At 40.4% G+C, this 63,658-nt stretch overlaps 1 protein-coding gene across 4 annotated transcripts; it reads right to left on the reverse strand.

The window, feature by feature from the left end:
• Positions 1 to 9,070: 9,070 nt before the first annotated feature.
• CBFB (core-binding factor subunit beta) lies at positions 9,071 to 60,647 on the reverse strand. Of its 4 annotated transcripts, none has more exons than XM_063140938.1 (7): positions 60,524 to 60,647; positions 57,228 to 57,314; positions 49,462 to 49,578; positions 27,560 to 27,676; positions 24,754 to 24,849; positions 18,386 to 18,452; positions 12,659 to 12,746 (listed from the first exon to the last, which is right to left on the reverse strand). In XM_063140938.1, the coding sequence occupies exons 1-6, from the start codon at positions 60,599 to 60,601 to the stop codon at positions 18,429 to 18,431; spliced, it is 519 nt and encodes a 172-aa protein (XP_062997008.1). In that variant the 5' UTR covers positions 60,602 to 60,647; the 3' UTR covers positions 12,659 to 12,746; positions 18,386 to 18,428. The 4 variants fall into 4 exon arrangements, with proteins under 4 accessions (XP_062997004.1, XP_062997005.1, XP_062997008.1 ...); XM_063140937.1 differs by having other exon boundaries at positions 24,723 to 24,849; XM_063140934.1 differs by lacking the exon at positions 18,386 to 18,452 and having other exon boundaries at positions 9,071 to 12,746; positions 60,524 to 60,646.
• Between the last annotated feature and the right edge of the window lie 3,011 nt (positions 60,648 to 63,658).

Here is a 63,658-nt window from a genome sequence, read left to right on the forward strand (position 1 = left end):
CCACTTTTTCAGATATTACCACATTAAATGTGGTTCTTTTAATAGCAGGGTTGCCAGGGGGTAGCACATGAGATGTTCTGATAATTGATGTAGTGTAATGGACCTGCAAACTTCCACGAGTGGCCAATCATGTGTGTGCAATAAATTGCTGATTTAGAGGAGCCCTATGTCTAAGTGGGAGATGGACAATTTTAACCACAAAAGGGGAGCAATGTTGGGGAGGGGGAAGAGAACCCAACCTGTGGCAAATGTCGCTTCATGTAGTGTAGCTTTCTTCCCCCAACCTGCTTTCTTCCAGCCAAACAGACAGGGTGGTAAGTAGGGCTGTGCTCCGCTCCGATTCGGTTCGTGAATCTGGAGCGAGCCGATCCGCCTCCGCCAAAGGCGGATCCGAATTGGGTTGGGGGAGCTGCGGATTGAGGCGAAGCGGTTCGCCTCCATCCGGATCTCCAAATGCAGGTAAGTGGGGGGGGAGGGGGGGCTCACCTGGTGGCAGCGCCGCAGTCCATGGGGGGAGGGGGGCTTACCTGGCTCTGCCGCCGCAGTCTGTGCGGTTACGGCGGCAGAGCCAGATAAGGGGGCAGGGGGGCTTACCTGCCTCCAGCGCGGTCCGGCGCCAGCTTCAACTGAGGGCCAGGCCTCAGTTGAAGCTGGCACCGGACCATGATGGAGGCAGGTAAATGGGGGCTTACCTGGTTCCTCTGCCATTGCGGTCTGTGCAGTGACAGCGGCGGAGCCAAGTAAGGGGGCAGGGGGGCTTATTTGGCCCCCATTTTGCCCCCCTTCCCCATTTACCTGCCTCCACCGCCTGCCGTGGAGGCAAGTAAGTAGGGAAGAGGGGGGCAAAATCTCGCTCCACCCCTCTGGATCTCGCTCCGCAGAGTGGAGAGGGGGAGGGTCAGATCGGGCCACGTCTCCTCCCTGCTTCCATCCCACGAGTTGCCTGCACATATTCTGCCATCCAGGGCACATGGGATTTGCCAGTGCTGTTGACGGGGAGGGACAGTACTTGGCAATGTTGTCATCACAGTTGGAAAAGTCCTGTACCTCAGCCTTTGATTTATCCAGTATTTTCCAGCTTGCTTAGCAATGCTGTCAGCACGTCGCACACACAGGGTCGAGGACGATGTATTGTACCGCGGGAAGCTCAAGAGAGAACACTTAGCCAACTGTGCTGTTACCCGTCATCCAGGTCACTTTAAAAGGAACCAGATGGGGGTGACTTAGGTATACCCTACCCGGTCCAGGTGAAGAGGAAGAAAAACAATCTCCCTCAGAGGCTGGTTTTGTTTCATATACCAAGCAGGAAGTTGAAAACCAGGGCTCTTTCTCTCTTTCTCGCTCTCTCCCCCCCCTTTCTTCTTTTCTTTGTCTGTTTACTTGAACTGGAATCGTTGAGAAATTAAATGTTGTAAAGATATTTGAGAAGGGCACTTATGAGAGTTCTGGGCAGATCCTGTGAATGTTGGCATCAGCAAACGAGTTCTTAAGATGGAGCAACTGGCAAACCCAGGCTGCAGCTACACAATAGCCGGACAAACCAGGATTTGCTGAGACAAGCACAAGATTGTAGACTTGGAGGGGGCTTTGTAGGCCATATTGTCCATTTCTCTGCTCAATGGAGGAAATCCAGGAATGTCCAGCTTTTACATGAAGGTCTCCAATGAGGAAGAACCCACTCACTGCTGAGAAATTGGATCCATTGTTGAACTGCACCTACTAGGCAGATCCTACTTTAGGTGGTGAATTGCCTTGGGCCGGGCCTGCTGCCATGCACCATCCTTGCAGGCATTTTATTTTACCGTGGCCTTCTCACGAGCAATACTGTTATTGCTGCTATTGCCATTGCTGTTCTTGTTGGTTTTATTGTTTTTAATTGCTATTTTATTGTTTGTTTTTATTGTTTTTAATATTTTAACTGTTGTTACGTATTTTATGGTTGTAAATCGCCTTGTGAGGGCTTCTGTCCAGAAAGGCGGCCAAGAAATGTTTGAAATAAATAAAACAGAGTCCCTACATTGCATGCAGAAGGTCCCAGGTTCAATCTCCAGGTAGGGGTGGAAAAAGTACTGCCTGAAACCCAGGAGAGCTACTGGCAGTCAGCATGGACAATTCTGGGCTACATAGACCAAGGGTCTGTCTCAACAGCTTCCTGTTTCAGCATCTGGAACATCGTCCCATCGCAATTTGAAGAAGGGAGAGTGAAGGAGCTAGGTATGTTTGCAGATTGAATGTGGATACTCACATACATGGAGCTAAGGGGCTGGAGTTAACCAAGGTGGAAACAGTTTAGGGTATTCAGATCCTCTTTGGGAATAGGCATTTTGCTGTTTCCATGGGGGCCGTGCTGGAATGAATGAATGAATGTGTGTGTGTGTGTGTATACATGTATGTATATGACAAAGAGATCATTAGTCTCCTATGCTCTTGTTCACCCACAGGAAATTAAATGCTTTAGCATTGCCCTGGGTCTTCTCACCATTTGGGGTAATATGGAGTTGTTAACAATATGTTTGCAGTATCACCGTCACAAGGGAGAGGAATGACGTTGTTCCCTTCTCTTCCACTGCAACCATAAAAGATAAGTGGAAAGGAGAACTTTCGAGGGAATAGAATTTGCAGAGAATCCTGGGCCGAGTCTACACCTTGTGTCAAATCATTACGAATGTGGAATAAAAAGCAGGATAGAACACTATGAAAGCGGTACATGGAATGTGGATTGTGCCCCAGCAGTTATCAGTGCACTTCAATACTACTATAAAGCAGTAGCATGAATCCAGCCCTGGTTTGCACTGCAAGATTTACCCCTACCCTCCACCTTTTTTCTTATTTTAACTAGGCCTCTGCATGATTGGGTGTTCCTGTGGGTTGCCCAATTATATTTTATTACTGTGGTGGAGAGGAAGGTGAACTCGGGGCCCATCGAGCAAGGAGGGAGTCCTGCCTCCTTCCAAACAGGTATCTAGGACTTTGTGTGGCCTGAATGAGGTCAAGGGGAACTTAGTTGAGAATTCTTTTTTGTAAGAGTGTTTGGCTGGATGCCTCTGGGCATGAAGGTGAAGGACCTCACCTAGAAGGTAAGGTATACCACCTCTGAGGATGCTAATAGTAATGGAGGGCGCTATAATCTATAGATTTAACTTTATTATTGTTGTTGTCATTGAAGCAATTGTATCTCAGCCTTCCCAACCGTGTGCCATCCAGATGCTTTGGATTATAACTCCCATCAGTCCCAGCCAGCATGGGAAATGGCCAGGCATTATGGGAGTTATGGTACAAAACATCTGGAAGACATCAGGCTGAGGAAGGGTGCCAGAGCTGGCCCAAGCCTGCCTGCAAAGAACAAGGTGGAGCTTCCTCCCATCCCACCTACAAAAGCTGACTGGTCTGGCAGATTAATATCAGCATTGATGAAGAGTCAGCATCCTCCACTGCACCTGAAGGCAGTAGGCTAACTTAGGGAGTGCAGAACAGGCTGCGTGGCACACAGGTTTCTCCTCCAACACCTGCTATCTCCCAGCTTCTGTTGCCCGCAGCAAATGCTTCACTCTGCCTAATGGTAGGACTGGCCTACTCAAAGTCTGCCATATCTTATGGTATCAGAGATTCTCCAATTGTGGTCTGCAAGCTTCAAACTGGTGTTTCATGGAACTGTTGAAAAACACTGCACTTACGACCGAGTTCTAATATAGAGAAAGACTGAAATTTCCCCTCTACTCATAGAATCATAGAATAGCAGAGTTGGAAGGGGCCTACAAGGCCATCGAGTCCAACCCCCTGCTCAATGCAGGAATCCACCCTAAAGCATCCCTGACCGATGGCTGTCCAGCTGCCTCTTGAATGACTCTAGTGTGGGAGAGTCCACAACCTCCCTAGGTAACTGATTCCATTGTTGTACTGCTCTAACAGTTAGGAAGTTTTTCCTGATGTCCAGCTAGAATCTGACTTCCTTTAACTTGAGCCCATTATTCCATGTCCTGCACTCTGGGAGGATCAAGAAGAGATCCTGGCCCTCCTCTGTGTGATAACCTTTTAAGTATTTGAAGAGTGCTATCATGTCTCCCCTCAATCTTCTCTTCTCCAGGCTAAACATGCCCAGTTCTTTCAGTCTCTCTTCATAGGGCTTTGTTTCCAGACCCCTGATCATCCTGGTTGCCCTCCTCTGAACACGCTCCAGCTTGTCTGCGTCCTTCTTGAAGTGTGGAGCCCAGAACTGGATGCAATACTCTAGATGAGGCCTAACCAGGGCCGAATAGAGAGGAACCAGTACCTCACGTGATTTGGAAGCTATACTTCTATTAATGCAGCCCAAAATAGCATTTGCCTTTCTTGCAGCCATATTGCACTGTTGGCTCATATTCAGCTTGCGATCTACAACAATTCCAAGATCCTTCTCGTTTGTAGTATTGCTGAGCCAAGTATCCCCCATCTTGTAACTGTGCATTTGGTTTCTATTTCCTAAATGTAGAACTTGGCATTTATCTCTATTAAATTTCATTCTGTTGTTTTCATGGATACTCATGGATATTTGATTTGTACCCTGCCTTTCCACCAAGGAAAAAGGAACTCAAGGTGGATAGAAGGCCAGCATAGCTAGAATAAATGCAATCAGATACATGTTTACTCAGAAATAGATCCCACTGAGTACAATGGGGCTTACTCCCATGTTAGTGGGCACAGGATTGCACCCATAAAGTATTTGTGCCACATTAGAAATGGGATGGCATGCAAATGTGTTATTTCCTCTCCTATGTAAACACTAGTCCCAATTTTTCTGTTAACCACAGTAGCATGTTTTCATAACCAAAGCACACATTCAGATCAGTTTTCCTGAAGTGGTTGGGGTGGGGGTGGGTGGGAAACAAAACTGCTTTAGGAAATGAGTCATGTGCTTTTCAAACCAAGGGATGCTGTTGTCCTGTGGTATGAGAAAACAAAAACACAGACATTTTCTTTTCTTCTGCACCCTACAAACTGAAGGAATTGTAAAACGGATCTTCCTCCAGCGTGGGAAACATTTTGTAAAGTAGTTCCCACAAAGGAAGATAGTTGTTTTAATAATGCTGATAGTGTATATGTAGAGATTCTGAATCGCCAACCAATTCATGATCTTTCAGAGCAACTAGTGTCAAAGAGATGACTTGGGATGGTTTCTATAAAATAAGTATTCGTTCGTTGCCGCTGTAGCTCCAAATGTCAAAATAGATGTGTCCATACTGACACTAACAAATATGGAGCATTGCATGAATAGAGAGACTAATAAAAGAACAGAAAGTAACAAAAACACAAAATGAAACTTTCTTTAAACATACTGTTATCACTTTTCTAAACCAAAAAGAAGACAACGGCCTATCACCAAGCACGGGTGAGTCACAATGGAAGGACACATTCAGATAATTATTTAGACTTTAAGATCCCTCTTCATAGATAGTCCTCATGACGTATACTTGCAATACCCCATTTTATTTAATGTTATTATTTCATTTACCTTGTTTGGGAAAATACTATCCCAGAGAATAAACCTTTGAAGGAGCTCAGGGAAGAGTATGAGGAGATGTGCGGTTTTATTTGTACAGGCTTGCAGGGTTAGACAAAGAGAACGGACTGCACAAGGTCATATAGTGAGTTGCATCTTTGAACTGTAGGTTATGAAGCCAGGTCTTCCTGGTCTAACTTAGCCACTATTTCACATTGGATCTCAGGCTGTTATAAAAGGTATAAGCCACCATTCCTGGCCTGCACACAAGATCAAGGTAGCCCATTTGCCATAGTAATCCATATGCTCATTGCAATCGCCTTGCCAATAAAGCAGTAGACTTCACACGATACTGCCCTTGCTAATTACTTATCATTTCCTATTTATTCAGCACTGTGGATGCTGAAAAAGATGGAATTTGGGACTGCCTGTTAATTTTCATACATATTCTTCACATAGAAGCTTATGCATTTAAATCAGGAAGATATACTTCTCAGTGTGTAAATTACAAGGACAGGTCAGTTAGAGAGGGACAAGAGACCATCTGCCCAGGTGGACTGTGGGTGTATTGTACCATCCTGCTGTCTGTAGCTAGTCCAGAAAGACTCCTGGGGCCAGAGTGGTGTCACCTTGCAGGTTCAGGTCCTTCACTCTGCATGTCCCCCCCAGAGACTTCCATCCTCTGGGCATCAGCTGGAGAGGAGCAGTTCTGAGTAGCCACTTCAGCATGAATGAGTGCAAGGACCATCTCTTGGCTGGATAGAGAGGATGGAAGTGATTGTCTGTACATCTGCCTAGTTATTTGTACATCTGCCTACTTTGTTACCCGCCTCTCCCTCTGGATCGAGGCAGGGTACAACACTAATAAAACTCCATAAAATACATACAACTAATTCAAACGTTTAAAACCAGTGCATCATTAAAAGCAGCACACCATTAAAAAGGCATCTTCGAGCTGTGGTTATTGCCTGCTGGCAGAAGAGATCCCTCTCCAAAAAAAAAAAAAGAAGTCAGGGAGGTGGCCACTGGAACAGTAGAGGGCAGAGGGAGATACGGCAGTGGGAGGCAGTTAAGTAGTTATGGGGATGGGGAACTTAAGGGTATTGGTTGCTCCCAAGCTGTCTCCCATTTCAAATAACCTGATTGATGCCCATGGGTCAAGGTAAGTCCTGAATGCCAGGTTGGTGAATGGGCAAACAGTAGCCATCCAGTAGCCATTGTGAATAAGCTTGCCAACCTGCCTTGCATCAGAGACCTTGTTGGATGAGACTGGAGAAGTAAACAGTTCTCAGCCTTGCTCACCTGGGTTCTTTATGTTGCAGTAGGCAAGAACTGGGGGATGATTCTATCTTTCTGACCAGGTGCCACATCCTACTAGTACTGGAACCAGTAACCCCATACAGTGTAAACATGTAGCAGCTATCCCTCCCCCATCTTTTGACAACACTTTTGTATTATCATCAAGCAGGAAAAGGAAACACAGGCAGCTGTGTTTGCAAATCTCTTCTAGACACATCTATAGAAATGCTTTTCAATAGGCTTTTGTATAAGCAGTTTAAATACACCTGCACCTGTTTGTTCCTTGAAGTCCATTTCACCTGCTTTCATTGTTAGATCAGTATCACAGATTTTTTTCAAGTAGTATTGTATGAAATTAGTTCTCTGTGGAAGTATAAGCAGTTGGATTCATTCCCAACATATTATCCCAAACCAGTATTATAAACTCTGCACCATCTCCACCTCCCCAGTTATGGGAACCACTGGAGCACAAATCAGAAGAAAAGCCTCAGCTGTACTTCTGAAATCTCTGGCATATGCCTGAAGAACGTGCAAAATGGCATCAATTTAGCTTGAGAGATGTGAATGAGGAAGCTGGACAGTTCAATTCTCATTTTGGCTATTATTACATGGTCTTAGGTAAGTTATGACTCAATCCTCAGTCACTACTTCTATAATATAGGAATAACAGAATCTGAAGCCACCTTACTGGGTTTACTGTGATTTAATGGGCTGTTAAATGATAAAAGCTGCATCACAGCTAAATTTAAGTACAAAATGATAAGTGTCCCTCAACCCGGTTAAAAAAGACATATCTAAGTACAGCAGTAGGTTTATTGTCCTTGCAAACCACTGTAAAAATCCTGTTCTCTCCTCACCAGCCCTCCTCCCCGCCCTGAAAGAGCCTCTGCCTCCTAGAATGTGGCAAATTAACTTGCATTGTGCAGACCTGATCACTGAACCACAACTAAAGGCACCAAAAGTTAAGGTAATCTTCTAATTCAGCTTTCCCCCCAAAGTTGGTGCCCTTTAAATGTGTTGGGCTACAATTACCATCACCTACAGCCAGCAACCATTGCTAGAATTTTATATTGTTAACTTTAACAAACAGAAGATGGACATTAAAATAAAATAGTCTTCTTTATAATGTATGTATTAGGAAGGTGGGGACACATAAAGACAACATTTTACACTTTACATCATCCTCAGTAGCAAGGAAAGTAAGAATTGCTTTAAAGATAAGAGGAAAGCAGAAACTAGAGGTAGAAAAACAGAGCTGTACTAGATTAACACAAACCAGCAGCAGAGAATGGCTGAAATCTAATTCATTTTTACTCTGCTTCCCCCATAGCACTCTGCTTATCCAGAAAGGATCCTCCAAGACAGATTTTTTTTGGGGGGAGGGGGGAGAAGAAGGAGGAAGTCTTGTTGTGTGAATGGAAGTCCGCCCACACAATGTTGGTTTCTGCTCCAAGAATGTGTATCACAGACCTTTAATAACCTTAAAGACCAATCCCATTATACATTTTGCCTCAGAAAAAACCCATTGAATTCAATGGAACTTACTCCTAGATACGTGGGCGTAAGATCACATATCGCCATCCCCTGCTCCTCTGCTTGATGCAAATTACTCATGTTCTGAGCATGAATTATTTACAAGGCATGGGAAGGGAATACTGGAGGGGGATATGGGACACATGCATAGACAACCTATTTCCACTTATCCATTCACACTGCACGTGTGCCTACACGGAAGAGGAGAGATGGGGGAGGGGAATAGGACTCTACTGAAGTCTGTCAGGAGCATGCAAGTAGATCATGTTTGATATATTACTGAAAATTATCAATGAAATTATCTACTTTCACTAGAAATGTATGTCAGAATTGGTTCCTATATGTTCCAGAGCCTAATGAAATCATTTAACTTTCATATAACATTTATATAATTGAACTCTTGACTAAGGCCTTAGCTAGACCTAAGGTTTAGCCTGGGATCATCTCTGTTCATGTAAATGACACACAGGATATTCCGGGAGCAGGCAGGGATGATCCCGGGATAAACCTTAGGTCTAGCTAAGGCCTAAGAGTTAGGGTACTGTTAGGGCACTGGCAGTATTCATAAAAAGGGAATAAAAGGACTAAAATAGCTCCTAGATGCCACCATAATTCTTAAAAATGAACAGTAATCTATCCACCACTCTGTAAAAGAGGAGAGTGCTTTGGAACAGTTGCCAAATTGTCCTTAATCCCTAAACATACAATGGCATGAATGAGCACTGATCACTAACTGATGGAAAGGAAGTTACAGCCACTTCATTTCACTATACAGAAGTTTATTATGAACATACGGTTAACATAACAGAAAAAGATAGCAAAAGCAATCTTGAAGCTTAAGGCAACTCTTACGAGATTAGCGCAAAGATGATGCAACTTCAGTTTAAATAGAAATTATGAAAAAATATCAAATTGCATCAATAACTTAATGTTTTGTTTAAAATGTCTGCACTTGCTAGCAGAGGGAAAGGGCTTGTGATCTTAATGCCAGCATTAAGACATAGTGATCTGCTTCAGACAATCATGTTTTGACAATATACTGAGATGTGAACAAGCCTTCTGCCTGCTGAAGCAGTTTCTTGGCTTCTCGCGCTGCATTGCAAGCAATCAAATCAGGAAACCCCTATTAACCATATTTTTTCCATTTAATCCAAACCAGGAAACTATAGTTACTAAGATTAGAAAATCTAGGTTATTAAACCCCTGTCTGAAGTGGGTTTAAAATTCTGGCTTGTTTCAAAGTTGGTAACCATAGCTTCCTTGTTTGGACAAAACAGGAAATTATGGTTAGATGCTTTCTGGTTTCGTTGTTCACAACGCAAAGGAGGAGCGAAAGGGCTACATGCATGGGCAAAAGACTTGTTCATATCTCAGCTTATTAAACCAAGATACGATTGTCTGAACATAGCCATTAAGTAGCATAATTCTGGAAAATAGGAAAAAAGTTACAGACAGCAAAAGTTTATATGCAATAGTATAATTTCTGTAGTTTTGATATGGAACCAGTAGCTCAGGGGTGGGCAACTTGTTGTCCTCCAGATGTTTTGTCCTAGAAATTCCCATCAGCCCTAGCCAGCATAGCCAATGGGGAGGGCTGAAGGGTGTTGTAGGCATAAAACTATCAGGTAACACCACACTCTTTCAGAATACAAGGGAATACAAGAACACCCCAGGTTAGAACAGGTAAGCAACAGGAAAACTTTTTGGACCATTTCTTAACTAAAGAAGGAAGACATGCACAGAAAGAATATTAAAATTTAAAACATGAAATGTGACAGCAACCTATTTGGTAACAACCTATTTGGTAACAATACCAATAAACAACCACTAGATTATACAGATGATTCAGGGTTGTCATTTGCAGACGTTTCATCAACTATTTAAAAAATGTAAAAGTATTTGTAATTGTTTTTAGTTCAACTATTAACATTAATTAGGAATAATGCACCTTAGTCACATTGGCATCTGCAGGAATATTTCAGGAGGATGGAGTATATAAATACAAAATATGTAAATAGAAATTTAAATGCATAAAAAATCATATTGAACAAACATTCTTAATTTCTTCAAGTTGTTTTGGTATTCTGCATCATCAATGTACATGGGTATATTTGCTGGAAAATCAAACTAGCCATAGACAAAATGACCAGGTGGGGTGGTGGTAATAACTTCTACTGCAGCATTTTGAAGCACAGTTCAACAAATTGGAGGCTCAAACTATACATGGCTGCTTCAGCGTTGGTTTGTTTGAAAGCTGCCTTCCTGCACCATGCCCTCTAGATGTTTTGAACTGTAATCCTCTGCTTTCTTGATCATTGACCATGCTAGCTGTAGTTGCTGGAAGCTGAAGTCCAAGAAAGCCAAAGGGCACCAGGTTGGGAATGCTAATTTAGGAAATGTGGGGCGGGTGGTGGTGCAAAGTTGATTGCCAGCAGTGGTATTGAGTGATGCAAGATCAACATTTCCCTTTTGAACTATTTTTGCAAGCAAACTCCCCACCTGAATCAATCCCATTTTCTTCCCACAGGTGGGAAAGCAATCTCCCCTTCCCCACTGCTGCTATAATCAAATTCCCCAATGTGTTTTCTTGCAGAGTTGTCATACACTACTGAGTTACTGTGTTTACAGACTCAAAAAGAAAACATCACCTCTTTTGGATATGAAGTAAGATCTGAATTAGACAGACCATGAATTACTACATTTTATTTTTGGGAGACATACTATGACCATTCACAGACAAACTAAAATCCTGGCTTTCTAAATGTTTTGCTATGGGGCAGCAGTCACTCCGCCAGAAGGGAAGGCACCCCACCCCCAAACTGACTTTCAAGTTCCTTCTCCAGATAATGGGTGTGTCACTGTGGCCTTTTTTGTATATATAGCTAACCCTGCTTTCCAAAATATTAACCAGAGCAATGACTTTATTCATTGGTTAAAAACACTGAAAGATGGGAGGCTAGTTTCTCATAATACAAATAGACAGAATAGTGCCTGCACATTTTGGCTCATACATACTTTTTGTATTAAATCCAAGTAGGGATTCTAAGGATTACAGCTCGATCTGGGTGGGGAGGGGGAGGCAAGTCTCCCCCCACCCCAGCAGATGGCCATACTGAGTCATACAAAAATAGAAAATGAACACTGCACTTTAAAAGTCTCAAACTGATCACTAAAAAATATTTCCTCCCCAAAATAAACTGCACAAGAACTATTGTATACAACACACAGCAAAGGGTACTGTATAGAATAATAGAGCCAAGAAAGCAGGGAATAATCTGCAAAACTCAACAATGACTATTTATTTTACCCCAGATCTTACCCTATTGGAAAATATTGTAACAAAATTGTTAATTAATAAAAACATCAAGGTATCTTTCAGCCAGGACGAGACTTTCTGAATGCAATTCAAATGTTTCAATTCATATTTCTAGTTGTTATTATATCCTGTTCTTATTTTAACAACTGAAGCAGTTATTTTCAATATAATTGTATTAAAAGTAACACTATTATACTCTTCCTAGCCTGCTGTTAACAGCCTACTGTTAAACTTACCCACAATGGTTTGGTGTTCTGTTTTAGATCTTTTTTTTTACACAGTCCTTGAATAAAATCAAAGTGAGTCTGCAATGACTTTCAATAAGGGGGATATCAACTGCCAACTAGTAATTGCAGAACAGAATCTACAACCATGTGCTGACAGAGTAAAATCTCTTTAGATATTTTGCTATCAGAAACATAACTTAAATGCAAAACAATACCATGGGATATTGCAGTTCTTAAAAACAAAACATGTAATTCAATAAATCAATTGAAAACACTGTTATTTTTTTTTGGTTGCATAATGCAAGAAAGATAAAATGTGTTGCAAGTTTAGAGAAAAAAGAAAGTGCAAAAAAAGACAAAACCACAAAGACTGCATGTCTAAAACACAAGAACACAATGACAAACTAACCCTCGAAAAAATCCCATATAAAAATTAGTTTTAGAAAGTTTTGATTTTTAAAGAAGTCACAAAAAACTTTATTCTGCAATGTTTTGACCTATTCTGAAATGAACAAATATTACCAGTTGAGGAACTGTTTTTATAGCTGCATAAAAGTAACTTTCCTTGCTAAAATAGTGCCAACAGAATTATAAGCTTGCATAGAAAAACAAGAATTTCAGATTCCCATTGGTGACATGCTTAAAGAACAGAAATGCAGGTAATGCAACACAAACATAGTGCAAACCACGGCAGGACATGATAGTTTGGCTGCCACAGGTCAGGGAATAGACTATAGTATATACCCAGTTATCACAGTTTCTGGTCTTTTAATTCCATCGTTTGCCAAGTTTAAAAAGCACACACATGGCACAGCAGTTGCTTCTCTTAACGCAGTTTAAGATCATCGCCACTGCCTAGGTTTGACCCAGGGCTAGGGTCTTGTTGTCTTCTTGCCTGAATTGACATGGGGAGGGAAAGCGGGATAAAAGAAGAAGGAAAAGGGTTAAAAAATATCTGCGGTATTTTAAAAGCTAAGCAAAATAGTGTTTCAAATGACATTCTAAATCAGCATTGTGAACAGCTGACAAAACGGTTGCTAGCCCCTCTCCTCTTCAATGCCTTTGCTCTTCCCCACTATGGCATGGCACCGGCACTCACAATAACTATGGCACTCTTTCCCACAAATCAGAAAGGAGAATCCTGATTATCGTGCTCAAGCAACTATGCTTGTGAATGCTGACTAATTGCTCCTGCTTGGCTCCTCCTGAAAGCAGGAGTGGCTAAAAACATCTTCTGTCTGCGGGTTGTTTATTGTGATGCCTGGAGTGGGGATTTTGGCTTGTCACATCCCCAAACAAGGCAGTTATAACTAAGGCCCTTTCTACACATAAGGATTATCCCAGGAAAATGGAGGGATTGTCCCTGCCTGCTCGTGGGATCCCCTGTGTGTCATTTGCCTGCACAGGGATGATCCTGGGATGATCTCTGGAAAAAAGGCAGGTGTAGAAATGGCGTAAGTCAGTAACAACTCATAGCTTATGACTCTGGTTTGTTTGCAGAGAAAATCCCTGGATTAGACGTTGTGATAAACTACTTATGAAGGGTCGGTGGTTTGTTTAGCTGCTTCTACTTGCAGGAGGAGCCAAGTAGAAATGTTCAGGTAGCATTCATTTATTTATTTTATTTTCAACATTTGTACACCACTCCACATCTAAACAGATTCTGAAGCAGTAAAAGAGAGATAAAACGATGCCCTCAGCAATTGGGCAGGTTGGTAAGGGGGAAGGCGTTCTCAGGTGTTCATGAGAACATTTCTTTGGTCACGGTAAGCAACAATTCTCTGGAAACCTGGGTTCCTGTTACAAGTGAACTGGGCCTTGGGATGTACGAAAATTTTGTTTCAGCTCGCAAACCACACAAAAATAATTCTGAATGAAAACCAGAGTGCATTTTCTCACAAAATGTTTGGAATTTCCCAAACTTGCCTTCAGGTTTGCAAAATGTGTTTTGAAAAATGCACAACTTTCTCAAAATGCACAACTTCCTCAAAACATGCACATTTTAAATTACTAAAATCTATAGGGGAAATGTGCACATTTTTGGAAATTTGTGCAAATTTGGGAATTGTTTTCATCAACTTTCCCATTCAATAGCTGTTCATTTTGCACAATTTTCCCATTTGCGCAAATGAACATTGATTACAAATGCAAGTGCAAATCAAGGAAGGGCAAGCAGTGGGTCCAGAGAACCTTGGTGAGCTCAAACATTGCTCATTTCCCCTTTCCTAATTGGGTCCACCAGCTCTGGTGGCCAGAGCTAGTTCTTTAGCTACCAGAGTAAACAATGTTGGTTATTCGTACAGGGAAATGCAAATCCCTCCTCCCAAGAGCTGTTCTCTTTTGTGGGAGAAGAGAAGTCAAGTCTACCCTTGTTCTCTGACTTGACCAGGGGGGCGGGGGAACTGGATTCAGTGTATTGTCTCAAAACTCCAATACCGCCCCCCACTCTGGGACGAAAAGAAGTTAAATCCTCCTTTCCCCTTAGAAGAGGTCTTTTGGGGGAGGAGTTTCTTCTGCAGTTTATCCTGTGAATTATGCAGGTTTCATGCTACTTATGTTAATCTCAACTCAGAAGCCTTCAAGATATTTCCATCTAATTTTAGATGTTTTGTCTCTACTGCTCAAAATGGGGAGTTCTAATTAAGGCAGATGTTCAAATCAGCATATTGGACTGTACGCCAAGTAACCATGAAACATTATTATGACTGGCACCTTCTAAATTTTTTTAAAAAAGGAAATAGGTTGCACAAAGTAAAGTGTTTCAATAATCATGGAAATGTATGATCAAATAGTGTTTCTTCATTTCACAAACATAGCCCACATTTCAGTAAGATGCAAAACTTTAAAAATTTGCATGGTGAGGCATTTGAAAACAAATAAACAAAATATCTTTATTACTTATGATAAAAGTATACAGGTTTTCATTCAAATCTATATGATTTGCCTTATTTGTTTCACTACAGCAGACGCTGCCTTGTAGGGAACACTGAGCTATAGTCTGTATTTTCTAATTTTGCAAGCATATAGAAAAGGAAAATGCTTTGACTGAATGCCCTATTCCAATACATATTTTTAAAAAACAACCAACAGAAACCCCAAGGCAAGTAGCCATTTCAGTGAAAAAAGTAATTTCCAGGAAGTAATTAGTTTCACACTTCTATTTTTAAGCCAAAGCTGTGCAAGCCAGATACAGAATGAAAGCTGTTTTTACTGGGAACAGTACACATGTGAAATTACTAAAAGAAAGAGAGGGTATCATGAAATAATAATAATAATAATAATACATTCACGTATACAGTACATCATCCTTTGAATCTATTAAGACAGGACTATAACACTAGAAAGACAATAAAGGCCTCTCAGCATTAGCACAGACTAAGGTTAAAATATGTGACAAAATTTGGTTCTTAGTGCTGAACAAGTTGTTCACCCCATGTCTGGTGGCATGTATCATACAAAAGGAACTAAGTCAGTTTGGAAATTTCTCAAGGAAAATAGTTTCAGAAAGGGTAATTGCTGCCTGTGAATTTGTCCTTAGCGTTTTTAGAAAATGGGATGTAGGGTTGGTGGGGGACAAAGGAGGGAAAGATGAAGAGTAAAATCCAGCTTTGATTAAGTATTCCCTTAGTAACAATTGAACTACAACCCTGCTATTGCTGGATCATGCTCTAAATATACTAAAGACAACGATGAATGCACTTTTTAAAGTCATACGATCTGCTTTTTAAAATTAAATGTCAGCCTGCATACTAATTGCCTTACCTACATCAAAGCAAAACTGAAAAATTACGAGTTCATTGTTTAACAATTCAAGTTAGCTAAGCAAATACCATATTTACACATTAAGGGTACTTTCAGATACGATTCCTTGTGTTACCAATTAATATATATTATGCAACTATTCAATCTTTTCCTCCATACTGGATTTTTGTGTGGAAAGAAGAGCCAATGGAACCAAGAGGGTTACAAGATGAAGACGACAACATCTGGACCCCCATAAAATGGGGCAGGGTAAATGAGCAGGAAGAGTGTCTGATAAAAACTTTGTCTGAAAGCACCTTGACTTTCAGTTCTATTGAGTTAAGCAATGCTTTCAAGACACTTTTATCTGGTCTGACTGAACTTAGAAATGAAAGTGAAAACTTAAATTAAAAATTAAAAAAATAGTGTTAAAAGATTAAATTCTCCAAATAAAAAACCCTCAACCAACCAACCAATAAATAACACAGGAGAAAGTACATTTGTATTTCATTCAGGAAACTTTAAAAATGATCACCTTAATGTGGGATTCTTTTTGCTTCTTGCAATGTATCAAAAACAAAGCGTAGCTATTATATTTTTAAAACTTTCATTTATCATTTAAGATACTTTGTAGATGAGATAGGTAACTATATTACAGTACATTTTTCTGTATATTGATATGAATATGCTTCCATTTGTGTTTACTCGCCATAACCTAAACAAGCTGTTTCTCAGATCTCTGTTAAAACCGATTAGTTTAAAAGCTAGGGCTGAGTTAGATTGGAGATGATTTTAAAGGTGTTCCCTTCTATGGAGAACAGAGCTGCTACTAGCAGAATAAGAAAGAAATAGTCCAAAAATATCACTTAAGATATTTATGAACAAAAATTGAGATAGGGGGATTTTTATATTCACGTGAAACAAACTATACATTTTTCTTTCTGTTCCTATTTCTTTTTCTCAAGTTGATTTTCCCCGAACTACTCCATATTTGGTAACACATTACTGCAGTGAAAATACGTCCTATGGTGTACGCTGATCATGCTCACAATAAATACTGAACAAGCAATATCCTGAAAATTAAATAAAACTTATATAAAATGTTATTATATCATGAAGTGGACATCAACCAATCAATGAAGAATTGGTTAGATTCTTCCAGTTAAATAAAACACCTGATATAACTTGGCCATTAAGTGGAACACAATTAAGGCATATATAGGGGGTATTTTTACTTAAACAATCATCAGAATTGAATAAAAAATATTTATTTACATTGCTTTTAGCTGTTTAGATTGTTTTAAATTTTTTAATGTTAAAAATTTAGACTATTTTTATTACGATGTATTTTGTATTTTTTATGAATTGTTGTAAACCACCCAGAGAGCTTCGGCCATGGGACAGTATAATAATAATAATAATAATAATAATAATAATAATAATAATAATAATTTATGTCAAATTAAACGAATTTTAAATTTGGAGCAAAAAATAAAGAGGCAAAAAAAGAGAAACATATGAGAAAATATTGTTACTTAAAGAGGTATTAGGATTAAAACAGCCTTACAACTTGGATAGAACTACTCATTTTATTAGAAAAAATAGCTTGAATTTGGTAGCAAATTTTCAAAATTATTGGATAAATTATTATGAGATGATCAGAAAAAAGGTGATTCCAACCAATAACGTAAGGGTAAAATAACTAAATCAGTACAACAAACAAACAAAACAAACCAGCTTAAGTTATATTATGTAGTTCTGAATAAGATATAAGACCCATTGTTAGACTGAGTAAACATTTCATTTTTACAAATTAAAATGACCAAAAATTAATCAATGTTAGACATAAGATTAGATATTCTTGACACACTATTTACAAAAATGGTACATTTTTTTTTAAAAGAAATAATAAATCCACAAGCACTGATGGCTTATTTAAGAATTTTATAAAACCTTTGTGGAGAATGTAGCTATTAATGTGTTAATTTGAATCAAAACCTTCCCTAAATTATGGACAGAAATTGAAATAATTGTGACACAAAAATCTGGGAAAGACTAGAGGACACACAAGTCATACCATCCAATATGGTTGCTTAAGCAGGATTTTATAACTTTGCAGCAGGGTCTTGCTATTTACTGTGTAATCTGTACAGCACCATGTACATTGATGGTGGTATATAAATAAATAATAATAATAATTTCTCATGATAAAACTGGCATAATATAGCATTTAATACCAGTTGATTAATTGATGGCATAGAGATAGTGCAGAATATTTTGTAACAAATGGCTACCAATAAAGCATTTGATCAAGTTGAGTGGAACTTCCTATAGAAACTATTAGGCTAACTGAACTTTGGGTGCAGTTTAAAGACTGAATTTCATTGATGTAATGGTATTTTACAGCCGAAGTTTCAACTAATGGATATCAACCAGACCATATTATTTTGCAAAGATGTACTTGGTAGGGATGTTCACTTTCACTTTTATTATTTACTATAATTTTTGAATAATTAGCTATGACTGTAAGAAATAGAAGCACTTATCAAGTTATAATTGGAAAAAGAAAAGTTAAAATATCATTCTATGTGGGCGATGTAGCTTTAACCTTGATAAGACCAAGTGAATAATTTATATAATAACTAAATGTCCTAGATAAATTTAGTATAGTTCCTGGATACAGAATAATCTTAGTAAATCAGAGGGGATAGCACTGAATATGCCTGATGAATTGAAAACACAGTTATCATTTGTGTAAGTAATATTCCATGGAAGGTGAAGCCAATTTAGTACCTTGGGATCTGGATCCAATCTGACTTGGGTACTCTTGCTGAACTTAATCATGAAAAACTACAGTTATCTGTAGAAAAAGACATAGTATATTGATCATTAGGCTTCTCTTGGATTGGATGAATATCTACAGTAATAATGAACATCCTGCTAACATATTTATTTTTAATTATTAATATTTCTTTGGCAATATCAGTAATTTTGGATAAATGGCAAAAAAGTATGAAATTTTTCTTGTTAGATAAATCACCTAAGTTTTCATGAAAAGGCAGAAAAATAAAAATTGAGGGCTTAGTGTCACTAATATTAACAATTACTATTAGATAGCTAAACTGGACTTACTTTTAAACTGGCATAAATCAGGTAAAGGTTATTGAACCTGAACAGGAATACTTAAAAAAACTTTATGATTCATTTTGGTATCAACCTTGGCTTGTTATACATCTATGAGCTTTTTTCCTCTCTCAATAAAAACATCTCAAAAAATGTGTAAATTTCAAATTTATCTATATCCACGGTTCTCCCCATTAATATCTGTTACACATAATGAAAACAACAACTTACTTATAACAAAATACAGGAGATACATCAAATCGAGACAGAAGGACTTGGTCATTATTAAAAGTTTATCGATGGGTAATCATATAATTTCATATGAAGAATTGATTAATAAAATGGATAATTTTAGGCATCCTAATAAATGTTGGGAATAGTAATAATCATGATAGGATTTTACCTCATGTCTTCTTTTTCATGATTTAATCATTATTTATTGTAAGTCTTGTCATAATTTTTGTTCAGTTTTTCTATTTTGAATTTTAAGTACAATAAATATAGTTAATAAGTATAGTCTAAATGTATTTATTACTGTCTTGTTACTTTTTTCATAAATAAAGGAAGAAATGGTGACCTGCATGATATACCGTTCATGTCCTATTGGCACCTAATACAAATTGTCATAAGAAGCAGCAAGAAGAAAGTGATTAGAAAGGCAGTCCGTATAAGGAAACCTTTTTCAAAATGCAATAGAAACAAGAGAATAGATAGATGCCAGAACCATAGATGGTTTTTTCTAGGTGCATGCAAGCACTAGAATCTGACTGAAATGCTGGCTGTCAAATAGCTTGAATAGTGTTGCATCATGAGAAATTTTAATTTAATATTTCTTAAAACGGAAATTTCAGTCTAAATGCCTTTGGGGATACAATATTAAGCAACATATATTCACAGTTTTATTTGTAAAACCCTATGGAAAATAAAGCATTCATGTTATTTAACCAGAATGAATGTTTATTTTCTCTCATATGTAATCGGCAACAGACTATCCTAGTCTTAAATTGTTAAACACCACAATCCTATTAACACTTTCCTAGGAGTTAGTCACACTGAATATGTTGGGACTTACCACTCCCACTCACAGCAAATGGTACACTATGAAAGTGCCATTGAATGCACATATCATGGAGAAAACGTTTTATGTTTTGCACAGAATCAATGTTGAGTGTTGTATAGAGCAGATCAATTTTGCAAGTCAAGCAATACTGTAAAGTATGCTCTTCTTTCAGTCAATGCAGGTTAAAAAGGGCCTGAGCAACAGCAGGATACTGACTGACAGTGATCAATAGTAATTATATATTTATAGCATCTCTACCAGCCATGAAACAATACTTTCTCAACTGAAAGCATCTTTTTTTCTTTCCCTATTGGGAAAAATCCATAAGAAGCTAGGATTTTGAGCTGTTTTCCATAGACATATATAGAGATATTATTTTGGCTAACTGAAAGTAGGGTTAGGTGTTTAGGATTCAGTCTCCAGTTTAAGGGTTGCCAGGAAGCTGTAGTTTTATTTTACCTTCTAAAGGAAAGGCTTTAACAAAATTATTTAACTGGTAATTGCAGCACTTCAAAACATGCAAAGTAACTTTCCCATGACCGTATACTCTGATGTTAGAAGTTACTTCCTCTTCCACTACTTTAGACACTACAGAAACCAACCCATCAAGGAATAAGGCAAATCTCTTTCTTTTATTGATACCCAGGACAACTTTCTTCTTTTTTCTGCCTCCGGGCTATAAAACTTGAAAGCTTGCCATTTTCCCTGAGACACAGTTGGTCCGATAAAGAGGCATATGATCTATTCTGAATTCTATTTCTATTTCAATAAAACTAATTAAGTAAAACTCTGAAACTATAGAAGATGTTCATCATAGGAAAACACTTTTGGAACTTTAGTGCAAAACCTATTTACTGCCTTCCAACAATGCAGAACACTGCCTTTAGTCCAATCCGCATTTTGTGGTAGAATGTCTGGGGAGACGAAGGCCTCATCTACACCAAGCAGGATATTTCACTATGAAAGTGATATGAAAGCAGTATATAAAAGGCAGGAGCCACACTACTGTTTATAGCGGTACTGAAGTGCACTGACAACTGTTGGGGCCCATTGACACATGCCATATACTGCTTTCATACCACTATATCCTGCTTGGTGTGGCTCCTGCCTTTTATATACCACTTTCATAGTGCAATATTGGTGTAGATGAGGCAAGAGTTACCAGAAGAATACCAGAAAGCATACTGGCAATCTCCTGTCCATGACATCAGTCAAAGTGTATCTACTAAGCTGTGTCTTCGTAAAATTCTTGTTTCAGCTGATTTGCACATTTTGCAATATCATGCATACTGAAGCATGGACTAGCAAAGAAGAACCAAAAGATGCTTTGTTGAAGATTGCTTGGCCATTTGTCATTATCACTCTTAGCTACTCTCAAAATGTCAACCTTTTGTCATGAACAGTAGCAAATAGCAGAAAGACCCAATACTTCTCCTTCTGCATCAAGAAAAGCTCAAGTCTATGAATTGTATAAATTATGCAAGTTAAGCAGATAAATGTAAACATGTTTATTTTTTGCAGGTTTATTCTGCTTACACTGGTAATAAGAAGGAGCAGAGAGCAATGCAAAGCACATCCCACTGTTGAGCCCTCTAAATTCTATTTAGCCTTCCCACCCCACTTTTGAACTCTTATTAGACATTAAACAAAGACTGAAATCCCCACCTGGGCAAGGTGTACAATATGAAATTCTAGCCTCACCTGGTTCTTAAAACAACTACAACAATTTTTTAGCCCTTGTAGCTGACTTTGTCAACAAAGGGTGGTAGAGGTACAACTTCTGGCGTGCAGGATGTCAGGGCTCAGCATAGCTCATACTTATTTCCTAGGTTTAGTAGAACCCAGCTCTTCTTTCCATGGAATTATGATTCCTTTAACATAGAGTACCTATAGGCCTTACTGTCAGATGGGTGAGAGGGAATTTGGTTCTTCACTTTATTTCATTTCTTGCCATTCGCGATAGTTTTAGACTGATTACACAGATTCAAACTTTGCATTAAGAGCCTTGCCCCAGGACCTATATACCCCTAAATTAATGTTGTAAGAAAAGTAATCATTAGAGATCTAGCAATTACAATGCATGTATTACTTTTTGTACTCTGAAAACATAATTATGATTCTAAAGCAGACATCATCAGTACAATCTTCCAAGCAGGAAGAGACGCTTGACTATCAATACAAAAAAAAAAAAGAAAAAAATTCACATAGGCAACACTTTCCAGATGTTGCCACATAGTATGCAACATCCTTTCTTCCTATAAATCTTTGCCTCCCAACTATGGCTAGAATGCTACACAATTCCAACATACCATTCTTTCCTATAACTCCTGAAAGGTACACGAAGTTTACCATTAGAAAACATTTTTCAAATGATATTTCAAATCCCATGCCTTATCTTGTTTCAATATTCTGGTTATTTCTGATGCTGCATACCTTCTTTTCTCACTTTTCAAGTAAGTGCATATCTGTCATGTTTATTAAAAAGAGATATAATAATTTATAGAGTTGTTTATTTAGACATGCTCTTGATATAAAGTAATTTTATTTGTGAAATCTTTCAATAATGCAAGAACATGAAAATAATTTTAGATGTGTCATCGTTAATAGTAGCTACAAATACTTCTAGAACCACTTAGAGTACTTAGTTTTATGCTTCAAAAGAGGCAGATTCAAAACAAGAATACAGAGTGTGTTTGAAGGTTTTAATAAAGATTTTGCGTTCTTTTTTTGCACATGCAATAATCTACTGGTTTCCTATAGTTAAAAAAGGTTGCACAACATGTTCTAAAATAAAGGAACATCTCTTCTAGGAAAGTTGTATAAATAAAGAATAAATTCTGTGATCATTTTCATATGCTGCTAAGGTTTCGCTGAATGTTTCCAAAAAGCTTTTTTGGGTAGGGGCAGACCAAGTACTGCAAGGACTTCTCTCTCGTTACTGAGCATAAATGTGGTATCTATTAAAGCCATTTAAGCATGATTTTTTAAAATATATATATATATATATATATATATATATATATATATATGCAGAGTTTGCAGCAGCTGAAGGTATACATTTCTAACAATGAAACTTTCAATATTCATCATTCAGATCTTTAAGCAGTCTACTTGTATCTGTACAATGAGCTTGTGATATGAAAATACAAAAAAAAATGGATTTAGGAAGAAACACAAACAAGTTTTTTACATCTTCCCTCTACGAAAATGGAACTGAAGCTGAAGTTAAATGCAGTCCTGTTTTCAAATATTCCATGATCAAGATTACTTTTAAAAATGTGTAAGTTGAACAAAAGTCAACAAGAGGAAAACATGTAGTTTGGTCACCAAATATTTTATTGCTATTGATTATGCAAGATTATGCCTTTATTGAAAACTAGTATAATTTCCAAAATAATGAGGATTGGTTTTAGCAATTGAAAAGGTTTGTTTTTATGCAAGTCAGAAAGATATTTATTATTCATTGCTATTAAATGAAATTTGTTCCCACTTTTCCCAACAAGAAATGGCAACTCTCCTACCTTAGAAATGCAGTACACAGAATATAAAGCAGCAACAAAATCAGCATAATAGCAAATCAGCATAAGCAATTTCCCACGAAGCATCGTAACTTTACAATAGTTTCTCCCCTTACGTCATGCATATTTCAATTACCGATCTGCACCACACTTGCCTTTTTATCCCCAATGCTCCATGTGCAAATAAAACACTGCCAATCTACAATACAATAGGCCAAATGTGATAAATTTGGCCAAATCTGATAAAATTTAGTTTTAATACTAAATAATATACATATAGTTTAATGCAGAATTCTACCCCATATAGCTATTAGTATGGCACATACAGAAAAAAGGCATTCTGTATGCTATATTAAATCTGCATAAACTCAAATATTTAAAAGGCTTAGAAATCATGAAGTTAGAATTTCTCATTTTCAAGTGGCAAACTTGATTTGAGAGAAGGATTCAAACTCTTAGCGTGCAATTTGTGGCTCCTAGACAGAGTCTAATGCAGTGGATCTCACCCTCTAAGGCTGGGGACAGAGCTCTGACCTTGGAGGGGGAAATCCAAATGTGGATCTTCCCCGCAACTCTGCCCTTCCAATCACCGTGGAAAGCTCAGCAGTGGCTCCCTGTGGAGGTCAGGATTTTGACTTTAGGAAGGAAGGAAATGGGTATGTTGGGGTGGGCCACTGCGCAGGGAGGGGAGAGGGAAATCCACTGGGTCCAATGGCCTCTTGGGCCTTAGCTAGACCAGGCTATATCCCGGCGCGAACCCTGGGATCGTCCCTGTGCATCCAGATGACGCACAGGGGATCCTGGGATCAGGGAGGGATCATCCTTCCCTTGCCCCGGGATACAGCCCTTCCCTTTGGGCCTGTTTTTTCTGCGGTCTTGGGCTGAGCCCAAGACCACGGAACGTGTGGCCCATTTCCGCGGGTTTACCCAGCTCCGCACTGAGCCGGGAGCCACACACAGGGTGCAGCGCTCCTCAGGAACACTGCGCCCATCGGGGGTGGGGTGAGGAGCAGAGAAAGTAGTTAATTTTTTTTAAAAAAACTTACTTTTGCGCACGAGCGTTTGTGCGCTACGTCCCCTTTAAAAATAAAAAAATGGCGGGTTGACGTCTCTCTTCTTGAGGTTGTGGCGCCTTACGTGTAAACGGGGGTGAGATCTCGCGTTAATTGCAATGCGAGGTCTCCCCTCCTCTCCCCCACACTTTCAGGTAGGTCTAGCTAAGGCCATAGTCCCTGTCCATGGCAGAGTGAGCGAGTTAAATAGGTGTCCATCATTTGTGCGTCTAGTTTATAGGTTTGCACTTTTAAAAGTACTAATGTAATACTTTTTGCCCAAACAGGATTGATTAAAATGGCAACATTAATTTTAAAAACATGCACTAGACAGAAAATGTATTTAAAAAAATCTAGATTTTTGATAGAGTACTAACCAGTAACTGACAGCAGCTGTGAAACTCTCACCTCCATTTCCTCCCGATGAGACCTGTCTCTGTCTTCAAATTCACGAGTTCTTCTCCGAGCTTCTTCAAAAGCCTGTTGTGCCAATGCATCTTCCTGCTACGAACCAGAAGCACAGAGTCATGCAGGAAGCAGCATTTGAATCAAACAATGGTTGCTTGACTCTAGTCATCGTTTAGCTGACTAAAGTGGGTAAGAGGAAACAAGACAATGTGAAGAGATGTACTACTGATATTGCAGAACCATCACCACATAGTGATTTTTAAGTTTTTAGAAAGTTTGACAGATTAGATAATGGCTTGTAAATGTAAAATTAACAAATGAATTATTCTAAGAAAACAACATATAACCTGACTCCTCTTAAGGTGACCTCAGTATCAGAGGCAGTAAGCCTATATACACTAGTTGCTGGGGAACATGGGTATGAGGGTGCTGTTGTACCGTGTCCTGCTTGGGGGTCCCTGGTTGACAGCTGGTTGGCCACTGTGTGAACAGAATGCTGGATTAGATGGACCCTTGGTCTGATCCAGCAAGGCTCTTCATATTTTCTTATGGCGCAATCCTATGCATGTTTAGACAGAAACAAGTCCTGGTGGGGAAATAGTGGGAGTTGTAGGACTTTTTTCTGTCTAAATATGCCTAGAACTGCACTCTATCTGTACATTAAAAACCGTTACCTGGTGTCCTCTAGATGTTTTGGACTACAACTCCTATCAGCCCCAGCCAACATTGCCAATGGGCAGGGATGATAGGGGTTGCAGTCCAAAACACCTGGAGGACACCCAGTTGGGGAAAGCTGATTTAAAAGATAGTTTTGTAAGATTAAATTGTTATATAATATGGGCATGATCCAGTTCCTCTGTGGGCGCAGCAACCACATGTGCATTCCCATAAGCCTGACTTCCCTTACCTGATGTAAAGATATACACCACACCAAGTCATTAATGGGGAACTAGAGATAACTTACACCGTGTGGGGGCAGGAAAGAGAGGTTCTATTAAGCCATATCATACCTTCTTGTTCTATAGATAACAATATATATTAGTTATCCTCTTTTGTCATAACTGTCTATATATAGTTTAGCTACGAGCCATCAGAAAATATTATAAACTACAAAGGTGACAGCATAATATGTTTGGAAAATGAAATACAATAACAAAGGGGGAATACAATACAAAACAAAGGGGGAAAGGAGCAAATCTGGAAATTGTGCATGAAATTATATAATATTTTCAAATAAACTGCAAACTTTCTAAAGTAAACATCTTGGTTTCTCTTCACAAAGCTGACCTCCTACACTGTATTAAACAGACAAGTAACTGAAGTGTTTCCTATTTCCCAGAAGAAAATTGTTTAATATAATTTGAAAAGACATCTAATGCATCACTTCAGTAAATCTATTGCTAAAAGTTTATAATAGGGTGGTACCTCAAGTTTCCCAGAATGACTGGCCTATATTGAGTAATAATGGTTAACTGTATGTGATAAAAGTGCAAATCTGTTGCACTTTTTCCAGGCAGAATCACAACCTTTTTTCATTCAGTATACTTTTACACTAATCAAAACATGTAAATGACAATAGTCAAAGACCACACCTACTACATTCAGTATGATGGCATTCCTTTAATAGTCAGGTTTTCCTAAGATTCACAGGTAACACCGCCCCCTCCAACATGCTGCAAGAATTCAGCTACATTTTAATATACCAAGGGACTAAGCACATTAAAATTTAAATTTAAAATAAAATGTCTGTAGTGTGAGAATGTCAAATTGCCTTTTTTGCCTAGAGCATTTCCTGTAACCTAAAGCTATTTTGTGAAATGATGTGAAAGAGTGCCCCCAGTGGCCTTGCTTAGTTTAATATAAACATCTGTCAATCAATATATGTCAGCTACATCCCCAGCAATGTGCACCAAAGAGCAATGTGCAAAATTGCCATTAAGTTCTGCTTTCAAGTAGATCAGGCTCTCCTTAGCAATTTTTATGTTGCCACAAAACACAAATCCTTTCCACTATGGAAAAAATGGGGGTTGGTGGGAAGGGAGAGTTCATTTCTTTCAAAAAAGAAGACCCAATCAGGCGATAGCAGGATGTTAACTAAAAGGTCAGTAAGTGATTAAACCAACATTATCGTTTTAATTAGAGAATAATCCATAATTTCAGTTAATAGCCAGGTTTCGTTTTTATCTTGTGGCAACTGACGTGTGTGTTTTTTTAAAAATTGCCCCTAAACAACCAAGAATTTCAGCTTAAGATGTCATGATAACAGCCCAGGAAAGGGGCATTTCAGTAAAGTGCATCAAAACCCTTTAGTACCTGAAGTTTAGGTAAGCCCACTGCTGCCCAAACAAGTACAAGCAAGTTACTACTTGCCCTCTCTTGAACTATGGAGTAAGCAGAAGAATGACAAAAGGGCAAGAAAACAAAGATGGGTATTTTAAATTTTGGGTATTTTAAAGTACGAGCAAGGAATACCAAAGTCAAAAGCTCAAAAGTCAGCTAAGATCAAAGACAGACCCCCTAGCAAGGAGAAACTGAAAGAACAAGCAAACAAGATACAAGTCTTCCCAATTGCCGCTGTCTTCCTTTCTCTTAATGAAGGAAGACAATGGAGAGCAGGGAGACTTCTCACTTGGATCAAAAGGCAGGTCCAAAGATGCTGATCATATATGAATGAAGTTGCTAAACCCTTAAGAGTGGTCCTACTTATATAGCACTCCCAAGGTATAAAGACATATACACCAAAATTACACATTTTATAGTGCATGAAAGCACTCATATTTGAGGAGTATGAAACTGCTTTCCTTACCTGTGCCCGATCTTCATCAAATTCTAGGCAGCCCATGCCATCTAGTCTTTGAAGATCTATCCAGCCTTTCCAAATAACACAAACACCATTAAGAATCATAGGCGCTTTTAAGTAGACCTGAAATATGAGAAGACATATACTCATAATGCAGACTGTATATAACAATGAATCTATATAGAGATTTAATGTATTACACCACTGCTGTCTTTATATGTGCAGCTGTGATTTTGCTAGACACCTTGCGAATGCTGCAAGTGAAATGTAAGTTATAAAATCAAATAAATAAAAACAGTAATTTCTTAACATTTTATCCCTTTATCACACTCAGAGCAAAAACAAGGTGCCCTCCACATGTTTTGGACCACAATTTTCATCATCCCCAGTTAGCATGGTCAATGGCCAGCAAGTAGTAGTCCAAAACACCTGAAGGGCACCAGGTTGGGGAAGGCTGGGCTAGTGGATTTATGGTAGCTTGAAGCAATCGAGGTAGATCCAGCAGCTGGAACTAGCATGCTTATGTCAAGGCCAGACCACCAAGCTCTAGGTTCCCAACTCCTTTTCTGGTGTTCTCCTGTCATTCTTTCTCTTCCCTTGTACAAGTTCCCTTGCTAAGCCTAACCACCTCTACTGACAAGTGAAAAGTCCAACCAAGATGAAAATGGCTGACTTGCTATGGAATTAGCTTTTGGGCAAGACCATCCTGGACAAGATGGTGCCATCCGAAAGCATCCTCTCAAGAGGAAGCTGTCCAGCCCAGCCTTCCCCAATTGGATGCAGCCTTTGACTCAACTCCCAGCATTCCTAACCATTGGCCATGCTGGCTGGGGTTGATGAGAGTTGAATTCTAAAACATCTGGAAGGCACTAGGTTGGGGAAGGCTGGTCTGACCTCGAGGACTTTTCAGACATACCTTAGCTCAGTTGCCAAATATGCAGTGGTGGTAACAAAAGAGGTATGAGAAGAAATGAACAAACAGAGGGAAAGAACATAATAAATTTGACCAGATTATGGGTAAGGGAGAAAGAAGAGCAGCAAAGGAAAAGTAGAGTAACTGAGGACAAGGAAGAAAGAAGCAAAAGTCGGAAAGGCAGTCTTCTTTCAACCATCCTGTTCCAACCATTATAATGCAGCTCTTTCATAACTGCATATTATTTCATGAATGCTAATTTAAGTCAAATTATTTTGAACATATTGATCTGCTATTTACAATGAAGTTGGCTTCAAATCCTAGATTAATGTTAGATATTATAAAAATGTGAGCAGATATAACAATGAATCATAATTAAGGGCAGCAAAGGGAGAGTGGGGGAATTTGCATGCTAGAGGGCAACAGCTGTTGGGAGCAGGGGAGGAAAAGAGAATAAGCATTATTCTCATTACATTAACAATGGTTATGTCCTTTAACGTCCCTTAAAAATGGTATTCCCATTATCACTATATCCAAATATTATTTAACCTGACATAGTATTTTCACTTTGAAAGCCAACAAGAAACAGAGATCAAAACAAATTATCCTGCATAATGATTCACAGAACTCTTTAATTTTTCATATTGGTATTCTAAATGTAAAGCTACCATCAAAGCAGCAACTCTAAGTCAGTTTCAAATATGTGAAGTGTGGTAGCACTAAAACCTAACACTGAAAGCCAACAAGATTTTGATTTTACAGTTTGTACTTGCAAATATTATGCAATGTACATACAGGTGTTCATGTAATTTTGCCCATTGGATTTAATATAAAAGAACTTTTACTAGTAAACAAGAATCATAAAATAAAGCAACTGCTTGTTAGGGGAGAATATTTGGACATTAAATTCATCCAAAGTGTTCAGATCAAGACTACTATACTGAAAGAGATTGTAATGAGGTTTTGGCACAATAAATGATGTTCCCAGAAACAGCTTGTTAAGCTGGCTCCAAATAGCTGAGAAACAGTCAAGGTGACACAGCTAAGCTAACCCAAGCTTCATTTTGAGAGAAAGAAAAAAACCACCTTAACGTAATTGGCTTGTTTTAATCAGACCTGCAGTCTGGCAAGATCTTGGGAACCATGAAACATACATTTTGTGAGCCCATCAGGATTTTAGATTTGTTTCTCCTCAATATCCCCAAACATGATTTTGAAACTAAGGGGAAATTTAAAACTGGTTTGTTTAAAAAGCATTGGGACCAGCTGGTCTAATAAAAATAGTCAAGTATTCCACTGGCTCCTTGTAAGGACCAAAGCAATCCTTTGGAGTGCAGCCTTTAAAGAGTGGTCAGCCAGATGCTTCTTTAAGCTCTCACAACAGGACATGAAGGCAGCAGCCATCCCCTGCTTTTCCCCAGCACTTGGTATTTAGAGATGTACTACCTCTACACATGTAGATTCTCAAAAGCATCTCAAACACCGATTTCTATACTTTGCATTTTTACCAGGCTGAATCAAAGGGAGAGAAACCAGATAGTGCAGAACCCTATTTTGCAACCACCACCCTTTAAAGGGAAGCCAAGCCAAGAGAAACGGCAGTTGAACACCAGCCCAAATTCATTTTATACCATTGAAAGCTTAAAGAATGGGAAGCCCATTTCTCTTCCCTCAGAATTCTCCAGGACCAGTAGGACAATACTCAGAAATTATCTTCTCCAATTACTGTATAGGTATTATGGCAGGGGGTGGGCAACATCCAGGGGTCCATGGACCAATTCCCATGCTCTAACTTGAGTTTGCTGAAGTTCTTCCATTCCACTATGAAGCTTGTTTCATCATGTGTTCATATTAGATTGCAATCTTTGTTCCTTCCTTTCCTCATGAAAATGCATAAGTATTTTTTCATGTGTGCAGCAATTGTGAGTATCTTTAAAACGTACACATTCTTTCCTCATTCATTAAAACATGTTTATGTGCATTTTCAAATGTATTCATGCTGTCAACCTCATTTTGTTTAGTCCGCATATTCTACTACAAACTTGGAAACATACAGACTTTGACTGTAGATTGTGTTTGAATCAGTGTTTGGTCTGAAAGCTGTGAACTGGGTAAATCTTGATCAAAAATGAACTGAAACTAATTTCCCATACATCCCTGGTCTTAGGGCATTCATCACTGTGACGGCAATATTGTTGTCAATAATTCTATTATTGTGAACCACTCTGAAAATCATTATGGCCAAACAGTAGCATACAAATACTGTAAAATGATTTGCCAGGATCAAACCCAACCCTCCAAGAATATTGATGCATTTCTAAAACATGCTATTCAAGATATGGCAGATGTAGAGCACTACAGCTAATCTCTCACAGGATGTAAAAATTATGGGTGATATTTGTGCACTGGAGTCACATTCAAATACGTATTGAGCCCACCACAAATAGGCCTAATTTGTGTGATTACTACCGCTCAAAATCATGTGGGCTCAGATGCACATCTGTATAGGGATATGAAGTGGCATTAATGGGGGTCTAATGATTAAATAGAAATATATCAAGTATATTGCACTGTCTGAGGCTCTCCCCTGACTCACTGGTGCCTTTGAAACTAGGTAAGTGTCACAACTCTAAGGTGTTTGAAAGAGATTCTGTAATAATATACTGATTATAGCTTATTTACTTTGGGTGGGATTTCAGTCCCTGTTTTGCACTGTATTGTTTCCCAACAGTTGTGAAGGACAGCTTAGAGAATGAGTTGCGATTGTTTTTGAAACCGATGGTGCCAGTGAGAGGATAAGGCTCTGCCAAGATAAGGATTCAGTACTGTTTTTCCATTCTTAGAATGCTTCTCTCCACAGGAACATTATTAAAAAGAAAGGGATGCTATGACTAAAGAACTTTCAGCAAAGCTTTCGGGGGCGGGGGGCGGGAAGAAGAGGAAACCATGCTTCCTTTACTTATTATTCTTCAGCCACTTTGAGTGCAATTTTTGGTAGAAAGCTAGGGTACAAATCAAATAAATAAGTAATAAATACATTTTTCTGCTAGTGCTTGTAAAGCAGGCCTGAATGTTAAGGCCTTTGAGCCAACAACCACACCAGGGCATTCCAAATTACTATTACCTGCAGTCCATTTCCACCTCTTTGTGAGAACACCTGCAACTTGCACAGGCTCATCAACAGTGGGGGGAAAAAGAAAATAGGAAAATTCCAATGTTAAGTTGTGTATTGCTTGTCCCTCTTCACATATTCAGAGACACGTAGTGGAGTAAGCACACATTTTTATAGCCTGCTGCTGTCAGCAACCCATGGCATGTGGCCACTTATATCAGCATGTGAACTGCTGGAGAGTGAAAGCTGTGTGTGCTCTTTTTCCTAAACTCAGTGAGGAAGAGAAGAAGTGATAGGAGAAGACAGAGCAAAGAGAATGAGGACAAAAAAAAGTGGTGGTGGTGGTGGGGGGGGGGGGAGAAAACACATATGGGTAGGAAAATGAGGAGGAGGAACAAACAGAGGTTAAGCCTGCAGATGGGTAATGAGGAAGAAATGACAAAACAAAGAGGGTTCAAACAGGTGTGTACCACAGAATGGAAAAGGTAAAGAGGGATAGCAAACAATGATTTTAAAAAAGAACACAGAAACACTTTTTTAAAAAAAAACCCAAAAATGCTTTCTTGCAATTAAATGTAATAATATAGCTCCCCTTCAACTAACAACATGCAAAATTGGACTTTAGGGGTTAAGTTATACATTTCTGCTGTACAACGTATGTTCATTCTAATTTAAACAGAGGTCAACTGACCCCATTTACTTACCATTTAGGGCTGGTAAGATTGAGATTTTATTTTAAAGAACGCAGTGAGATAAGGAGCACGCTCACACCATATTATTTACCAAAACATTTTTTGCCCCGGGCTGCTCACAACATCAATAAAATAAGAATACAAAACATGGTTAACTACATATAATAAGCACAGCCCAAAATACAGAGCAGTAATAAAACTAAACTTCATTTACCACAGCCCAAAATGCAAGCGCTTAGCAGCAAAGAGGCTAGATAGTCCCCAAAAGCTAGAGTCATCGTCATCACTAACGCTGATTTAGCTTTTGCATAGCCAAAAAAACAAATAAACAAAACCAGGAAGTTTGTCTTGCCTGCATTTTCAAATATCTGAAACAACTGTTTTTAATCCTATTTTACAAACTCACGTTTTGTTTCATGTACTGATTTTTATATACATTTTCGTGTACTCCTTTGTCTGACAGACAAATATTTTCTGATTTAACCGGATCACAATGCTACAGACCTGAATATATTGCAGAGTGGGCCTTTGAATCATGCAGCAAATCTTGCTTACCTTGCTTTGCTGTATCCTTAACTGAAATGTTTCCTAGTATAGTAAATTTCTTATTAGTTGCAGCAAGTACATACAACACTTGCGGCCCCTTACTCTGGCATTTTTCGTCATCAAAACTTTCCTTTAAATTATGTTACTGCAATTTCCTGTCAGGGAAAAATGTGGAGGGCCACATTTTGGTACAAACAGCCTGCTGTTATTGTTGAAGTCGTTTGACCACATTTCCTTTTTAAAGATAAAAATTGTTTCCTCTCCATTTCTAAGCCTATTTTTGGTTTATAGCTGTTATATCACCCACCAAGAGAATGTAATGTTTTAAAAGTAAACTAGCTTTCAAATAAAATTACCTGAACAGACATCCAAGTCATTGTATTTATTTATTTATTTACATTTATATACCACCCCATAGCCAAAGCTGTCTGGGAGGTTTACAAAAGTTAAAAACAATGTCACTTCACAAGAGCTACTGCTAATATGAAATATGATCAACAGTATTGGTGCCTCATGAAAATTAGTTAAGAAAAGCATTTTGTTAGCACTAGCAAATTTAGGTTTGGTCAGTTTTAGAAATATTACATATCAATATGAAATGAAAAACATGATATATGTCTTTTTTCAGTACAAAATGGGGAAAAAAAACAAATGTCAAATACGAACTTTAGTGAACTAAATTCACATACTGAACACAATAGGTAAAACATACTGGAAACTACTTTTGGCAATCACTAGGGCTATGTTCAGAAAATCATTTTCCTACTTGATGTGTGTGTGGGGAGGGGACAGGCCTTGGGGCTTGTACAGGCCTTTACCCCATATTCTACCCTACTCAATCTAGGTATGAACTTGTGCAATATCAGGTTCATCTGTTAATAATGTAAGAGGATACATACAGAGTTTACTTCAGGGAGATCTTGGATACAGATGAACCCAGGTACCATGCTAGTTCATATGTTACTTCCTCTGCAAGGTTAGGATGGGAGAGTTTGAGGCAAAAGCACATAGAAGGTAGAGGCTTATATGCTTTTCTCCTGCCAAGTAGAGTGGTTTTGCTTCTATAGGGCCTAGGATGCGTTAGAGCTACCAGGTTGTCTTTGGATCTTTCAACGATCCAATTCCTTTTGGAACAGTTGACTCATTTCTTAGTACTCATTTCTGTGAATCCTAAGCTACTCTGACTCTGACGTGATTAAGAGGTAAAGATCAATTTTTCATTGAACTTGTTTTTCTCTTAAGTCCGAATACACACACACACACAAAGAGTATTTAAATTCTATATTCTCCTTTGTCCATGGAGTGGGGGATAGATGGTATCTTACAAAAAATTATTAAATGAAACAGGGACATTTCTTGGTGCATTTTGCAGTTAAGGTTTCAAGGACTTGCAAGAGCAGAACAACAACAAACCAAAACTGAATTCTTAGAAGCCTATTTATTAACAAGCAGCTGCCTGAAATGCTGTGCAAAGATTCATTTCACGGCAGGATAGCAGTTTGGAACTATGCAGCCATGGTTTAAGATGACTTGATATAAATTACACTGACTTTACCGCTACTGAAGATTCAACAATTTTAACAATATTTGGTCATGCAAATTGATGCTCTTAATTTATGCTTAAATAAAGCTAGCTTATTCCACTCCCTCAATAATACCCCACAATACTTTACAGACTGCATATTTATCTTATTCAAATCCCGTTATGCACATACTCTGCAATGCATTAACAAATTGCATTTTATTGAGTCTTCAAAAGAAGGAGGCCCAGTATTGGGAAAAGGGTGGGATACAAATAAATATAATAATAATACTATTAATACACAATCACTGGGTTCAGACAGCACAATAACCAATGGTGGTTTAAATAGTTGACGCTTGGTTATTTAAGCCCCTGTGGGTTATCAGGTTGTGTGGAGGGAGTTTTTTAACCAATGGTTGGTTATTTGGCCGAAATAACCAACGTAAATAACCAATGCTGTGCAAAGTTGGCTATTTGAACCACCACTGGTTATCATGTTGTGTGGAGGGCACCGTTGGTTATTTCCTCAGTCACCTTTGGTTATTTTGTCAACCACAGAGTTGCAAGGCAAGAGTGGTCAAAGCAGTGGCTGCCGCTCTAGTCCAGCTGCTGGATAGATTTTCAGCAGCAACGGCTGATGGGATAGTAGCAGGAGGACTGAGGGGAGAGAGAGCAGGGGATGATTGAGTCAACTCAGTGTAGACTAATAGTCAACTCAACGCTGATCCTACTTCGCACCATAGTTGATTATTATCATGTTGTGTGGGGAGTACCCCCTAGATAAACAACAGTCGAGTTGATTATTACCCCACTGTTGACTATTGTGTTGTCTAAATGTTGTCAATATATACTTTATATTTTAATATCTTAATCTAGTACTTTAATCTGGAAGCTCTATTATATGTAAACTGCTTTGATTATTTCCCATAGAAAGACAGGACAGATACATCTGAAATCAGTATGACAGCACTACCCTTCATCCCAGTATCTTAATGTTAACACAGAACTGTTTCGTGTTTCTAAAATAATTGAATAATTTCTACCTCAACAGATTGCATGTAGTTCACCAGTCACCACCCATCAGTTTGTGAGTCAGCACATGGACAGTCACCATAGGGAAAAAGAAAGGCAAGAACACACCACAACATTGGAATTTGTTTTCAGTCATATTCCCAGCAAACATCCCTATCATGCATTCTTGTAGAAGACACTCAGGTATGAGTCATTGCCCAGGTCTCATCATATACAACTTTCCCTATTCATAAGTACACAGTGAACTGCTTGTCTGCTTGTTAAGAACAGCAATTAAGTTTGAGTGTTGATCCCACCTGCCCCTGAATCATACCAGTCACTAAATGCTAACACTCATTTCCAATGATGTAGTTTGGCTAAACTAAAATCCCCCCCTCAAAAAACAACAACCATCACCCACAGCATAGAACAGCCTGGAATAATTTAAGAGTGGTTTATCACTAGCCAATATTGTTCAAGAGTGCTTGGTACAGTGAGACATACTAATGGCTAGCTATTCTGACCTCTTCTGAGGAAATCATTCCAAAGCACAAAAACTGATGGTGCTGTCGTCATCCTCCTCCTCTTCCAGGCAATGTGAACTGTCCTTTATTACAAGTTCAAATATTCCACGGCAGAGCTTGGCCATCAGTTATATCAAACAAGAAAATTGCCAATAATGTTTTCAGAAGTCAGAATAACAATATACATAACTTAGGAACCTTGGTTTAAAGGTTCCTAGTTACTAGTTGATTCACTTCCAATGTTTATAAGTAAGGAATTAATTTAATATAAAGTATATAAAATGGTTAGGCCATGTACAAGGGACAATAAATAAGACCTCTGCCCACAGGCTTACAATCTAATAAATGTACTCTGTAATATGTTTGTATCTTTCTCTCAATCAGTTCACCATGTTACACTTTGGGAGGGCAAATTCATTGGTGTATTTATCTACAGCACAGAAGAGAAATTGATTTCCTTGCTTAAGTTGCTAGGTACATCAATAGTGAGTGACCCAACTGTTGAAATGATGGCTTCAGTATATAGAACATTCCACTTTACAACCATATGGGAGAGGGGAGAAACTCAGCTAAAATAAGAGCATTTAGCAAATGGATGTTTTGAATTTCATTGGTTTTAATACACTGATATAGGTTTGAGTCATTAGCCTTTGGAGCACCAGTCCACTCTCCCAGGAAGCAAGCAAACAATTAATCTGAACATAGCAGCATATAAGGGATTCACATTTATATTATGGACAGATGCATCAGAATTTCATTACAGAACAGGTGAGGAAATGAATTTAACACCCAGATTTCAAAAGATTATTTCCGTTTTGAATTTTCCTGCCAAAAGCTACTAAATCAAAATTTCCCTTTTAAAAGATTGTTAGAGCAAAAATCCTTACTAATTATCAGCCTGATTCTCTACAATATCAGAACATAGGGCCATAAGCTAATATATCATTATGGACACAAGGAAATACCCCCTTATTCTAGTGCTAGGGGCATTTCCTTCTCTAGGGCCAAGGAAACCCCCTAGTAGTACAACAGTACTTCATGACTGGATTTTGTGGTTAGGGAGAGATCCAGGATGGACACAGCTCTTCATCTGGCATAATGTTCTGCTTCTTGGACACTGGAAGGCACATGGCCATAATGACTAGTACCCACTGATAACCTTATTTTCTATGAATTTGACTAACCTCTTTTTAAAACCCATCTAAGTTGGCAACCATCACTACATCTTGTGGTAGCGAATTCCAATGTTGACCTATGAGTTATGTGAAGCAGTACTTCCTTATGTCTGCCCCGAGTCTCTCATCATTTTCTGGCTTCGAGTATTAAGAGGGAAGGGAACTTTTCCCTCTCCACTTTCTCCACACCATGCATACTTTTCTACACAGAATCATAGGCCTCAGCTAGACCTAGCGGTCTAGTGGAACGGAGGGGTGAATATCCCGTGATATTTTTATCATGAGATCTCCCCCTCTGTTCACATTCGGCGCACAACGACCTCAGAGGGAGAGGCGTTGCGCCCGCCATTTTTTTTTTTTTTTTTTAAGAGGCAGCCGAGCATGAGCGCTTGTGGGCAAAAGGTAAGTCCTTTTAAAAAAATAAAATAAAAATTTCCCGCTCCTGCCACCTCCGGTGGGCGCAGAGCTCCTGAGGAACTGCGAGAAGCCAGGACAAACCGCAACGCCCAGCCACACGTTCCGCAGTCTCTTGTTCGGTCACCGCCAGCTCAGATCCCATTAGGTTATACTTGAAGTTGGGTTTTTTTGCCCCAACGTGCATTACCTTACACTTGCTTACACTTAACTGCATCTGCCATTTGGATGCTCACTCTCCCAGCTTGGACAGAACCCTTTGGAGCTCTTCACAATTCCTTTGTGTTTTAACAACCTTAAATAATTTGGTGTCGTCAGCAAACTTGGATACTTCACCGCTCACTCCTAGTTCCAGATCATTTATGAACAAGTTGAAAAGAATTGGTCCCAATATCAATCCCTGTGGGACCCCACTATTTACTTCCCACCATCGGGAGAATTGACCATTTATTCCTACTCTCTGCTTTCTGTTCTTTAACCAGTTACTGATCCATAAGAGGACCTTTCCTCTTATTCCATTTCTGCTAAGTTTGTTCAGGAGTCTTTGGTGGGGGACTTTATCAAAAGCCTTTTGGAAATCCAAGTAAACCATGTCCACCGGATCATCTCTGTATACATGTTTGTTGACACTCTCAAAGAATTCTAGTAGGTTAGTGAGACAGGACTTGACTTTGCGGAAGCCATGTTGATTCTTCTTCAGCAGGACCTGCCCTTCTATATGCGTACTAATTTTGTCTTTAATAATGCTTTCAACCAATTTACCTAGAAAAGATGTCAAGCTAACCGGCCTGTAATTTCCTGGATACCCCCTGGATCCCTTTTTGAAAATTGTTGTTACATTGGCCATCTTCCAGTCCTCTGGTACAGAAGCTGAGCTTAGGGACATGTTGCATATTTTTGTGAGGAGGTCTACAATTTCATATTTGAGTTCTTTAAGAACTCTAGGATGGATGCTATCTGGGCCTGGTGATTTATTTGCTTTCAATTTGTTAATAAGGTTGAGAACTTCATCGTTTGTCACCACTATTTGCTTCAGTTCCTCAGACTCCCTTCCTGTAAACATCAGTTCAGGCACAGGCATCTGTCCTGAAGCCTCTGCAGTGAACACTGATGCAAAGAATTCATTCAGGTTCTCTGCAATCTCCCTGTCCTCCTTTAGATCTCCCTTAACTCCATTGTCATCCAATGGTTCAACTGCTTCCTTAACTGGTTTCCTGCTTCTGATATATTTAAAGAATTCTTTATTGTTGGACTTGATATTATTAGTGATGTGTGCTCTTCAAAATGCTTTTTTGCATCTCTTATTGTATGCTTGCATCTCCTTTGTGCCAGCTTGTGCTCCCTTTTATTTTCCTCATTTGGGCAAGACTTCCATTTTTGAAGGAAGCCCACTTTTCTACAATAGTTTCTTTGACACTGCTTGTTAACCATGCTGGTGACCTTTTGGACTTGGTGCTACCTTTCCTAACCTGTGGAATACAATTTTTATTTAACAGACACTCTGGATTGGGTCCAAGTCTATTAACCAAGAGCTTTTGTTGGAGAGCTTCTCTCTAAACATTAGGTTGATATGAGTGCAATTGACAAAGCGCAAAGTATTTCTGACAGTAACCTATTTATTCTTTCTTAAAAGGTGCTGTTTGATAGACGATCATAGGTGAGATCAAGGGCACACAGAGAGGAGTTCTTGGCAGTTTAACGTTTTGGGAATTCTCCTCCTCTGATGTTTTTCTAGAGCTCCAGTCTGAGCATATTTAAGACACCTCTGGGTGCTCAGCTGGTGACTGAGGTTACATGACAGAAGGGGTATGATTAATACTGACTTTCAGATTGGAGATGATAGCAGAAATAGTGAGAAGGGCTTTGGGGACACTTACTATTGTTTTATGTAGATGCATAACATATCTAAAAGTTTTAAGCTATAGGGTAAGGCATCCTACAGAGTACAAGAACAAACAAAAACAAACAAAAAAGCTATGTAAGATCTCCTATATTGTCTTTGCAGGGAGAACAAAAACAACTCAAATCCCCCAACTACATACTTGTACATACTTGTTTGAGGTGTGTGCGTGTGCATGCGTTTTTAAGCACACAAGACTGAGAGGTGGGTAGAGGGACTGAAGGATTTTATAGTGGTGAGTTGGTCACTGCAACAGATATTTCAATACAGTCACTAGCAAGGAAATGCAATTAATTTTCAGTTTTAAAATATGGTGTAACATAGAAATGTAATTAAAATCTATTAAAAGGGCTTCCTCTAATCTATAAATAAATGGAATAGCGTAACCCAGTGAGGTGGGGAGGTGGAATGAATGAATAAAACTCTACAGATGAATGTTTTCCCTTAAGCACTTATTCATGGCAAGACCACCATGATTGCCAACTGGCATTCTGCCATACATCTGGACAACAAACCACACAGGAATAGCCAATGTTCTACACAGCTCTGGAATAATGTCACTCAAGAGACGACATTTTGACTACTACGAATAGATTTACACTTTTTTCTACACTGAGGGGTTCATAGAGGACAGAACTAAGTTATAGCATCTTGTCTCCAAAAAGCAAAAATTCTGAAGCAGAATGATCTTAAAAAGACTTAACAAGAATGTGTTAGAAAAGGAGGGGGGGGAAAGCATTTTTCTTCTATCAAGGGCTGCATTCCCTCAGGGGTAAGCTGAAGGGGGCTACATGCCAGCAGGGGCAAGACCACCTCTTCTCCCTGACACCCAGCTTCTCTCTCCTGCTCTCTTTTTCCATGTCCTGCAGGCTGCCAGAGGAGGGACGGATGGCTCCTGCTGGAGATCTAAACGGATCGCTTGAGGAGGGCTTCCCCTGGCCCCTCCTTCCACTGCTCCATTTGTTTTGGTTTTTAATCCTTTTTTTTTTTTTGGCCTTTCTACCCACTTTTCTCCCTCTGGGCCTCCTCACCCTCATAGTTAGGCCAAGGGCTGTATGAAGGTCTTGGGCCAAAGGTTGCCTACCTATTTTAGAAGATGTTCCTTAAAATACAAATCATTTAACCACCAAGCCCTATTTGTCTCCCAGTGGAAGTACCTATTCTTCAACTAGCTTACCAAGACAAATGTGGACTTAAATATATATATATATATGCAAGTAAATTTGCCAAGAGTAATGTCAAATACCATTTCCTTCCCTGGATTTTCAAGAGCTCACTCTCTGCCAAAGTCAGTTGTCATCTATGTGGATTTACAGCTTGTTCTCTCTCATGGCAAATAGCAATCATATATAAATAGGCTAGTTTCTGTTCCAAAAGGGTTAATATTTAAGTTACAAGGGTAAAAAATAGGGGTGTGATCCGCTCCGATTAGGAGCGTAGAAGCAGTAGCGGATTGGCCTGCTCCGCCTTACCCAGAGGCGGAGTAGGAGCGGACCGCGGACCCCTAGAAGCAAGGCGAAGAGAAGCGACCATTTTTCGGAGCTCCTAGTTCAGGCGGAGCGCTCCGGTCGCCATCTTGAAAACATTTCGCCATAGGATTGCATTGCGGCAAATAATCGCGGATAACTACGTTCTTTTTGAAGCTATCGTTCTAGAAATTCTTGTGCTCAGAGAGTCGTGGATGGGGGTCATTTTGAGACCACTCTCACCTCTCTGCGTCGTGCGGGTCGCGTGCTATATTTGTTTGAAAATCGGGTCAACCGTGCGGCTCAAACGGCGTTTTCGGCTTTTCGCCCATAGGATTGCATTGAGGGAAAGACTCGGGCATAACTGGGTTGGTTTTTAAGCTATCGTTCCAAAAATTCTTGTGCACAGAGAGTCGTGGATGGGGGTCATTTTGAGACTACTCTCAACTTTCTGCGTCGTGCGGGTCGCGCGCTAGAAGTTTTTAAAAAATCGGCGGGAAAAATACCTTTTTCAAAGGGCTGAGGGGCAGAGTCAGCTCCCGGTCATGATGATCCCAAAGTTAGAGGAGGGCATAGGCAAAACAGGTAACTTGGGATTCTGGGAAACTTCTCTTTCTTCATCTGAACGGACTTTTCCCAGTGTTTTTTAACACAGTAGCCCCACCAAATGCACAAACACAACCTGAAATCATATACTAAGCCAAGAATAAGAGATAGAAACACAGCACTGCTCCCCACCCTAACTTTGGGGAACAACTGAAAAGATGTGGTGCAAGGGGATGAGCTCCCCTAGGGCATCTCATCGTGGACGTGCCCCCACTCTCTCCTGCACTGGAAGGCCATTAGAGCCTTCCAAAGAGAGTAAAACGGTGGAGCAATGCCTATCATGAGTCGAAGTGAGCGTTCATTTCTTAGTGGTGGAGCGATGCCTGTTATGAGTTGAAGTGAGCGTTTGCTTCTTAGAGCTCTCGTGGTGAAGCAATGGCTGTCTTGAGTTGAACTGGCAGCTACTTCCCCCTCCCCCGGGCACGTCCCCCTATTGCTGGTAAAAGACAGATATAGCCTTTTTTAAAAAATTCTTCTTGCTGTTTATTGAGCAACACTGCTGCTTTTAATTCCACCCCTCCTTTGTTTATTTATTGATTTATTCCATTTTATATGCATTACTGGCTTATCCTTGGCTCACTTCCTTATGCCCCCAGAAATGCCAGCTGCATGCCTGCCTGCCTTCCCTCCCTCCTCCCCTGCCCACCTCGCAGGGATGTTGTGTGTGTGTGGCTTTGACTCAGGGGAGAAGTCCTTCCTGCGCTCACTTGGAGTTTTGGAAGTTCCAAATTTTGCAGGTTTAAGCCCCGCCAAAAAACAGGGGATGATGGGACTGCCTTGAGTCTCAGCGTGCGTATGTATCCCTGGATAAGCTGTCATGGTGGTGAGTTTGAGGGGTTTTTTTAACGTGCAAAATTGACGGAGCTATGGAAAGGGGTGTTGAATTTTCATAAATTCCCCAAAAATCAGGGGATGATGGGACTGCCTTGAGTCTGGGCGTGCGTATGTATCCCTGGATAAGCTTTCATGGTGGCGTGTTTGAGGTTTCTAACGTGCAAATTGACGGAGCTATGGAAAGGGGTGTGAATGGGGTGCCCGATTTTCAAAAATTCCCCAAAAATCAGGGGATGATGGGATTGCTTTGAAACTTGGCGTGCGTGTGTATACCCCCATGAGGTGTCATGGTGCCAAACGTGAGGTTTCTAACTTGAACAGAAAAAAAGTTGTATAATTTTTTAGCTTTCAATGCAAGCCTATGGGGGGGGAAAAAACAGAGCTCCGGATCCGGATCCGGAGCTCCGAGCGGAGCGGAAGTGGGCGGAGCGGGGGCGGGGCGGAGTGGCCCGATCCGGAAAATGGCGGATCTGCAAGTGAAGCGGAGCGGGGGGGTCCGTGCACACCCCTAGTAAAAAACAAACAAAGAAGAGAGGCTAGAGGAAACATGGCCCAGCTATACACCTTGAAAATAAATGATGCATTGTTGACAACATCCCCCTCCCCAAAAAACAGACTTTGACTGCATTTTTTAAAGAGTAGAATTGTTGGGGGGTATTTCTACTTGCGGTGGAGTTAATTAAGAATAATTCTAGATCCAACCAAAGTCATTTATGCTTATGAATTTATATGCAGAAGGCAATCTGAAAAGAGACTGAAAGTCAGAGTGAAAAGGCAGAAGAACATCTGCGGCCATATTCCTGTTGCTGTCCTAGCAGGCTTCTGTTGCCTGTCTCCCAGCAGCTATTTCTCCCTAGGTATGGATACTCTCCCATGGTAAACTAATCAAATAGCAGGATAAGATACTCTGAAAATGGTTTGATAACTGTATATGGAGTGTGTCCTGGGCCCCAACAGTTGTGACTACTGTTATAAACCATTTTAAGGCAGTAGTGTAGATCCTGCCCTGGTCTTGATATGATATTTTGGTACCTGCATATTTCATAAAACCACAGTGGAACTGTCCAGGATCAGATTATACTGGGCACAAGGCTTAATGCTACAATTAGTCAAAAGGAATACCATAATTTATCAGTTATATTCACCCTTCCAAAGCAGCTTGCCTGCATTTTCTGTCAGATTAAAGTGATTGGCCAACAAGGATATGTTATTTGATTGGCTCCTATTCAGATGTTCTAGGGCTAATTTACATTGTATTTTGAGCTGCTTTATTAACTCATGTGAATTATTTAACATGAAAGCCACAAGCTCATGGTTTACAGCCATGGCAACTTTTGAAATCTGAAATACATTTCATGTTTTGGACCACACTATTGAAAAGGTTGCTACAGCTCACACATTACACATTGTGCAAGAATATTAACTAATCAGTTAGCTGGCAAAACATTAAAGTATAAAGTGCCCTAAGAATCCATTAACCTTAGCTCACTTAAACTATGATGGAGTACACCCACAACTTGCGTCTATTTCATATCAATATGAAACCTTCAATGATATGTCAGTCACATCCACACTGTAACTTGTATAATCTTCATGTTTAGAACTTCAGACATCCCTAACCGTCACCAAAGCTTTAATGTAACAGCTCACCCACTACAATTCTGTTTCATAAACTGTAGATAGGATAACTGAGTATCGAGACAGTACTGTCCTGATGCTTTTGCTATATTATTCTTCTATGACCAATAGCTTTGATCAATTGTGCATCTATTTTGGCAAACTACATTTCTCATCAGGAAGCATCTTTTTTTCTGTGCATTTTTTTTAAAAAAAATCATTTAAATTAATTTTTTTTATTAAAAGCATTATTCTAGAGTTTAGTGCTTTTAATACAGTGCCTTTGCTGATGCAAACTCTTCCATTCAATATGCCATGATTAAGTCTTCCAAAAAATGATATCAAGAATCATTTTGGGTAAGCAGCACTTACCCAAAAGCCCCTCCTCACATGGAACTCCCCCTCCCTTCGCAGGGGTAGTTGGCGGCATGATGTTGCAGCCTCACTGCCCTTCTACTTGTAGCGTCCCTGCTTGCATATAATGTGTGGCCTATACAAAGTTTGTATACACCCTATACAAAGTTGCTGGTATCCAGAACGTTCGACTCAACTGACTGATAACTGACTTATATTTGCTAGAAATCATAGATATTTATGGCTGCTAGAAACCATATTAAGCATGAATATCAAGATGCCCACTCTGTCCTCCAAGGGCCAACAAACCCTCCCCGTGGTGCCCTCACCACTCTTTCAAGAAAGTTAGAAACCAGCACCTTAATCAACAGCATGTCAAATTGTAATGCACCTTTTTTTGGAGCATTCCCTCCCTAAAACACACCCACCCACACCGGTACAAATCTAAGAATCCAAACACAGGAAACAGGCTATTGTTACACTGTTCTGACTGTTTCAGCATCTTTAGGAGAACCACATGGCCTAACATGTCCATGGTTTTTCTACAACGACTTTACAAAACTAGCAATTAACAATCATGGCTACTGCTGCATCTTGGATCTCTTCCCTCTATGTTGTCTGATTTTTTTTTTTTGCATAGAGCAAGAAAACACAGCAATTAAAATGAAATAATACCTACTGAAAATGGGAAGAAACTTGGAAAGCTGTGAAAGGGCTGGCAAACTATTGCTACAATGATTATACTTCTACATCTGAAAGGGTTTTTTCTTTCTTTCAAAAATAAGACATAAATGGCACACTGAACTCATCACATGTCAACAAGCCTTTCTTTCATGAGCTAAACAGTATTCATCACCAACAAATTTGGGAGCATACTACACGCAACAAGCCCAAGCAAAAACTCAGGCTCACTCACTACTTCGTTCTCCTCCCACACAGCCAGAAAGACTTTTGTAGCTCTTAGTTTCAGTTTCACAGTATCCCAGCACAGCATTATGTATGAATCATGGATTGTGAAGCTGGCTTGTTAAATTAACCAGAATTTGATTTAAACTGCAATCTCTGGTTCATAGATAACACTAAACCAGGATTCTGTGCAAGTGAAACTACATGCTGAAGTCATTTCCCAGCTGTGCAAGGAGAAGATGGGAGAGGGGAGTGTACAAGCCCAAAGCTCTGTTCAGGCTCACTGTATCTTAAGCACCTAGTATAGAATCACAGTTCAGTGTTACATGCGAACCACCCCAATGTTTACCTTATCTCACTGGGTGGCCTTAGGTAAGTCAGTATCTCTCAGCTTAAGCCATCAAATAAAAACACACTAAAAGCAACCTTAAAAACATAACAGTTTTAAAAGCCAAATTGAAAAGATTGCTATACACTGCCCATTCTGATGCTTAGCATCCAATATTAGAAGCCATCATACTGTTAAGTGTATTCCAGCAGTTTAACATGTGGATGTTTCTAGCATTCATCTAAAAATATATGTGCAGCCTTTCTACATTAAATTTGCAGATGAATGTTAAACCAAGAATTTTTAAGATGTGTTGATTGTTATTTTGATGTTGTATTGTTTTTATATGCTCTTTTAATTAATTTGATGTATCTGATTATACTGTATTTTTTGTACTAATGTTGTTCCCCGCCTCGATCAAAGGGAGAGGCGGGTAAGAAATTATTATTATTATTATTATTATTATTATTAATTTGCATTATAACTTAATTCAAGAACCTTAAAAATGACGAGAGCAGCCCTTTGTGCCATAGAAAATTCAAGCTTTAAGAAAGGAGGAAGACTAGAAAGTACTTCCCTAAATATCTTCCTCTCCTTCTTTTGTCACTATTGAACTATACCAGACAGAATCGTCTTTATTCTATACATTAATGGGTAAGGACGGGGAGTGGGGGAAGAGATGAGATAATACAGAAACATGTAAAAGAATGAGGAAATCAGAAGAGAGATGCCTTACCAAACACAAGGCAGGAGTTAGGCTCCAAGCAAGTCTCACATCTCACTTCCCTTCACAAGGAGCTATCACTTATGTCTTCGCATAATTCCAATTACATCTAAGCAGATCTATCAGTTTTAATACTCCAGGCTATGTAAGCCAGAAAATGCAGTATCTATTCATACTCAGGTGCCATGTCTACATGGCTGCACAATCAGTAGTACAGAAGTGTCACAGGAAATACAATGTCCTGTGCTCATTTTGGAAAGACTGTTGTGGAAACTAAACAGCATATGCCAGCCCCAAATTAGTCATGTGGACAGGCAGGAGACCTTGCTGGACTGGAGTATTCCAGATTTGGAAACTGCAACTTACAGGCCCCACGTTTTTGGCAGTATCCCATAATTACACTCATTTTGTTGGAAAGCAAAGGAATCTATTAAGGCAGCTTTCCCCAACTTGATACCCTTCAGATGTTTTGGACTACATCTCCCAGTCCACCTGACCATTGGCCAAGATGGGTGGGTTTGATGGAAGTTGAAACCTAAAATATATGGAGGGCATCAGGCTGGGGAGGGCTGCACTGAAACAATTGTAAAATTTGATTGCACACCAAATACCTTCTATATGGAAAGGGCTATCAATGGGAATAAACCTATATTGTTGACCAAAGTCTTTATTTAGCTACAAATACACGATTTAGGATAATGTGATAAAAATTTCCTTGCCAGAGGCTACCTGTGTCTCATCATACAAGGGAGTACCCACCCCTCATCCACCAATTTTAGTCTAAAATATGGAAACTTACAAGTAGTAGAGATTTATTTAACACAGCAGAATGTACTTAAGGTAGTACAAACTTCAGCTGAACAGAAAACATCCCTTAGAGACAATAGACCTGTTCAGAAGATACCTTAAACCCTGCTGGTTAAGGCTTTTGGTTAAACCACAGTTTCACTAACCACAGAGCCTGAAGTGTTGTCTGAACAGGCCCAATGAATGCAAGAGAAGCCATACTTCAGAACATTGGTCCACCTAGTCCATTGTTTCCAACAAGGGCCTGCTCCAGAAATTTCAGTACTTTTCTTTGCGCAGCTATACATCTGGTCAACAACTACATATGAAATGTTATCAATACTAATATTGATCTCTATCTGAAGTTTAAATATGCTAGCTTGCAACAAAAAGCAAGTGCGTTTTAATCCTTAGAGATGAAGAATTTTTGCTTCCTTGAAAATTCCTCAGGTGTTTTGTCCACATAGGAACTCCCAGATTCATCTTTAAATTTCACTTTAGACAAAACTTGGTAGATAGCTAATTTTATTTAAAAGAGCCATTCTTCAGGGGTGGGGGGATCAAGGTGGTATACAGAATTATAAGTCAATGTAAGAACCCTCATTAGAAAGCAGGAACAAAACAGCAGAATAAAAATGAATATAAAAATGATGCAAAAGCCTCAATTAATTGAAAAAAATCATGGAAATATTACAAATAAATGAAGTTATCATCACAAGCTTTTTATGTCCTCTGGGCTTACAAAGAATACATAAATTAGATCTACAATGACATTCAGTTAGAAGAGTCACACAAGCCATGGCTAGACCAGGCCTATATCCCAGGATCGTCCCTGTGCATCCAAACGACACACAGGGGATCCCGGGAGCAGGCATTTGCCTGGGATAATCCTTAGGTCTAGCTAAGGCCACAAATTTGTAAAGCAGCTTTGCCCTACCTAGTGTCCTCCAGATGTCTTGGACTACAACTCCCATCATCACAGCCAGCATGGTAGCCCTGATAGATGGGGATGATGGGAGATGTAGCCTGATACATCTGGAGGTTGCAGAGTAGCTAATGGAAAATATATTCATGCATATTCACCTTTTCCTATTGCAAAACACTAAAAGGCATGATTCAGTATTTCATTTTATCCTTGTAAGGTAGACTAGTCTGAGTGTAATTTTCCCTAATCTAATCTATTTCATACTGTGCAGATTTTATCTAGAATAATGTGAGCAATACTGAAGGTGCCCCAACAATCTCAGTAGAAGAAAGCTGAGCTCTGTTGAAATAGATGAATGGTTGTCAGCACATCACACACAGCTTTTTGGGTTGCTATCATTTATTAGTTTGTTGGTAGCTTTCAGTATCTTTGGGTTTTTCAACACTTTCTTGGGCATCCAAAATTTGTCCAAATCAAAGTTAAAATGTTCTGATGCAAATTACCAAAATATGCACAGGAATGTTTTCCAGAAAACAGCTTGTATCTTTCAATAATATGTGTAATAATCACAAAAGTCACTCTTCACCTTGTGCACTATTTTTGTACAAGGTCTTTCCTACATCTCTGTTGGAAAAATGTCATGTACTATATGGCCGAGGACTAAAACTCGAAAAATAGAGATCTACACTTGAATACTATTAGGAAGCATTATGAAAGAACAGAGTAGGAGTATTTGGTTCTATTCTATATGGTAGTGAAGATATTTCATGGAAATATTACAACGTTCTCAAATTTGCTTCCCAGACTGTGGAAAACTCCTGAAGTTAGCTTCTCAGAGCTTTTTCTCTTGTACCCTCACATCAATATCCCTTTCAAAAAAAATTTTTTCATGTTATGTTATGTTTCTGTGTTCAGCTCAGGGAGTATTATATAGGAAAGGATTGTTCTTCCTTAGAAATAAAAAAATAATTCTAATAAATAATCCTTTAAAATAAAGTCCTATACAAAAAAATGCTCAAAGGCCCAAATAGAAATACGATGGAATGGGAAAACTGTAAGAAAAAAAAAAGTTTACAAACAAGGGTAGTCATTTATCTGTGGTGTTATGACTAGAAAAAGCTAAGGCAGGACTTCTGGAGAATGTTTTGCAGAAAGTATGGACTATTTGGTAGAACTGACACAGCTAAAACAAGTGTAGCACAATCTAAAATCCACTAGTGTATCAAGATACACATAGACCTATTGGCAACTGAGGGTTTCACCAGCCGCTACAAGATTAGGAGCAGCTCTGCACATACAAGGAGAAATGTTCCCTCCTCTGCAGAAGCCATGAAGAGCCACTAAACTGTTGCTACATTTAGATAACATGCATAATATGATATACTTTTCACGGGATTTCAACCAAGTAATAGTCAACTGGTCACCATTAAAAAATTGAGTACTAATGTATATGGCTATAGCAAAGTTATTCCACATCAATAACTTCTAGTTCTTATTTTAAAACCACTGGAAAATATACCTACACAATCATGATTTATACTTTTTGTCCTTACCTTGCCTCCCTCTCTTTCAAAGTCAACGTATTCTCGGGTTGGTGTCTGCCGCTGCTCACCCTGCCAGCTGGCCGGAAAAAACTGGAGAGACAGATTGGTTCCTGTGGCCACAAAAGCCTTTTAGAAAAATCAATACAAACAGGATCAGGGAGCAAGACATTACATAAATTATGCAGGCAGTCATTTATTTTTACATCAGTTTATGTCTTAAAGCCAAGCAGCATAGAGAATACTCAAAGTCAAAAACATGAACTCATCATTTTTCTTAAGTATTAAGTTACAAACATCTGATTTCATTTTGACAACATTTGCTATTGGCTGCCTCAGATATAAGTTACAACACAGAATCAATGCTTTATTTAAATTGTTCTTGCAGACATTAGAATCTATTTCAGCATACTATTTGAAAATCTTATGCTACTTTACTAGCTGGTTATAATGTTTTAAGGGGTGCCTTTTCATAATCTAAGCAATTTCATAAGAAAGCAGCTGTTTTAAATACAGTGTATGAGTAGAAAGCCTTAGCTCTGCATAGCTTTTAAAATGTGGAAACCAAATACCAGGTAAAAGTTTGTGGGTGTTGAACTGAAAATAACATTTCTCTACTTTAAGTTGTCTCAACCACTTACAAAGAATGAAGGAACACAACGTACCTTACACAAACTCACTAGAGAAACTACAGCAATAGAAAGTAAAATGAATGCAGACACTGAAAGTATGTTTTTGGATTCAAATGTTGCAGCTTCAGAAATGCCACCAAGAGCATTTATTAACCATTTCTGTTAATTTCAAGAACTGGTCTCTATAAACAGCCAAAAAAAATTTGCTCAAAAAACTGGATGCTATTAATAACACAAGAAAACCAATACCCAAAATAAAAACAAGCTACTACAAATCGCTAAGTAACTTAGGCCTTAGCTAGACCTACCTTTTATCATGCGACGGAGGAGGGATGATCTCACGTTGTGTTTAACACGAGATCCCTCTCTGTTTACACGTGACAACCTTAGGAGAGGCGTCGCGCCCGCCATTTAAAAATTTTTCTTAAAGCGAAGGGAGCGCACAAACGCTCGTACGCAAAAGGTAAGTGGTTTTTTAAATTAAAATAATTTCCCCACTCCCCCCACCCTACCCCCGATGGGCACAGTGCTCCTGAGGAGTGCAGCGCCCTGTGCGTGGCTCCTGGCTCCACGCAAGGAATCGCACGGAGCCGGGCCAACCCGCGGCAACGGGCCACATGTTCCGCGGTCTCGGGCTCAGCCTGAGACTGTGGAAAAACCAGGCCCAAAGTGTAGGGCTCTATCCCAGGGCAAGGGAGGAATGATCCCTTCCTGATCCCGGGATCCCCTGTGCATCATACGGATGCATAGGGATGATCCCGGGGTTCACCCTGGAATAAAGCCCCATCTAGCTAAGGCCTGAGATACATACATAAAGCTTTACCTAGTAATATAAGGCAACAATGGACCCATGCTTCAAAGTTCGTATATACGCTAAACATATACAGTTACAAGTATTTAGGGCTGTGTTTCAATTGTGAATGACAATTAAGGTGTTTTGAAGAGGGATTTGAAGGAAATATTGAATGTTCTATATAGCATTAGAGTTGGTAGCCTGTTAGGTGTACATTTTTTAAAAAGTGATTAATCTCCACTTTTCTTCCATCTTCTACTTACCTAATCTGGTCACCAAATAAAATAACGAATCATTGTAAGAAACCAAAGTTCAAATATCAGCTATTCTTTAACTACATTCTTTAAATAATGGAAACCTTTTAAAATCATTTATATGGCTCCTAAACAGAGAAGATGTTTTAAAGGAAGCTAATGAAGAACATATAATTGTTTCCAAAACTCATTTAGGGTAGAGGATGGAAACTAGAAACTTCATCAGGCCGCTAACTGTTTTGCAGCAAATGGTTAGTGAGCGTGTTTAAACCGTGGGTATGTCGCCACCATGGTTAGGAATGGTACATATGACACCATGGTTAGGAATGGTACATATGACACATAATGTTTAGATCAAAAGGCTTAACCACTGTGGCTTAACATGCTGTCTGAACAGGGTCATTCTCATATCTGAAACTGAGATGTAAAGTAGCAGCACTGTTTATTCAATAACCTCCAGTAGCCATGTAATGTATGTAGCCACAACAACAGGGGAACAAACAACAATTACTGCATCAGCACTAGAATACCAAGGATATCTACATGATCATCAAAACAAGCCTTCAGGCACCTGGTACCTTTTGCTGCTTTTTTGTTGGGCAGGGGGAGGACAGAGGGATATTCTACTGCCCAGACACAGCTACACTAAAATCGAGGAATCCTCCATGGTTTTCTATGGTCAGCTTTCACTTTTGCCCCAGGGAAAATGAAATAGGGGTGGTGGTAAAGAAACTAGAGGCAAGGCAGACTGTGAGAGCCTATCAATGAAGCCAAAGCCTGAGAGAAACTGATAGAAGCAACGTCAAAAGTGATGTGGCGGTGGGGAGAGGAAGGGGTATTTGGCCTGCTTGAGCCTCTATTTCATAGAAGTGAGCATTAGAGTTGAGGAGAGAAGTGCGCTGCATGGTTAAAAATGAAGGACTCAGGTGCTTGAATGCTTTAGCAATATGTGGCATAGCAAGGAAGGTTTCATGAGGGAGGAGATAAAAAGAGGTCCTTCATAAACCCCAAACAGCAAATGGGTCCTGCCTAGCATGGTTAGAGCCTTGAGTAAGAACTCTATTTAGTGTTGGCGATACACCACAATATTTTGTTACAGATTCCTGTAAGATCTAAATAATGAATTTAGTATTGTAACATTAAATGACCTTAAAAACAGCAAAAAAGGAAGCCATACTGATCCATGAGGGGGAAAAATCCAAAATCTAATTGGGCAATATTTTTATTTAGGACCAACTAAAATTCCACAAAATTGTGCAAGGTTTCAAATTCTCAGACTTCATTAGGCTACATAGTACAAAAAGCAGGGGATGGTGGAAGAAACAAAATCCATAAAATTGGCCAGGTTAATGGCCATGAGGCCTGCAATTTATATAGGTACATGCTTCACAATGGCCTCCTTAAGGATTTTTTTATCACACTACATGTGTTAATTGGCTTACCTAGTGTCAGGGTGTTTGTGTTATCATTCACTCTTTTCAATTCTTCGCCCTTGTCCCCACACTATATGTAGTGTATATAAACCTGAAACCCTCCATAATATTACATGCTTCTGATGAAGTGGGTTATAGTCCATAAAACCTATGTGATAATAAATTTGTTCATCTTCAGGGTATCACAAGACTTGTTTTTTCTGCAATAGATTAATATGGCTGCCTTCTGGAGACTACGGCCTTAGCCAGACCTAAGGATTATCCCAGGCAAATGAAGGGGTTGTCCCTGCCTGCTCCCAGGATCCTGTGTCTCGTTTGGATGCACAGGGATGATCCCGGGACAATCCCGGGATATAGGCCTGGTCTAGCCAAGGATTTCACATTAAGATCACCATGAAAGAACCACTGAATAAAAATAATTAATATCACTGGATCACATGTAGTCTGGAGGTTTCTCTCTAAAATAACAGAATCCCAATTAAAGTATTAGACAGCCATCCAACCAAATTATAACCACAGACGTGCCTCATCAACAAAAAGGTTGTTTTAGGCTTCTGTGGCAGCTTTGAATAGGCTTAACACACATGAACTTGACTGATTTTCTATCTATCTATCTATCTTCAACTTCCAACTACCTCTTCATACCTAATTAATGCTGAGAGGCAACTAATTATCAACCTCAATACTTTTCCAAAGCAAAAACAAAAGAGCTTATCATGAGAACATCTCAATGGCGGCCAACTGTAACTTCTTACTAAGGACTATGACTACTTATATTGCCCATTTATCATCAATCTAGTCTACACTTTACAATAGCTATATATAAATTCTCATGCACAAGTTCATATTGTGTGTGTGTGTGTGTGTGTGTGTGTGATTAAAAACAAGTGAATTTCATTTTGACACAACTGTACTTTAAGGATGTCATAAAACAGAAAACATCGTGCCGGAGATGAGAAAACTCCTTAATCTGTACCAAACCTATGCTTATAACTACTTGCCTTTGCAACAGCAGTATCTGCAACCCTTCCTCTTTTTAAAATTGGAATCTAATAAAAATTAACATAGTTGACCAACAATTATGACCCTGTTCAGACAACAGGCTAAGCCATTGTGGTTAAGCATTTTGAGCTAAACATTATGGTTTAGCATGTCATATGAACCATTCCTAACCATGCTGGCTACATAACCATGGTTATTTAAGGATTTTTATGCCACCCTTCAGCCAAAAAAGGCTCTAACGGCGGCTTACAAAAGTATTTCTTGACAGTCCCTGCCCACAGGCTTACAATCTAAAAGACATGACACAAAAGGAAAGGGGATTACACTCACTAACCATTTACTGCAAAAGGGTTAGCGGCCTAGCATGTTGTCGGAACAGGATCAGTAAGTTTCAAGAGCAAGATATGTCTGCTGTATAATTACTACTGGGTTTTGTTTTGAAGATCACACAACTGCAATGGCTTTATTTGGCTATCATGATAAAACATGGGAATAAGTCTAGCCAAAACCTAAGCTCACACACTCCCCTTGTAGCTGCAGTGAGACTGGAAGCTTCCGTCTGAAAGCAAAACTGTGTTAATCTTAACTAGCTTTTTTTAAAAGAAAAAACAAGCCAACTTTATAACACATTTTTTTAATACTATTTTTATTGATTTTCAAGTAAGGACAAATACAATAAACACACAGAGTAAAAGAAAACACTCAACAACAATATAAATGTTCCCACAGCACCACTATAAAAAAGCATGGGTGTTCATTCCTTCAATAAGCACTTGGTACAGAAAAAGATGCAGGTTAAGTTAGAACCTCTGACCAAAAGGATTCTTGAGTCATTGGGGGTCTAGGTTCGCCAGGATTCGTATTAATAAATGTGAAAAAGTCCAACCAGTTTTCCACAAATGTGTTTATAACACATGTTTTGAAGTTGGTTTGCTTCAAACAAACCAGAGTTAAGATTAACCACAGCTTGTCAGGCGTGGACAAAACAAGTTGCAGTTAATCATCAACTGCTTCTCCTTGTGGCCACATTGAAAGAGAAAAGGGGTAGGTGTGCAAGCCCTAGGCTTGTTCAATATACCATGGCTTATTGTGATATCCAAATGCAGCCAATGTGATCTATCTAGAGAGACAACATCTTGTTAAGATCAAAAATCAAAAGTCTGCTGAGATGAGCTGGCTGCAATGGGGATGCTATTGTGAAACTGAACAAGTGCTTGGCAAACAATAACTCTGCACAAGCTAGGTTAATTTATGAACCTATAATCATAGGTCCTCAATAGCATATCGAGCATCCACAAGTATTTGTATCAAAGACCTTCAATAATAATGCATATGCTTGTTACCTAGCCTATAAAAGCCTTCAAGACACTGACATAGGACTCCCTCAGCTATTTTCATGACATCTAAAAGCCACACACTTGAAGACAATGGAGGGTACAAAGATACCTTATTAAGCAAAGGAATTCAAATTACGGAACCATATACATCACCTGTCATCAGGTAAAGAGCACAGGTTCCATTCAAGAAATAAGTCAAAATTGAGAGACATGGGAGACATGATAGAGATGTACAAAATTATGCATGGTATGGAGAATGTAGATAGGGAGACATTTTTCTCCCTCTCCCAAAACATTAGAGCCCAGGGTCATCCCATGAAACTGATTGGTGGGAGATCCAGGACAAATTAAAGGAAGGACTTCTTCACACAGCACATAGTCAAATTATGGAAATCATTACCACAAGATGTGGTGATGGCCACCAATCTGGATGGCTTCAAAAGGGGGTTGGATAAATTCCTGGAGGCAAAGGCTATCAATGGCTACTAGCCCTGATAGTTATGTCCTATCTCAAGTATTCGAGGCAATAAGCCTGTGTGCACCAGTTGCTGGGGAACATGGACAGGAGGGTGCTGTTGCACCATGTCCTGCTTGTTCATCCCTGGCTGATGGCTGGTTGACCACTGTGTGAACGGAGTGCTGGACTAGATGGACCCTTGGTCTGATCCAACATGGCACTTCTTATGTTCTTTTGAGATCAAGTAATGAGTTCCAGATAGTTCTTCTAATACATCAAAGTTGCATACTATAATATAGCCCTGAGGAATGTACTATTACTGTAACCATAGTTAAATTACGGAATTCACTACTACAACATGGCCACCAATGTTGGCCACCAATGGATGACTTTAAAAGGGAGTTGGATAAATTCCTGGAGAAGAAGGCTATCAATGGCTTGATAGTTATGTGCTACATCCAGTATCCGAGGCAGTAAGCCTGTGTGCATCAGTTGCTGGGGAACATGGGTGGGAGAGTGCTGTTGCACCACGTCCTGTTTTGTTGGTCCCTGGTCGAGAGTTGGTTGGCCACTGTGTGAACAGAGTGCACGACTAGATGGACTCTCGGTCTGATCCAGAATGGCACTTCTTATGTTCTTAACCAATTTCACAAAAGAAAATATTTTTAACTGTAAAACTTATAATAAAACACAGCTAATTTTCTACAGAAGATGATAGTGTTTTCTATTTAACTATATGCTTTGTTAACATAAATGCCAATCAGATAGAGCTTGAACTTATCTCTTACAGCCTTTAAGTTTTTCTTGTACAGCAATACTTAATTTTGAGGGCTTTTCTTTCTGAGATAGTTATCAATGAGTGTTCATAACCATAAACATAAACCCTTCGTTTACACACACTTTAAAGTTCTACATATTTTTACACTAAATTGTACATTATTACAATTGGATTGTGATAGCATAGGCAAAAAGTTGCCTTTTTAAAAGCATGTTGTTTAATATCTAGTAATTTTAGGCACTTTTATTTATAAAGTGATAAAACTGCCATTTAAAGAATTTAAGAACCTAGTCAGGTTGACAACCAACACCCACTCACCTTGGGTGACTACAAATCACCAGCTTCCTAGCCAGGCTAGGAAGCTTTTCTAAACTGCAAGAGAGTTTGTCATTTAAGTATCGCACAATAGCCAAACATTATTCTACAACATGACTTCCTTAGGGGAAGGGCATGGGAGAACGAAGTTAGTGATCAGTGATGCAAACTATCAGTGAATTGTTCTCAATATTAAGCAGTTCCTTCAAACAGCAAGCTCTCCAAGAAGAAAGAGTACATGCTTGTTTTAAAAGGAGCAGTATGCATTGGTTAATTAGGCACCGTCTGCAGTTATTTAAATAACGGTTTAAGGAATAGATCTGAATTAAGTGAACAGCTGAAGTTTCACAGTCTATTAATCTAGTCTCTAGCTTAGCATTGCCCAACCTGGTGCTCTCCAGATGTTTTGGATGACAGTTCCTAGCATTCCTGACCATTGGCCATGCTGGCTTATGCTGATGGGAGTGGAAGTCCAAAACATCTGTAGGGCACCAGGTTTGGAAAGCTTGCTCTAATTATCTAGTCTATACTTTAATTCCCATACACTTCTGAATGGAACAGATGGGGAGGGGAACCACATTTAACAACAAGCAGCTCAGAAGACTTATTTTATATTGGCATGCTAGCATAAAGAAATGGGATATGTTCCTAAGCATCTTGAAGTTTTATCCTTCCCTGAAGTGAGATGAGCTGCATCTCCAAGCTGACCAGAACAGAGGGGATGAAGACACACTAGTAAGTTTCACAAAAGAATAGGATGTAAACATATATACTTACTATCTCAGACCGTCCATCCCGGCAAGCATTTTGAAACCTGGCCTGCCTTTCTTCATGCGGTCGATCCCTGAAGCCAGTGTATTTAATCTACAAAGAACACAAGACAAATCACAAACTGAATCCGGCTTCTTTTACAATACTAGGGAAGAGATAAGGACAAGTCTGCAGAGATCATGCACTGAAGCACAAACCAAGTCCCCTACTTCCTGTGAGGTTGAGCAGACAGTCCTTCAAAGTAGATGCAACAAAGTATCAACATGGCACCATTTCTCAAAACTTTTAATTAAAGAAAAGTATTTCTTTATAAAATTCAACATTATTTTGAAAACTAAATTATGATTCACAGCTTCTTACTTCTCATGGCATACAGGTATTCAAGCAGACTGTTCATAGCCAATGAAATAGGACAGGCAAGAACTTAGTGGGGTGGAAGATTAGGAGAGACATCAATATTGTCAATGCAGGAGGTACAAAATTACATGAAGGGAGGTTTGCTCTTCTTAAACTGCAGCACTTCATAGCTAGAGGATGACAGTGCACCCATGAAAAACAGAAGACACAAAGATAATAGCTGATTCCTCAGCACCATAAATGTGTAGAGAACACCCATGGTGGAGGAGAGGCATTAAATGAGAGAGCTCCGGCTATTGGGCGGTATAGAAATGTAATAAATAAATAAATAAATAAATGTTCTCCAATTAATCAGATTTTATCTGAAAAAATGGCAATTATACACTCTCAAGTAGTTTAACAAGATGACAGTAGGTGCTAGAGAATACAGATCCAGTAATTTCTGTGTGCTCATTGTGGATAAGAGTACATAAGCATATAAGGAATACATTTCCATGATGTACAACTACAGCCACACATGGAGGGTAAGACAAAAGAGAATTCAATATGGAATCTACCATTCCATTATGGGACACTGAAGAAGGAAGAAAGGAAGCTTGAATTCAGCAACAAATATTAGAGTGTTGTTTATAAACTGCTCCAGACTAAAAATAGGAAGTTGAGTTTCTGTTTTAATGGTATTAGTAGTATGTGAGGCAATAAATGCCATGGATGAGCTGGACACTGTGAGCACACAATGAAAAAGGGGAAATAGGAACTGCCACGTGTGTTCCAAATTCAGAGAGCCTCAGGGGAAAACCTGTACCCATATAGAACATATTCACAAGCTCACACCTTGAAAAGAACTGTAGAAGTGTTAATAAAGACCCTCACTCTACACACACAGCTTTGTCGTTAGAAATATTAAAATCACACCCCTCTCAAATTGAACAGGGTCTAATTAGCACCAGACTCAATGGCTGAGTTCGGACGACACGCTAATCAACGGTTGTTTCCCATTCTGTTCCTATTAACACCCCAGTTGATTAGCGTGTCGTCCGAACTCAGCCAATGCTGTCTTGTATATCTGGTATATGGGAACAAAAGGTCTGGTTGAGCAACATTGGGCCAACTGATGCATATTAGAGCAATCATATACAAGGTTATTTATCTTTAATTGGTACTAACCAATCTGGAATAAGTACTGCTTGCCTCGCTCTATACATACCCAACAACACAACATTTAGAATTCCACATGTTACCTAAAATAAGTATACAATATAAAGAAAAGTACTCTTTAACCAGCATATTTATGTGAAAAGATGGTTAGAAGCATAATTAACACACGGTTTAAGGAATAGATCTGAATGGGTAAACCTATGTCAGCAACAAAAGAACACAATCCTTGATCAAGGATTTTTATTACCCTTAACCTCCCCTTCCCCCCCCCAAAAAAAATCCCTTCCTGGGATTGTGGAGGAACAGAAGAGACACAGCATCCTATGGTAACTACGCAGACATAATCACAACATGGGTTAATGCCTTATACCTACCCAAGGGCCTTAAAATCAAAATCAGGACAAAAGTGAGGGTGGATTTCCCCTTACTTTTTAATGCATGGTTTGGCCTATGAATATTCAAAATCATTTACTGTCTGACTGTAACATAGGTGCTTCTTACCCTGCTCGTTGTCATAGTCAGAACTAGGCTGTCTGTAGGGCAGACTCTTTTCAACACATGTTTATAGTAACCCATATTAGCAACAGGATAAGAAAGTCATTATTCCCAGTTCCAATTAATCATTTTCAGCGTACAAGCAAGGTAAAGGAGATAGGGTCCCCCACTTTCCCCCTGAGAAATAACTTCCTCTTTCTGGTATGGAGCGAAGGGACAGTCTGGGATGCCTCACTGAAGTAGTGTGCATAAAAGAGGGGAGGGAAGAGACTTGCATTTCAGGATCTTTACTCCGAAGTAACCCGCTCCTGAATTCAATAAGACTTACTTCTGAGTAAGAAGATTTCTGATCCCACCGCACCCCTGCAACCTTAAGCTACACCGCTGGTCAGTGTGGCATAGGATTGCAGCAATAGGGCAGCCCGATCCTACACCTCCATACTGAAAAGAAAGCGTTCTGGCACTCAGGAAGGCGCTTACTTTCGAGTAAGGATGCTATCCCTGACTCCTATGAAGTAAGTTCTGAGTTCAATGGGGCTTACTCCCACGTAAGTGGCTATAGGCTGGAGTGGCTGAAGTCCTATATGCCTACACGCGAAAGAACGGATCTTAATTTGGTTTGCGTGTATAGGACGGCGGCGATCCGCAAGCCTGTTGACCGAGTTGAATCAGCCTTTTCTTTTCTCCTCCTTCCGGCGATGCAGCCCGTTTGCTCGGGAGTAAGCCTTCGCCTTAACCCCACTGAACAGGGCACAGTTTCGATACCCAACCGCGCAGCGCTTTGGGGATCGGGGCGGCAGCCCTGCTACAGCCTTCCTCGTTCGGCAAACCCTAGCCGAGGGCGTGCGACTGGGTGGGTGGGTGGGTGGGGGCCCGGCGGCGGCTTACTCTCGAGTAAAACCGCGCACAGAAAAAGCAGAGAGACCCCGAGGGAGCGTCTCTCCCTTGTCACCCCAACCCCAAAACTATATTAGCGGTCGTCTCGCCGGCGCGAAGTTCCCTTCCTCTCCCTCCCCATCCGCCGCCGCCGCCGCCGCCGCCGCCGCCGCCGCCCGGGGAAACGGCCGCCCGCTCACTCGCTCGCTCTCGCCGGCGCCTGCCCGTCTCCGTCCCTCGGGCTCCTTCCTCTCCTCGTTTTCTCTCGCCCACCAGCCTCCCCAAGTCCGCTTCAAGCCCGGCTCCGTGCCGCGTCCCTCCCCGCCTCCTCCTGCTCCACTCCACTTCCGCTCCGCTTTCTTTCTCCTTCTCTTCTCCCTCTCCTCAGCCCCCTTCTCCCCCCCCCCACGCCTCACCTCACACTCGCGGCTCAGCTTCCTGAAGAACTCCTCGTTCTCGAACTTGCTGCGCTGGTCCGGGACAACCCGCGGCATGGTGGGGAGGCGGCGGCGGCCAGCGAGCCCGGCGCCCGCGGCGAGCGACGACGGCGGCGGCGGCGGCAGTGACCACGGGGAGAAGCGGGAACGAGCAGCGGCAGCAGCCGCCGCCGCGACTGACTGACTAACTCACTCACTGACCGACCCACTGACTGACTTCCCTCAGCCGGGCTCCACCTCCGTCGCCTTCGTTTACCTCAGGCGAAGCCGGCTTTTGTCGCCGTCGCTGAGGTGCTGCTGCTGCTGCTGCTGCTGCCGGGCGCTTCAGCCAAGCCCTACTGTTTATAGAGAGGCATGTATTTTTGTTGTATTTCGCTCCCCTCCCCCCCCCAAAAAACTCGCGCCTTCTTTCCCTCCCTCACAGCCAGAGGAAAGAAAAAGGGGGCTCGCGGCAAGCGGTCGGGGCTCGCGCCGCTCAGGCGTCTCTCGAGTCACTGAGGGAAGAAGGAGAAGGAGAAGACGGCGAGGAGGAGGAGGAGGAGAGCGCGAGACGCCTCTCCCTCTCCTCCTCCTCCTCCTCTCCCCCTCCCTCCTCCACTCAGCGCGCGCGCGGCTGCTCTCCCTCCTCCCCCCGCCCCTCTCCGCCCGTAAAAAAAACCGCTCCGGCCAAACAGCCGCACCATTCACAACTCCCCAGGCAGGGGCTGCCTTGCCTGCCGCTGACGGGCTGGCCCTAGCGCGCATGCGCCCCGACTCGAGCGGCGGGAGGGGAGCGAGAAGAGCCCGGGCTGCTGGCATCCGAGGTGCAAAGTTTCTGCAAAGTTCGCTCGCCCCGCTTTGGCCGAGTTTGAAGCGGCGGGGTTTGCGCGCTTTACGGGCAGCCCGATCCTATGGGGCGGTTGGGGTTTTTGGTTTTTGTAACTTGGAAGTCAGCTCTGGGGTGTGCTGCTTTTCTTTTACTCGCAAGGAAGCGTGCGCAAGAGCCCGCCTGGCGGGGTTTAGTGGGTGTTCCTTACTCGCAAGGAAGCGGGCGCAAGGGTTAAATGCAATCCTGACAGTGCGATCCGGTGCGGGTTTACTCGGAAGTCGGCCGGGGGGGGGTTTAATGGTTGCTTCTTACTCGCAAGGAAGCGTGCGCAAGAGTTGACAGCGCGGTCCGGTGCGCGTTTGCTCGCCAGGGAGCGAGACCCACTTGTTAGAGGCTTTGCAAATAAGCGTGCACGCACGCGATCCGATGCGTGCTTACTCGGGAGTAAGCCCCGCTGGCTTCAATGGGCCTTCTTACTCGCAAGTAAGCCTGCCTATGTTTTGCAGCCAGGAAGTGAGAGCTCTCACCGTGGAGATCCTAGGATATGCGGAGTTTTTAAGCCTCTTAGGGGCTGGGTGGGTGTTCCTGAACGCGATTGCGGCGCCTGAACCCGTTGAAATCCGTAGGATTTTAGGCACGGCGTAAACCTGGGTAGGATCGGGGCTGTGAGGTCACCGCAATCTGTGCACATAGTGGCAAGGAAGCCCCATTCATCCCAGCGGCACTTCTGCTCTTAAAGCGACGTTGGGGAGCGTGGCTGTAGCACACAATGGTGTGCGTGTGTGACTTGAGAATAACCGTGCATTGGATCCGGCTGCGATCCTATGCACACCACCTTGCTAATAAAAGAAGACTGGTTCGAATAAACGGCGCTTGCTTCCGAGTAAATGTGGCTGGGATCAGACTTGCAGGCGGGGGGAGTCTTACGCTGTCGCTGGTTGCAGATAAAGAAGGTGGAAGGAAGGAAAAAAGAAGGTGGAGTTGAGTCATTTCAACCCCCCCACCCCTTTTACACAAACACACATCACGCTCTCTCACACAGTGGTCTCGTCGGTTTCCGGCTTCCTGCTTGCAAACGGGTAAGTAGCAGCAGCAGCAGCAGCAGACGTTTGTAAGCCCTGATAGCTACTGTCTGGGCAGGCAAAAGTTCACATCTTTCAGCAGCCTGGGTTGAAGTGGCATACAGGCTCCTTGCACTACACCACCAGCCAGTGTGGTGTAGTGGCTAAGGTGTTGGACTGGGAGTCAGGAGATCTGGGTTCTTGTCCCCACTTGGCCATGGAAACCCCTCTGGGAGACTTTGGGCCAGTCACAAACACTCAGCTCAACCTACCTCACAGGGTTGTTGTTGTGAGGATAAAATGGGGAGAGGAGGATGTACACCGCCTTGGGTTTGTTGGAGGGGAAAAAGGCAGGATATAAATGTAATAATAATTGCAGGAGACCAGGCTGGTTTGCTCCTAAGCAGGCAAGAGAAAAGTAGTTCTCCACTGGGACAGATTAAAGATTATCCATCTAACCCACAAACACAGTAGGCAGCTGTGTAGGGTAATTAGGGTAGGGATGAGGTGTGTATGGTCCTCCAGATGTTGTTGGACTGCAAGTCCTATGATCCTTCACCAATGGCTGTACTGGCAAGGGCTAATGGGAGTTGCAGTACAACAGCATCTCCAGTGCCAGACAGCCCCCACCACTGCATGGTGTGTGTGTGTGTAGGGATCCCCCAATAACAGTGACCCAGTGTGGTGTAGTGGTTAGAATGTTGGACTGGGACTCGGGAGATATGGGTTCGAGTTCCCCCTCAGCCATGAAGCGCACTGGGTGACTTTGGGCCAGTCACTGAGCAGAACCTACCTCACAGGGTTGTTGTGAGGATAAAATGGAGATAAGGAGGATTACATAAGCTGCCTGGGATTCCTTGCAAGAGGGGAGAAAAGGCAAGATATAAATGAAATGAAATAAATATCTTTATTAGGAGCAGCCAAAATGTTTCCAAGTTGTGAGTTTAATTCATTGAATTCAGGTTCCAACCACTGCCAACCAGCCACATGTTTCCTGGTGTCTCACCTGAGCAGCACTAAGGTGGATATTGGCCACCCCATCTATCCCCAACCGACGACAAAGAGGGATACACTACTTCTGGATAAGGAGGTTCTACTTTTCACTGGCTTGGATAACAGATATCTCTGCCATCAGGATGAACTGGGTTTTCCCAGCAGTGTAATCTTGTGGTTGAAGACCTGAGGAAAAATGATTTCACCATAGCTCAGCTCTGATGTGGAAGATTAAATACTTTAATGAGCTTA

Source organism: Elgaria multicarinata, chromosome 14 (genome assembly GCF_023053635.1).
Source record: "Elgaria multicarinata webbii isolate HBS135686 ecotype San Diego chromosome 14, rElgMul1.1.pri, whole genome shotgun sequence".
Lineage (NCBI taxonomy): Eukaryota > Metazoa > Chordata > Lepidosauria > Squamata > Anguidae > Elgaria > Elgaria multicarinata.

Excerpts from the sequence above, each read along its gene's own strand:
- CBFB (XM_063140934.1), bottom strand. The coding sequence starts at position 60,601 with ATGCCGCGGGTTGTCCCGGACCAGCGCAGCAAGTTCGAGAACGAGGAG. Across the intron at positions 57,315-60,523 it reads AGCTGAGCCGCGAGTGTGAG|ATTAAATACACTGGCTTCAG; the intron begins GTGAGGCGTGGG and ends TGTTCTTTGTAG. Across the intron at positions 49,579-57,227 it reads GGGATGGACGGTCTGAGATA|GCTTTTGTGGCCACAGGAAC; the intron begins GTAAGTATATAT and ends TTTTTCTAAAAG.